This window comes from Anser cygnoides, chromosome 3 (assembly GCF_040182565.1).
Source record: "Anser cygnoides isolate HZ-2024a breed goose chromosome 3, Taihu_goose_T2T_genome, whole genome shotgun sequence".
NCBI lineage: Eukaryota > Metazoa > Chordata > Aves > Anseriformes > Anatidae > Anser > Anser cygnoides.
Window position 1 is genome coordinate 81,947,433 of NC_089875.1, and position 51,269 is coordinate 81,998,701.

At 34.5% G+C, this 51,269-nt stretch overlaps 1 long non-coding RNA gene across 1 annotated transcript; it reads left to right on the forward strand.

Moving 5' to 3' along the window:
* Positions 1-4,011: 4,011 nt before the first annotated feature.
* Positions 4,012-30,787, forward strand: LOC136790473 (uncharacterized). Its single transcript, XR_010830458.1, has 2 exons — positions 4,012-5,978; positions 28,752-30,787. It is a non-coding gene; the product is annotated as an uncharacterized lncRNA (long non-coding RNA).
* The last annotated feature ends 20,482 nt before the right edge of the window (positions 30,788-51,269 follow it).

A 51,269-nucleotide genomic window follows, 5' to 3' on the forward strand; every position in this document is an offset into this window, starting at 1 on the left:
ATCTATTCTACAGCTGGGGACCAAGACTGTAAAAGTCCTGTGGTTGCAAGGGTTGCAAGTAGGGTTCAGTGCAAGAGGACTTTCTTCCCTTCTGCATGTTTCCAAGAGTTGCAAGGCTGTTTTTCTCCCTTGGAATGACACAAGACTCTGATTTTGATATTCTTAATAGAAAAATACTACAGATGAAAATATTTCATAGATAATGACTAAGGCATTGACTGCAGGAAAGGATACCAGAACCTGCTCTCTCTCTGTCTTGTCTGATCATGAAGAGGAGTATGAACTCATCTCTCCCTTACTTTAAGGGAGTGCTCAACTGCTGGGCCGTAGGTCATCTTGATGTCATTTTTTTCAGTCTTTTGGGGAGTTCACACCCTGTAAATATGTGAAGACACTCAGCCAAGGAATCCAAGAGTATGGAGTGTTCCTCTGGGATGGGAAATATCAGTTCAATCCCCAGATATGAGCTACCCTTACATCCCAGATAAGTACCATAAGCATTAAAACTATTTTTTTTATATATTTTTTTAATCAGGTCAGATCCTAAAAAAAATATCTATATAAATCCTTAACTAAACCTTTTGCAATTCTTTGAAGAGTATTGTGTTGTCCTTTTCCAATGAAACACTGTTTTAATGATTATCCATACCCATGAGGCAGAGCGTAAGGGAAATGAATAAATGTTACGAAGTTGAAGTTAAAGAATCAGTGTATGAAGACTAATATTGGCTTGGGGAGACTATGTGTGTGGTTTTTTTGTTGTTGTTTTTGTTGTTTTGTGGTTTTTTTTGTTTTTATTTGAAAAGAGTGTTTTTTCATATTAAAGTCTTAAGTCTTTAATTTGCTTTTCTGATGCTTTTGCTTAGCAGTTAAACAGCATATGCAAAAATACAGACGACAAGTAATATATTATTGAAAATATCATCAGTCCATTGCATACTATGTTACCCTTTGGACCTGATCTTGGGAAACTGAATCATGATTTATTATTATTTATTATTTTGAAGTATGTGTTTTCAATACTATTTTCAATTTTTCCCTGAATAAATAATGTTGTAAGAAATCTATTATAGTTCTGGAAAGAGCAATTAAATATTACTCAAATTAAGAAACTGAATTGCTTACAAAATGTTTTCAGAAAAGACACTCAGGCTCTCACAAAAGAACTCCTTTATCCTAGCTTACATGGTCATTGTGCTTCAAGGTAGTTATTGTCAGGTATGCAAAACAATGAAGTGCATAGGCTTCTGGATAAAGCTAAAGTTGTTATAGGTCTGTATATCAGTAGTAAAGTCAGCTTGAGTTCTTATAGATGAGTTCCTATAGACTGAACCACAGAAGCCCTGCACATGGTAGTGCTTGAGATAGGTGCAAATTGTACTGTAGTGTTCTAGGAAGCCACAGGATTTTACTGAGTTTGGCTCACTCCATATTTTTAGTGTATGCAGAAATGATGGCTACACTTAAAAATATTAGTTGGCTTGATTTTGATAAGCATCCAAAAACTCTGCTGCTCATTTAAATTTTGATCCTGCAAAATTGCTTTCATTGCATTCTGTCATTTTCCATTGATTTTGTTCTTTTCTTCCCCTTGGAGAAGATCTGAGAATATCCTTGTTATTGGAAGGGTCAAAAGGAAAGTAAAACACGTTGAAAATGTCAAAACATGAAAGAGAGAGGTCTTTTAGTTAAATGACATAAAGTTGAATTCCATGCAGACTTCAGCAAATAGACTATATTTTATGGTATCTCCATTTTTGAGAAGTTTTTTTGTTTTGTTTTCATAAACTGTTTTATCTCTACACTTTTTTTTTTTTTTCTTACAGAAATGATGAGTTTTGGTTAAGTAATTGTTTTTTATCAATTTAACTGTAGCGACTGTTTTTATGATGTATTGCGTACAAGTACTGGCTGGAGAATGTTTCAGAATATTTTATTTCATTGTCAAATATCAGTTTTTCCAAATTATTTTTCACGTAAAGGAATTGGCTTTCATGTGAAGTGTTAGGTGCAGGATTGTATTTCTGCTCAAAATGAAAATGGTGTTCATGACACAGGCTATTAATATTCCTTCAGATGTTCACCTGCCTGTAAATGTGGGAAACACAGATTCAGATCTTGGTATATAGGTAAATAAGAAATTGTAGAGATCTTTTTTCAATAATAAGAACAATAAGAAATTGTTCAGATCTTTTTTCATCCCATCTTCTCTTATCCTAAGCTAACCCTTTCCAGGCAAATTTGCTGATGTAGTGGTTTTCATAACATGGAATGTTTTAGGGTTTTTTTTTGTTTGTTTGTTTGTTTTGGGGGGAGGGGCAGAGGTGTAAGATGGGGAAGGTGAAGATTTAGAACAAGGTCTTAGTTTCATCCTTATGCAGAATAAAAGCAGGGTTCCCAAATTTACATTCATTTAATTTTTTGTTGTTGTTGTTGTTGTTGTTTTTCCTGGTCAATTCTAAAAAAAAACCTTGTACCTCCAAATGATATCATCTACTAAAAATTCACCGAGTCTTCTATCCTCTGAAATTTTTCAACAAATCCATCTTTCAAAATTCTTGCAATAAAGACTAGTGAGAGCTAAGCTTGAGATTATTCAAGGACTTTGTTTATAATACACCCACCGAGATACTTGTTATAATCTTGGTAAGTAGCAATCCAATCAGAATTCTCACTGAGATGATATTCCTCACTAAACAAAGGTAATTTCACTTCCAAAGATGGTGGCATGCAAGTGGAAGTCAGTGTAGTAGACCAGCAGTATGCTTACAGTGCATGCTTATTTGGGATCCAAGTTCCTCAAGCGGCTTAGATTTCATGTCACCCATCATTCCTCATCAGAATGTCTAAACAGTTTTATATATATTATTATATATTATATATTATATATATTATATAATATATATAATTCTTGTTCCTTATCCCAAGGTCAAGTACACAAGAGACTCTATGCACTTCTGCATTGGCCCTACCACAAGCCTTTCTTTCTGCTAAGTAATTTATTTAGGGTATGAACCTACTGAATTTTCTTGCAAGGTTGAGCATTGTTATGCTAGAAGGCATTAATTGTATGATATCAGTTAATTCTTCATTCTTTGCACAGTTTCAGGAGCATGTAAGCTACCAGATGAAAGAGTTCCCACTCCTTCATCTGTCTACATTTTTAAAATGCAGGTTTTCCCTGGAGGCAGGGTTTTTGTCCACTGATGTCTAAACCAGACTCTGATCAGTTCCGCTATTTCAGAGAATATCTTATTAAAATGCAAAGATAGAAAATTGCTGATGAATTTAAGGCCTCAGCCAAAAAACACTGTATAGACATTCACAGACATATTTAATTTGGCGTAGTACCAAGAAAGTGTTGTGCAATGCTTGCACAACAAGCAGCCTTGACAGGTTGAATTTTTTTCTACCAAGGTGTTTTGTAAAGCGTGATATAAGCAACTTTCTAATCATAATTGTTACACAAATTAACAACTGAAGAAACATCTCTTACATTCCATTTTAAATAAGTTAAATTTTCTTCTGCTCACTGTGTTCATCCATATTTCCCTAAAAAATAAGCAATAATACTACCGTGATGGAGATTTAATAGCTATTTCATTAAATCCATGCCAGCACAAGAGTGCTTCCATCTCCAGCTTTCAACTGTAAGGGATACATTTCTACTATAGGTTTTCCTAAATATACTGGAGCTTTGATTGAAGAGCCCAGAATTAAGCATACAGATACCTTGTGAAAAACATGTGCTCCATTTAGAGACATCAAGACAGTTCTGAGAAACTCTCTGAAGGAACTAACAAAGAACAGAGTTGTTCTTCAAATTCTATCTGTCCCCAAAGTGGGGTACCTCTTGTATAGACAAATATAATTGAAATTCTCTCCCAGTCATCCCCATTCTTTCCAGTGCTGAGCAGCAATAAGTATCCTTTCAGTATATCCTATATGTAGCACTGATGAGCATACATATCCTTACCTTATTGCCCTTCCTGCTACAACCCCGTTCTGTTTTCCATTAGCCCATTTACACTCAGACTTCGTGTGAATTACTGGTGTGTAACCAATAACACTTCTGAGTTTGGTTCCACACATTTGCGCTTGATGAGAAAAGAATGCAAATGGTGCTTTGTCTGTTTCTGTGCTGCATGAATTCTTCCTTCGGGTGCTGGATATTCACTGGCTAATTTTATCCACTTTTTTTTTTTTTTGCCGAGACAAGACTGCCTTTGTCCTTTAATTCACGATAGGTTATGTAGAGTAGCAAATAAGGAATTTATCCACTACACTAAAAAATAAATATGAATGGAAGATAACAGGCACAGTCAGTTTAAGTTATACCTAAATTTGGCTCGCTAAGAATGTAAAATAAAAACCAGCAATACACCAATTGCTGCCTATTTTAATGGTTCACACTGCTTCATATTTCTAACTCTTTACAGAACAATCTTTAACATAGATGCGGAAGAAATAGCACCAGTACAACTTTTCTGATCATCTCAAGAAAAACTTGATTCTGGAATTGGCAAGGTCTTAAGGTTAGAGTCTTCCGCACTGCGTTGCTGTCTGTGTATGTTTACCCAACACCTAGCCATGAGACTAAAAAAATCCATTGCATAAATTCAAGTGACAGTCTCAGAGGTAATATATCCCCCACCACCTGACTAAGTCCAGGGAGGGGAATCAAGCCAGTGTATTGTCTGGCTGGTAGTCCTAAAACATCACACACACACACACACACAAAAAGGAAAAAAAAAGAAAAAAAAAAAAAGGGGGGGGTGGATTTGGACTGCATTTATCTATAGGAAGAACAATGCCCATATGTTCACCAGATGACTACATACTTGGGTTGATTGAGTCAAAGTTCAAGGCCACAACAAAAGATGACTTGTTTCTTCAGTACTGGCTTTGATTAGATTTCTGTTTACAAAGAAAAGTTTTAAAAAATGAATATTCCGAAACATGTGGAAGGATCATTGCTCCTTGTTATCTTTTTTTTTTTTTTTTATAAGATGTATTCTATTAAATACAATTGTTCAACCGGTTATTTATATTAAACATTTATTTCTAATGAAGTGACTCACAGTTGGCATTATAGCACATGTAGTTCTCTAAATTCAGAAGCCAGAAAACTGAAAATTAATTATGTATGGAAATATGAGGGAATGTGTACACTCACTCTCATAGTCTCACTATGAATGCTATACACCAACAAATACATATACAGGAATTGAGTCAAATAAAGCTTTTAATACACATACTCGTACATATGTATGACTATGTATATATGTAGTCATATTTATACATCTTTAGATGTGTCTGAGTGTGTGTGTGCCTAAAATTCAAATTTATTTTTCTTCATCTACTAAATTACCTAAATTTGGAAGAGAGGAGGCTGAAAGATCTCATTTTTGTTTTGTTTTCCACATCTCAGACAAATGGTATGGAAATGTGCTGCATCATAATATTCTTAGGTAAAATGTTAACATTCTTTACGTTCCAAAGTCTTTCTGTAAAACATGATAAACATTATCTGTAACAAAAATATTAGAGATTTTTAACAATTTTTCATTGATTACTATGTGATATGTAGTTCCAAAAAATATTAATGATCAGGATTATGAATGTATTTCTTTTATGTTAATGTAAATGGCAAATAAAAAACATTATTCTTTGGTGCAGGCTACATATACTTTGAGTTTAATGTGGCTACACTGCACCTTGAATAGGCAGGGAAAGACAAGAGGTAGTCAGGGAATAGGTCCAAAATTTCAGCTGTTGATCTGCACATTACAGGCTGAGAAATAACTTTTTCCACAGATTTGGGAGGATTCAGTGTAGAATCCTGTGTTTCCATGGATCAAATGGCTACAGAGGGCTGCACCTGGAGTGATTTGCTGAAGAAAAAATATTTCCCAAAGCGAATAATAAACTTGAAGAAACTGGAAAAAAGGCTTGCTGTAACCTAAACGTACATATTGGTAAGTTTGCTTTAACATTATAGAAACTTTATTTATTTTTTTTCTTTAGAGTAGAATCATTTAATTTGTTAAAATAATGTTTATTTAATTAAAAATGAAATTATAACCTATTACTTAACGTATAGAATCTAAAACTCTGCCTAGAAAGCGGATTAGAAAGCCCTTAATGTTGAGAAAACCACTCTGATGACACTCATAGTATACTCAAATGTTGTTGCAAGGTCAAAGCAGATTGCTAGATAAATGTCTAGATGCCTTAGTGATAAGGGAATCAATGCATTTCCTATTTATAATGTTGTATTCACATATCTCTGTTAGTATGAGAGGGACATACTACAATTCAGTGGAGCCACATATATCACAACATCAGTGCATGGTTTTCTAAAAAAAAATAATAATAAAAAATAAAGACCACAAAATATTGTAGAATGAAAGCTATGCAAGCTAAGTGACATGAAAATTGTTATTTTCTGGAACATGGGAGGTTCAGTTAGATATTAGATTTAGTTAGTTAGTTAGTTGTATAGTTTTACTTTTTAATCACAAGTGGTCAAATCCTATGGCAGGCTGCCTAGAAAGGTAGTGAGATCTATGTCTTTGGAGGTGTTCAAAACCCAACAGGATGCAGCCCTCAACCACCTGCTCTGATTAAACCTGTCTTTGAATTTTAGATTGGTATAAGTGACCTCTGGAGGCCACTTCCATCATCAGATAATGAATTCACAGTCTCTTCCTTCCTATGTTCAGGCTGTTGATATACAGTGGAAGTTTTATGATTTTTTTATTTTTTTTCACAACACTGCCATAGGCTTTGTTGCCTTCTCCAATTAGCTACATGACTATGTTGTATTTAGATATCACCCATCAGATCTCTGCATCTTTCTGTATACTGGGGTCTCAGTAGACTGTTGTCTTCCTGCCTATTCATCATTTCAGGCTTTGACAGCTATTACTTTCTTGACACGTAAGACCAACATTGATCATTCCTGAAATTTGTTGACTTGGTTCTAAATGTCTGCCAAAGAATATGTCAGATGTTCTACAATTTTTTATATATATTGCAGACAATATTTGAATACTGGCAGTTAATTGAAGTAACATTTAATTTTCAAGACATTGTCCAACTGTGGAAGGTAAATAAAGATGTTGAAGATATATAAGATTGTTGTAGGATTTGGAAAAGAAAATTCCTTGACCTGATGTGAATGAGTCACTAAAACACCACTCCTGATAATTCTCAGCACTAACTTTCAGAAACAAGTAACAAGTAAAGCCATGTATGTATACACATGTATATACAAACACACCCAGGACATACCCACATAAAATGCATGAATAGACTGTGAGTTTTATTACCATAACAGCCTTTCTGGGATGATTGCAAGTATGCAGATTACCAAATACCAAATATATATATATATATATATACACACGCATATATATATATATAATTCATTAATAAGATTCCGTGATAGTACATTTTCCTAGACATTTGTTCTGGAAGTTTTTATTCACATCTCTGAAAATAAGATCCACAAGCTTAAGTACACTATATCTCTTTAGGTCTATCAGATTTGAAATAGCACTGCATTACCACATAGGAAATAAATTACTGGGGGTAAAAATATCATCAGGACAGTAAGAGGAACCTATGAGGAAAAAACAGTCAACGAAAACATATTCTGCAGAAATAACCTCCCATTGACAAAGTACACAAGCAATGAGAAGCATATGACACTTATCTGTCATCCTAGTACATATCCACTGAGTTTCTTTGATCTAACTACACACATTCTTCCTCATTCAGTGATCTGCATGTTGGAAATTTTGCCGTATAAAGAAGCAGATGTCCAAGCTTGCAACAGGAACTTCCACATGATACATTCATCATGCTTACACCAAAATCTTACAGTGGAGTACACACACACACACACACACACACACACACACCACACACACACACAGCTGAATGATTTTTGCAGAAATTTAAATGAAAGCAAAGGATTAGCCAATAGTCATAAATATAGAGAAAAAATATTGAATGATGTATTTTATTCAAAATAAAGTATTTACTAAGTTAAAATTCGTGTTTGAACTAGTTTTCAGTTTTTTTAAATGTGTATAAAATTTATTTTAAAAAATCTGATATCTGCAATATTTTTATATATTGATCTTCTGCCATTTCAAGCAAAATATTTCTAAAATAGCCAGGAAACTGAGAATTCACCTAACTCTTATGCATCTGTACAGACACATGCAAAATAATGAACTTATACCAGCATGAATAACTATAGTTATAGGGGCAGAATAGTAAAAAATTTGACAATGTTTCAAAACCACTTTTATTCTGTGTTATTTTCTGTTGCATTAATATAGCTATAAAATACAGAAAGTTATTGTAAATAGTAAATAAAATATGAATTGAAAAATGTTAAAATAGTTACTGCCCTTAACCACTTTGTTTTCTTTCTCTTCATCTGAAACAAACTGCAGCAATAGAACACAATTTCCAGTTTCCAGTTTTATATGAAGATTGTTTTGATCAAAGCTTTTCCAATATGCAAAGAAAAATACCCACAGAATTTCAACTCAGATCCAAAGGTCATAAGATCCTTTGTACTTTGTACTGCCTTTAGGAAGTACTTTCCATGCCTCCATTCTTCTACTTTCACGTCATCCTTTTGAAACATCACATTGCTTTAGGATCTATTCATCCTCATTTTCCCTTATAGTCAATGAAAATTGTCATGTGAATAAGAAACTCATTTCTTCCATAACTTAAAAAAAATTAATAATAATAATAATGTTTCAGGAATGTTAGTTTAAGCCTAGGCCCTTCAACTCAGAGGTGGATGTCATCTTACTTAGGAATACTTCAGACTAGGTTTGAAGTTCCTAGTTCCTCCTTATAGCTGATGGAGAGAAATAAACAGGTTCAGCATACTTCAGCATGGGCAAATAAAAGCTTCAAACCTCAATTACTTGCATTATAATTCTAATAAATTAAATATTTAAAGCAAGTACAAGATAAGACTAGAGTGCAAAATTGTCTCTCAGTAACATGTTGTCTATTTCTACTCAGCTTCATTAATGAGTGACACATCTAACTTTTCAAAAGCTTGGAAAGGTGTTCCTATAATCTACTTTCAATTCCGATGTTAAACCTAAAATGCCTACTTAGCTTTAGTATGTTTGATAATTGATTTTTTTTTTGATAATTTTGTTATTTTTAACATCATATTTGCAAGTATATATTAGCTGTTATAAGGTGAATAGAAGTTTGAGAGATAATTCTGTCAATCTGATATCTGGTCATTTGGAAATTTCCTTGATCTGATGTGAATGAGCAATAAGGCAATAATTTTTGAGACTTGTTCTGTACATACCAATTAAATTCTATAGTCCAAAAAGGAAAATCTATTTGCATATTTTATTTTATTTTTCCAAATTTCAGTTCTTAATGTCCTCAGGACAGGGTGTTTTGGAGGGATTAATGATCTTTTAGAAGACATTCATTGCCCAAGGTACAGAGATTTAAGCTAGTCATTAATATTGGGGAAATATTTTGTTCTTTGATCATTGCTGCTGAGTTTCTTAGTGCATTCGGGCTTTAAATAAGCTCTTAAAGACTGTGATAAAGCAAATTTCAAATGTGTAGGATCTGACAAGTTTCTAGCCCCTTATCTATTTTTTTCCTTTCTGACATACTTTTATCCTGTACTCTCTTTCTGAAGTCCTTCAGTAATCAGGCTGTACATCTGTCTAAAGTCCATGAGAAAAGTTTTTGGCCTTTGGCTGTAAAAGTTTAAATAGCAATACTGTCATATCACCAACTGAAAGACAGATAGGCATTCAGCTGAACAAATCTGTCTCTCTCCCTCTCTGTATATTCTGTAAATTTATATATATATGAATATATATATATTTATATATATACATGGATTTGCATAAGTGTATGAACATATTCAAGTACAAACAACTTTTTGCTGAGACTGCTGACACAACAGAAAATATTCAGACTAGGCTTTTATTAAGAGTAAAAAAACAGAAAATCTTACTTCGTAGATCTGAATTTCATGAATGCACCTGTGATCATTTTAGAGGAAAATGTAAACTGAATCAAAATACTTGTTTTCAGAAAGGTTTTCTTGTTGCACTAAGTAAAACAGAATATAATAAAAATTTGCCATTTAATTTCCCCCTCAGTTTGAAGGTATCCAAACAGAGTGACTTGCACATTTTTTAACCAGTGATTTAATTTGGAATCTTCTGTCCACAGAAAATCAAGCTCCAAGTCTCTATCTGGTTTATTTGGATTTTAAAGGCAGGTCCATATTGTTACACATGCTGTTATGGGAGCACTTCTTTTGAATGGGATTCACTCCAATACAAGACAATAGTTGCATTGTCATCATCATTATTGAATTTCTGCAGGAAGGAGTGAGCTGTAAAGGAAAAGTAGACTTTACAGTTAGAGCTCCATTGAAGCCCAGCTGGTGAGGAATCCTCTGACTCAGATCAGTTCTGGGCTGCCCTGATACAGCCTCTTCCTTCTCTGGTTTGTCCTGGGGCCTTTCAGCACATCAGTCTCACCTCTTCTTATAGCAGGAAGATAGAATAACATCCTGACGATAGCTCGCAGTGAAAGTTTAATTTTTACCGAAGTTTATTGCTGGTCAGCTATCCTGTCTGGTATCAAAATTGCTCATTTTAGACCAACTACATGGGACAGTTTTCTTGTTAGGGTCCACATAAATGTAGTACTTTTTACAGACACTTTCAAATCATGCCAAAATATCAAATTTAATCTGCCATGTATAATCATGAGAACAGAAGTGTGGTCATAATCATAATCTGCTGGATTAGAAAATACTGAACATCTTGAAGACTATTAGTGGCCATGCTGCTTGATTCACTTGTCTATTTCAGGGAAACCAGTAAGGAGGAGAAAAAGTGGATCACAGTCTAGGAGTTATCTAAGTACTTTATTAAATGATCTTTCTCTGTTAACTTTATTAAATTTTTGCTGATCTTGAAAGTTTATGAGATTTAAATGTACATACCCTACGCTAAATTTGTATTATTGTTACCACTGTTTCTCAGGTTTGAAGTATTTATCCAATCAATAACTTGTAGTTTTTTCTGCTGTGAAATGTACCTGGAAAATGGCAGTATATGATTTCATATTTCTATCTTGGAGCCAACCTAGATTTGCTGAGTTCACAAGCAGATATATATTTTTCTCTAAGTTAAATTATTGCAATTCATCTTGAAATGTGAAGCCAAGTTGAGTTGACTCTTTCCTCAACACCACCGTGAGTAATACATTTTCTGCTGGCCACCTTCTTTACTGCGATATCTTAATACCACACTTTCAAAGTACCTTTGAAACCATCTTTAAGATACTTTCCTAGAAGGTAGGACTTGGAAATTCATGATTTGTGGTCAGAACTATCTTTTCTGAAATGTGACAGGTATTGAGTACTGCCAAGGTTAAAAAAAATTGAAATCTTGCTCGCTTTTAAAATAAATAGACATTTATAGTCCTGAATACACATCAGGAACACCTCTGTGTTTAAAATACCATATATACATTGTCAGAGAGCTTGTCTGTGTAGGTAAATTATAAAACCTACTCTGAAATAGAAAGTTCTTTACACCAAAAGCAGTAGTTCTCCTTACAGGAAGAATCACATATGTGCAAATACAAGCTCTCCACTTATAGCAGGAGGATCTATTTACAGATGAAACTCATATGTGTCCTATTTGAGTATGTTCTTCATTTAATTCCAACTTGACAGGATCACAGCAAGCCAAGTTAATTAATGTCAGGGTACATGTATCACTGAGCACATTTTAAGCTGAAGAGTGAGAAAATATTAATATTCATATGTAAGGCTGTAGCTGGAAACATAAAGTATGCCTGAGATTATAATCATAAACTTTAGATATTCCAGAAAATAAATAAATAAATAAATAAAATAAAATAAAATAAATAAATAAAATAAAACAAAACAAACAAATAAAATAAAATAAAATAAAATAAAATAAAATAAAATAAAATAAAATAAAATAAAATAAAATAAAATATAAAATAAAAAAGGAGAAAAGAAGGTTTTGTTTATTCTGACTTTAAAAAGTTACTTGTGAAATGGAACTATGTTGTCCAAATTTCTTTAGTAGTTGAAGAAGGAATCTAAAAATCTCTGGAACAATTTACACTCTGACATTTAAAGTAGGAAGAATGAATAACCCACTAGAAATGTCCACCTTTCTTCATTGAATACACACTACACAGGAAAGATAAACAGATTAGATATCTAAAATAATTTCAAATTGGAATAAAAGCTTTAAAAATAATAATAATCTGAGCATAAATGTCTTCTTTCTGCAAAAAACTAATATTTCCAGTTGGTTTTAAAGAAAATAGTGAGAATTCAGGTCTATGGTCTTATCCCATAATAAGAATTTAATTTCAAATCAAACAAAAATTTAAGTAAATTTTCTAGTCTTTTTCATTACAAACAGATTTTTTCTTTTTTCATTACAAACAAATTTTGTTGTTTTCTTTTTTCTTACATTGCAGAAATGTGTAATTTGATATTCAGGTATTATCTACAAAGTGGATTGGTACAGACTATTTATTGGTTTAGAATTTTTTTTCCCCCCATAGAAGTTGTGGATGCCCCACTCCTAGAGGTGTTCAAACTCAGATTGGATGAGGCCCTGGGCAGCCTGATCTAGCGGGTGGCATCCCTTCCCATGGCAAGGGGGTTGGAAATAGATGATCTTTACGGTCCCTTCCAGCCCAAGCCATTCTATGTTTCTATGATTCTATGATTTATATGCTGGATAGAGACCTAATTTCAACAAAGTCTTTTTCATGTTCACTACTATGGCTTCTATGATATTCAAAGCTTTTTTTTTTCTTTTTTCTTTTTTCTTTTTTCTTTTTTTTTTTAACCACTACAAGGTGATTAAGTGGGCCATTCAATTTAAGCCATTGTGAGGCACCTCACTGGGCATCATACTGCAATGTTGACTTTACCAACATATGAAAGCGATGAGTCAATCTATTCCACAAAGAAACCCAAAAAGGCAAATATTTCTCCAATATAATGGTGAATCCTGTCCAAGATATTGAATCTCTGATAATTCACCAGAAAATCTTCCACCTGTTTAATGCTGCATTTAATTGAACATAATTTCCTGTGTTATAAGGGTTTCGTGCAGTTGTTATTTCTATATGCATGTTATTCGTGTTTGTTCTAACCAGCCTGGATGTTACCATACCATAAATATCTGATGCCTGCCAGAGACTATCAGAAAGCAGCATGATCAAGTAACAATAATGGATGAAACAACAGATGTGAATAAGCCCAATATCCCTCACTTTTTGATCCAGTTTTAAATATTCTCAGCTGTGTGAATTTGAGGGAAATATGCAGCCTGGACCAGAATTTGCTTTTGCTGCCAAAGTCCCTATTTAGTGCTTGTGGTGGTAGTGATGATGATAGCAGGTCCAGAAGCAGTGTTTTGAATATGTATGCTCTCTCCCCATCGCAGAATCAAAGAAAGGTCTGTGTGCTGTGAGTGAAAGATATGCAGTTGATTTAGCTCCTTGCAAGACTCTTTGTTTCTCTGAAGACATTCCTTGCTTTGATCAATAAGTTATCATAAATAAAAAACAGCAATAGCATAAAAGGGTATTTTGGTAGGGAAGGAATAATGTATCCTAAAAACCCTGAGAGCCTATAATCTCTACAATGTGGTATGGCTCCAGATCAAGGGCAACATTTTATTCTATTTCCTGGTGTATAGATAGTGTGGTTAAATGTTTTTTGAGATGTTTTGTCTTCTAAGAACTGCCTGCACAGGAATGGTTTGGGATTTTTTTTTTTTTTCACCCCAACTAAATGTAACTTCTGTCAGTATAATTATAACAGATCCAGTGTTCAAAGTCAATAATTTAGTAGTGGTTTACTAAAATGTCACATTCAAGGAAGAAAATATATTTTTATTTCTAATTTATCTAAAGACATTTTGAACAATCTGTCCAAGAACAGTTAAAATAAATGACAACAGTCCAGATTATTGAAATGTTTGGAACTCTACAAGACAAGAAGTAGGCATGGCCTCTCTCCTCACTAGTGCTCCAGGTAAAACACAGATAGACAAAAAAATTGTCACACGCATCATGGAATTTTGCAGAAATGTATTTGGCCAGTTTTGTCCATACAATCTTTCCGTTCGTGGAAAAAATCACAATTTTATCTCATGGATACTGAAAAGGCATCACACCCAACATGAGTGGAATGCAACTTGAAGAATGTAAAAATGTGTAATTGTTTTTAGTTTGTAGGGTTGTATTGATTTAACTGATGGAAGAGTGGTTTTTAACAGGTATGAGTTATAAAGTTTTTCAGAGAAGGCTGTCCCATGCTTGTCCAATGCCTACCTTACGGAAAAGGTAAATCACTTCAACTTTATTGCCTCCCGGACATAATTAGGATACTCACTGAGATAAGAGCTTGCTTCCTTTCTACAACTTGCGAGGATCTCTTGAATCTCCTTGGAGTCAGGGAAACAAATCTGAACCTCTAACCTTTAGGAAAGAAGGGGTTTAAGGGACTGAAGGGGAGAGTTCAAATCAGAATTATATTTTACTCAATGGATTGCAATTCACATTGTTTATTGATGTTTCAGAAGTCACTTAAAGACTTCTCCTAAATTTTATAGAAAGAAGAAAACACTAATTAACGTACATAAAGCTATAGTTTAGGTTAGCTTGCAGCAGGCTAAGACTTCTATAAACAAAAAAAGGAAAAAAAAAAAGAAGTTGGAGAAGAATTATTTGTTTTACGTAGTCTTACTGTACGGCACTGACAACAAGTAGTACAAGCGCTGTGAGATGTGATCCACACCCCAGATTAAAAACACAGTTTCATTTTCAGAGATTTCCCCCCAAAATATCTACATTTTCTACAGTTATCAAACCACACTGTCTGTACACAAGAAACTGACAAAAGTAATTGGCCAGCCACACTGGGGAGGACACTGTGCTTCATCCTTCAAAACTTGTCACACAGAAATATAACATCTGGAAAGTCTTATGCAATATGTTGATTTTATTTATGAATTGTTTTGTCATGGATGATACAATTATCCTCTAGGGGAAATCAATCTTTCCATTTATTTCTTACATTTATTACCAACCTTGAACAGTAGGTGAGACAAATTTGTTAATCAAGGGATATTACACAATCACTGGCTTTAGGCACTCCAGGTATAGTAAGCCAATTGCACTTCTGCTCTAAGTTACCTTCACCAGAAGCAAATGAACAAGCAGAAACAAATGTAAAACTTGTTGTATAAGTAAGACAAGGTCATGCATCTTTCCAAGTGAAATATGGAATATTTTGGTATTAAATTTTGTTACAGCTGCTATTTGGTAGGCTTTGTCTTAGTCCACCACCAGTTTTAGTTATAGCTCCATTGAGATTAATGATCATTCCTTCTTAATTTCATAATACCTGAAGATTGGAAGCAACTTGTTTAAATATAATTAAATTCCTTCAACATATTCCTTCAGTAGTTACCCTTTGCAAACCAACGTAATCATACACTTGAAGAGACAAGCACATTGATTAAAGATGTAAATTGTTATTGAATTGCCACTTGGTATATAAGAAAGATACCTAAAATGATTCTTAGCTGTATGACTTTCTTATACAGAAATTTCAATTGTTGAATAATAAACAAATTAAAATAGCAGGCTATTAAAATGAGACAAAAAATACAACAAATATGAACTTTTTGTTCTTGAAAATACATTAGCTACTGATTGTTCCATTATACTCCAACTAGAGATGCTCATATTGCAGAGATTAACAAAAAGACCTTAAATCATGTGGTTTATTTAAATCCATCAAGTATAACAGCACACATGTAGGCTATGGTTCCCATATCCATTTGTTTTATTTTTTTAGTCTGTTAACTTCTTGAAAATAAATGGGAAGTTGGAATTACTTGCAGCAACTCTGTCATAACTCCCCTTTAAACAAGTGATTTAAAAAAAAAAAAAAGTGCATTTTTTGATTCCTTTCTAGATTAGAGGTTTTTTTAATGTCTGATTAAACTCAGTGGGGCTTTCTATTTGAAATAATTTCAAATTACTAATACTATCAAGAATGAAAAATCAACAAGTTTATTTCTGGGAAATTATTTGAACTGAACAATTCATGCTGAAAAATTAAATCCTAAAATTCCAGCACTTCTCTTTTCAGAAGAAGAAATTACTTGGAAATTTTTCAAAAGAAAGATTGAAGAACGGGGGGGAGGGGGAAGAGAGAACTGGTAGCTGTAAAAGAAATGTCTTGCAAAGTGAAGGTCTAGAAACAAGCAGCTGAGCAAATAGGGACTGCTTGACAAAACAATTTAGAAAAACAACTATTTCAGCAAAACAGTAGAAGAAAAGCTGACTGCATAAATTGAGGCTAATGAAGAGAAGCAGAAAGCACAGACTGCTGCTAAACTTAAGGACTTACCAGTGAGATACCAGGTAGGTGAAGTCTGAAAAAACAGAGCTTTCAAAGATAGTAGCGGGAGGTGAAAGGGCTCCAGAACCTTATTTGCTGTTCTCTCCAAAATGTCAAAAATTATATGATTTCTTCCGATCATCATACTTTCATTTTTCCTTCAAAAACATTTTTGCTTATCAGTTAGAACTTACTGTCCTGGTACATGAACCCTTGATAAAGTAACTATCATGCAGTGTTTTATTTTATCTATTCATAACGAACATACAAAAGAAGAAAGATTTGCATAAGAAACTAACACACAGTATAAAATATATTGTATGATTTCATACAGTATGAAACTTACCTAATTTTGATTTCAATCAGAATCAAAAATAGTATTATTTCCTGCAAATATTTTGGATTTTTTTTTTATTTTTTTTCTTTCCTCAAGTATATTTTTAGCAAAAAGAAAATAATATTATCAAGATCTCAAGTTCCTATATGTAAGGTTAAAAATATTTCCATTAATCTTTTTTTGCTCAATCAATTATTAATTAATTAGCTATGAATTTCTTTATACCAATAGTGAAATATTCAATGAATGAAGAAGATCTTATGATCATTATGAAGAACATTATGAACTTCTTTGCTTTTTACTGCTCCTTAGCCACTAAACTAGTCATCTATCATCTGGTATAAGGTAAAAAAATCAGATAAAGAATTGGGTATTAAAAGCAGTTCATAAGGAAGAAACATCCCTCTCATTTTACTTGCTTTTTTTTTTTTTTAAATTTGATCTGATTGAATTCAGGCTTATTAAATTAGAAGATATATATACTTATATATTTTTGCTGTTTTGTTCCTGTTTTTAATTTGGAATTCAAAAAAAAAAAATCCTGAATTTAAATATTTTTTCTTGAATTCTTGAGTTCATTCTGGAAGAAATGAAATAGTTATTCTTGTTTTTGTGAATCAATAAGCAGAGATAAATCTTACTCTGACAATGTCTTAATATGACATGCTGAATGGATCCAATTGATGAATGCAGTGATTTCATTACACTTAAATTTCAGTGAAGTCATCACTTATTACCAACATCCTATTCCCTTTCAAGCAACATTCACAGTAATCTTATGATTTTTCTTTGGACAACTATTCCCTGAGTTTTTCAACAAAGTAGTTGCAGTGGGAGATCTACCATCCATGGAGAAATTCAAAGGGATTCACCCAGCTGAATAGAAGCTATTATTCCACGCTTGATAATGACCTTGGCTAATTACAACTGTGAAAGCACAATGCAATTTCATGGAGCAAGCTGGTGAAAAAGCAAAGTATCATCTGTCTACCATGCCACCTGGTATCCTAAATCCTTCTAAGGCAGTTCTTTAATCTGGGGAATAGTACAGAGTAAGTATTTGCTGCTTTGGCTCCTAACCTCCTCCTATCCAGAAACAGCCAAGTATGTCATTTCTTGTAGTGCTGGATTTCCCTGTGGTACTTGGTACAGCAAAACACCTAACACTGCTGTCTTGCCTTCAAGAGATGACAAGGACAAATTAACATACCTTCCAGTCAAGCTGAACTCAGGTAGCTGTTGCCAAGGAAATGTCCCGTCATCTTTAGAACAGGTACATAAGGAGAAGTATGGACTCAATTGCACCTCCCACTTAGTCCAAAGCCCTGTAAAGTTGATGGGGAAAATGGCGAATGCCAGCAGGCAGCACAGAGCTTTGAACATCTATTATGTAAAAAGTAAATAGCACCACCTTGTGTTAGCAGCCTTACCATTGCCTTCTGTAAATCATTTCTATATACTCGTTTCTGTAGTAATTAAAACAACACTCTTTGCTGTGCCCCTGGGTTAATATAATCTGTTTTATTCACAACTTAAGTCATTTGCCTCCCTGAAGCACACTGCTATATTATGTCTATCCAGCAGTGTTGAGAGAACAAGTAGAATATGTTTCAAGGTGTACATAAATCCAGTTCAGGTTATTTCAAATGAAATAATAAGGTAAGTGCAATGTGCTTGACTCCCATAAGGAAAACTCATAGGAGAATAAAGAAGGATTCAAGAAAAATCAAATCTTTGCCTCAGACATGTTCATTTGTGTGTGTATATATATGTATATATATATGCATATATATATGGAGGGAGAAAGAGAGAGAGAGAGAGAGAAATACAAAGACAGTGGAGTAGATAATATACTAGGCTAAACTAGGCAGCCTGGAAATGTCATATAGGACTGTCATATCCACCATGGGAATACCAATCCCTCTTTTGAAGATGGTTACCAATTTCATATCCTTCTCTCCAAGCTGACTGAACTCACAAGCTCCAGTAATTTGCCTTAACTCTTCCAAAAATCAGAGTAAAAAATCCAAATCCAAATCCAAAAATCATTGTAAATTTTACAATGAAGAACTATAAAAGGACCTAAGAAATCAAATATGGTAGAAGCCACAAATCACCATGCCATCTAGAGATGGATAAGAATAGGACAAGCATCTATAATGGTAATACTCATTCAGCTTCTAACAATTTTCCTGTTAGAAGTTTTTCTTTACTTGGTGTTGCTCATGTATTTAGAAATATGGAGATAATAGATCTTCCAGATATTCCAAGTAGTTCATAGGTCTTCCCATGGTTGGGTCTTCCTAGCAGACTATATTTAGAGTCAACATACAATATGACCAAGAGTCAACAATGGCAGTGTGTCTTTCATTATTTTGTTTGGTGTAAATGTTGTGCTTTCCAGGTTTTCTCTGGGAACTGCTTTTAAGATTGGTGTCATATTTGCTAACTTTCAATCTTCAAGCACAAATGTGAAAGATAACATAGGTTGCATATATGGTTCCTTATTTGCAAAGTTTCTTAAACTTTTTTCAATTCATCCCATGCTACCAAATACAAACAACACTGTTAATTGCACCCAGGGTCATTTCACAGACATTTTTACATGAATTAGAATATATTTTCCAAGTATATGTCCATTTGAAGATCATTATGTCCATTTGAAGATCATCTAAAGACACAGGAAAATAAAGGTGAGCACTAAACAAATTAGTTTTAACTGAGGTTTTGAAAAGTTCATGTTGTGGTGGAGGTCTTAATGTCTGCATTTTGTTCAATAGTTGTAAATTATTACAAATGACTGTGCAGAGAAATCATCTTGTATGTTAATTATAATAACTGCCACAGAAGAATGAGACAGCTAAATAAGTGGGACCCCCTATAGAGGCAGGTTTGAACAAGAGTTAATTAGTTAATTTGAGATATATAAAAGAAGATTTTTCTGGGAACTTCTAAACAATGGAGTTTAGAGCTGAATGTTTCTCAATTGACACTGAAGAGAACAAGGAAGCCAAGAGCCAAATATGAACATATGAACAGGACTTTTTGTGGTCACGAGTCTTAGAGACTAGTGCAAAAACAGTCCTCTGAACTGGGAAGATTCATGTTGCAGGTTATCTTTTTTTTTTTTTTTTTTTTTCCTGTGTTCCAAGAAACTGGTCTGAGCAGTTAAAATATATGACTGGTGCTCTATATCCTGCAAATGGTGTGCTAGGGAATGGTGTGCTAAACTATACTGTGAGTATTGGACAAGAGCTTAGGGACAGCACTGCAATGGACTCAAAGCCTTTGTCTGAGGAACACCAGGAACTGAGGACTTCTGCTTAAGGAGAAGTAAAAAGGTTTTGTCTATCTTTAGCATAAAAGACATTCTGAGGGGAAAAAAAATAAAAATAAAAATAAAAATCAGTAGCAATAATTTACTCAGAACTATACTTACTATTACTCAAAATCTCCCCATGATGTCAACTGAACTATTTGGGGGTAAAATGCTGCCCCATTATAGGTTATTATGGCATATTCTAAGAATAGAATCCCACGAACACAAGTATTTGAAGACATCTCTGGATTATTCAATATCATTTTTGTAGTGCTAAACTGTTGTATTTTTCTACTTCCAGTCTATGAAAGATCTTTGCAACCCCTTCTCCGTTGTGAGCAGGATAATGCTAGTTATAAAATAATTTACTTTATGACGAACAACTAGACTGCCCATTGTTTCTTTATGAAGAATAAGACATTTAAGGAAGTAATTAAACAGATGTTTACTGAAATGAGTTTTCCCACTTTGGATTTTTTTTTTTTTTTGAGTAAATAATACGTTTTAACTCAGGAGAGGATTCACTAATAGTAGAGTAGTAGAGAGATGAAGATAAATATACAGATCAATATGGCCCTCAAAGCTTTATTAACAAATGTTTTATTTTACTTCCATAGTCTGCATTTATGTAGTAAAAGATTTCTGTACTAAAGTGACACTGTCACTTCACTGTCTTGGAAAAATGATGGAAAATGACCAGAACTAATATCAAGAAAACATTTCTTTCCTAGAAGTATAGAGAATTACCTGTCGTGTCTGTATCAACATTTCCTATATCTTTGTGCACTATATCAGTGCACTTTGTTATTGATTAATTGGAAGAACAATAGAAGGCATAAAAAGTATTCTGAGAAAGATTATGGAAACACAGGATTTTGATTGTTCTATAAAAAATGTAGTGATTCATCATTTAGCATCATTAGTGGCTGATAACTGCAGTTGTGTCTATAATACCCATTTGAAATTTTATTGTGTTTCAGTCAACATAAGCATAGGTTAACTGTAATAGTTTTCTGTATTAAAACTTAGATACTGCCTGTGGAAAAATGGATAGTAATTTGACAATTGTTTGAATTTTTAAACATTCTGCATTACATTAATTCATTATGCAGAATTAAATTAGAGTACGTGGAGCATATGGATTTTTGGCTTTTTTTTATACTTTGTGGCAGTGATGAATGGCATATAATTTATAATACTGAAATTTAATAACTAAAATGACTTTTATTATTCTGTTTACTATTTTTTTCTTTCTGAAGTCTCTTCTAATTTTGCCACATGATTAGTAGCAAATTTTGCACAGCAGCACCTTCTAATAGAACCCAGCATGGACAATTTTCCATGCAGATTCAATCTCTGTCTATATTCTGCTAATCCCTTGATTGTTCCTGGGGAAAATAATCGGATCCCTGTTGTGTTCCTGATGCACTGAGTATTCATAAAGATAATAACAAGATTCGGTACATTCAGAGACCCAGGATGTGCATCTGCTCTTTGGCCTAACTGAAAAGGGTTACACGTGGAGCCTGGTTGATCTTTTACTAAAGCTTTGTTGTGATTAATACAGTTTCATTTGTGGACTGCAACTATGTGCAGTTTCAATAAGGTGTTAATCTAGCCAGCTTTCCTTCCAGGAGACTTTTCAGTTGGGAATACACTGATGCCTTTTCACAGACTGCCCTCTTGACAGTCACTGAGACCCAGCTGACCTCTCATTAGGTTTAGCTCATAAAGCACCAGGGTTATGTCAAGTTCTTTACGAATTCTTGACACCGGTACACAGTATCAGTATGGAAACTCTACTCAGGTTTAGGTGGTTTAGTACAGTTGTTCGTTTTCTATAGCTGCAAGGCAAGAACTCAACTAGTCAATTCCCATCTGCTTTGATTGCCAGGACAAACTAGATTACAGGAATTTATCTGTTCATCTGGGAATAACTACAGGCAGAAGTCCACAGAAATGTTTATGCTCCTTGGTCTTTCTCCACAATGGCACACCTGAACTGCCCTGCTTCTGTGACTCAAATGAATAGCCTAAAACCTAAACATATATTTTCAGACACTTCTGCACTCAGTTTTACATAGCAGTAATTTCAGATTCTATTGACCTAAAAATATGGAGATCCCTTGGATCAGATTTCCATTTATGTTACCTTTTACTGTACAATCTAAAGGGGAAAATGGGAGGAGAAAGGCTTTAAAGAACTTGTAAATTATATTTGAACTTAAAAAAAAAATTTAAAAAATTTATATTGTTGGCTTGATAGAAAGAGACCTTACTGTAAACAAGATTCTGTTTCAATATATTTTTCATCTTATATAGAAAAAATAGCTAGATATGTTTTCAAAAGCTTTTAGGAAGAGATTCTTTCTGTTCTTACTGATGGTAGGACTCCCATTGACATCAATAAAAAACAAATAAGGCCAGTGCAGAAAAGTTTTAAAAACACCTTCTAAATGTTACAATACGCTATTTTGCATTTAATTACACAAATCAGTCCCTTAAAATGTTTAAATCTGGACTACTAGCTTCCCTTAGGCGGGGGAGGGAGAGGGGGGGGAAGGCTATTACACGCTTTCTGTAGTCAGAGAACAACAGAAACATCGATCAAGAGAAGAATAAAATAAAATTTAAAAAAAAAAAAGATTTGTAAGGAAGAGAAGATTTTCATTGATGCCAGTAAGCTTTTCTGCTGAAGGATGAGACAGACAACTATAGCCAGATTTGAAACCTCTTAAAATCATTGCGAAGGTTTCAGTAGTTGCAGCAGGTGTTAATGAGGCCAACTGTGAATCTAAATTCTATATATTTGACTCTGGCCTCCTGGAATGATGACTTCTATTCAATATTTTAGGAAGTATGTAGTCTCACTAATTTGGCTCCTGATCTTAAACACAAGCTGTAACTTATGCATGTTTTCTGCCACATGCCCACTCAGCGTGTATAATTTAGAGTAGATTTAATGTTTCTTTTGCAATACAGAACTATTGGTTCTCTTATTCTGTAGCCAGTCCCCTGTTGTCAAGAATTCAAAGGAGTTCAAAGAATGATTGAAAAATTCAAACACTACATTTTAAATAGTTTTCCCTTGTGCCTCTTCATCTCTCCATCCCTGGGTCCTCTGCTAACTGGGATCCCATTGACCAGCAACTCCCCTGGCATAAGTACAGCCATCTGGCTTAGTCTGGTTGTGGATAACATTACATTCCAGACACATCCCTCAGTACATAAAACTATCTCATTGTCTTCTTCATCAATTGGAAAGCGTTTTTACATTAGCCCTCATTCTTCTCTGTCCATAGTATAAAGAGAACAATACCTCCAAGGAAAAGCTCTATCTGCGATGAGACACTTCACCCTGAATTTGTTTCATTTCAGTCATCTGAAACAATGAATTAATTTTAAATATAAAATCAAGCTATCCTATTTTTTTTCTTCAAAAATTGGCAGTTTTCTCTCTCTAAGTGTTGCAAATGGTACAGACATAAAATATATATATATATACAACAGATTTACATTAATCTGTTAAAAATGTTTAACAATTATCTGTTTATCAAATTAAAATTACACTGCACAGTGTTGAAAAACAAATTTCTTTTACAATATAATAAAACACAGAAATCAAATATCTGTAGGGAGAATTTTATAAGCACAAGTTGAAATTGAAATGTGTGCCACTCCCCATAAAGAGAAATGTCTTACTGATATGTGCTTTGCAAACTATTAAAATTTTAGATAACTTTGCAAATACAGTGGTTATTTTCTCTTCTGGAAAACTAGGTATTGTCCTGACATATGGTAAAAATAAATGGAAAATTCCAACTGAAAACACAGTAAAAGTAAATTGCAAATAATATTTTTTTTTCCAAATAAAGGTAAAATAATTATTTATATCTGTACTCTAGGAATTATTTGTGCATCAAGATGATAAATTACAATGATTAAAATAATTGTTAATGAAATTTTTAAAAAAAAATCATTTTACTGACTCAGTACATAATGTGTGACACTCATTTAAAATATACATTTAGAAATATTTTTTTTCCTGTATGTAAGTATCTTATGTGGGAAAGGATCTTTAAAATCTGAAATATGAAATGTCTTGTTATATAACATAATGAAACCTTTTTTGATTTAGAAAGACCTTTGTCAGCTTCATTTAAATATAGTGTGAAAAAGCAGGATATTAAATGTGTGCTTGGAGAAACATTGTTAATGTCAGCGTTTTGTTTTTCTTACAAATAACAGCTCAGTAATAGCAGCAATAACATTTAGGAGGGTTTGTTGGATGTTTTTTGTTTCTGTTTTTGTTTTTTCTACAGCTTTCTGAAATGCTGAATTTTCATGAAAAGTCTGACTATAGCAAGTAAAAGGAAGGTGACTGCATGCTATCTCTTGCATAAATTAGAATATCAGTCATTTCTACTTTGCTTAGTTTTGAATTCACTAAGAGTGTACTTTACATTATGTGTTTTTTTGTTTGTTTGTTGGTTGGTGTTTTTTTTTCAAGATTTGCTTCTTAATGCAACTCTTTTCCCCAGTGTTCAGGTTTATTGTATATAAAAAAATAATATCTACATAACAAAGTCCTAGTATAATTTAAAAACAAAATACTAAATTTAAAATGTTTACAATTGGTTCCAGTAAAACATGTAAAATATGTTATTTTAATACTTCTAAATATCCATTAAAAAGAACAAATCTCACACTAACCAGAGTTCTGCTGCAAGGAATTTTATAATATTCTATGTCAGTATGATAAACCCAACCAGTGCTCCTATAATGAGTCTACACTGAGGTGAGGTGAAAAGTTTGGTACATACAGAATATAGTGAAGATGTTAAGGGAGAAATTCTTTCTGCAAATATTGTTATGCACCTAATAGTGGAGTAAATTGAAGCTCTGTGTGAAAATCTGAGACCAGAATATAGCCTCACATTTCCCAGAGACAAAGTTCTGTATTATGCTGAATGCCTTACACAGTGTACCAAGATATGTCCAACGACTTTATATATTTTCTCAGAAAAGGGATCCAGCTTACCACTGAAAGCCAAGTCCTTATCTTGTCCTCATCTTAAATCATCCTTTTACTTGTTCAAAAGTGCACAGTGAGTAAAGATTTTATTTTTTTTTTAGGTAACAGCTGTGGACCCTCGTGGTTCACACACAACAATGCTGGTTGTTCATGTAGTTACCTGTGTTTGCACTTACAGCTCGGAAAGGAGAAAAGCAAGAACATATTGTGATTCTGGCTAAGGAACAGTTCCTCAAAGAGTGGCAAGTTGGACTGTGCTCACATAAACATTTATTTTCTAGCTATTTGTAGTCATTCAGGAAAGAATGTCCTGGTTGTAACTGGTGTTACAATGCGTGTTACTCCTGATATTTTACTCTAGGTTCATATTTTTAGGTGTTACTTCTTTAAAAATAAAAACAAAACAATCTAAACTTAGAAAAAAACAACAACACTCTATATTTGAGAGTGAAATTAGTTGTAATTTCAGAGATTAATGATCAAAAAATACATACTCATTTTCAAGTTAACATCAGTAAATCTAAAAAAAAAAAAAGTAAACTTTTTCTTTTAAGCTGTGTTAGCAGATATGAAGCTGCTAACATAAATGCTAACATATTATAACTCTGTACCTTTTCTGATATTAGTTTTTGGACACATTTGACATACTTTTATTAAACAGAAACTCATAATCTAAGTGATTTTCTTTTTGAAGAGCAATGAGTAAAATGCATGTGGCAGGAAGCAACAGCAATTTTTCACATGCTTGGAGAAGAATTTCTCACGCTAGGCTGCCATGATGTTCTTCTTTGTCATTCATATCCTAAAAGTCAATTTACTTCCAACATAAAATATTTTTTGTGCATCTTCTATGAAAACATGTGCAGGTATTTATCAGTTTTATGAAACTGTCACTAAAATTTTTCAATAGTAGTGACATTTTCTTTGGCAAAGAATTTCAGTAATTGTAGCTATACATATTCAGAATTAGCTTTTGTAGTCTTCTTTTCTTCCTAAGAATTAGGATTGCCAAGTAATGGAATAATGTTTACCACGTCCTGGAACAAAATTCCCTGTATATTTCAAGTAATAATATGGAAAAAGCACCTTAAACAGCAAATCTGGACTAAAAACTATTTAGAAAGCTTACTTAAGACTCTAAGTTTATTGATATCTTAAAATATTTCTCTGCATTAAGAGATTATGAACACTTTAAGAATTTGTCAGATAGGGTACATAGCAATTATACACTACTTTGACAAGATTCTGAAATTTTAAAGCAGTAATTCAATCATATAATGGCATGCATTATTGTATAAGATATACCAATATTAATAAATAGTAAAGCCTTTGGATGATCTGAGATGTAGCTTAAGATACTTTTCTCATATTAGTTAACATAGGGCCACAGGCACAAAATGATTTCTTGGTGTGAGAGATGAGTAATTTGCTGTCAAAATATACAATATTTTGTCATTAGCTAGTCCCAAAACACCCATAAGGAAAAGGAATGCTGTTTCCTCATTCTGAAAAGAAGCACAAGGAAAAGAAAAAAGACACAAAGAGGAATGTAAATGATGATATCTTAACAGAGTGAAATGGGAATTATACAACAGCCGTTTTCAATCAGTGCAAAACCAAAAATCTCTTTCTGTTCACTCTATTCCTTTGGGTTTAATTTTCAAAATCTTGGTTGAGAACCACACTTTAAACAGTATATTGAGATATATTTTTTCAGATATGCAGTATTGCAGAATTTCCAAAATGCACAGTATAATGTAGGGAAATAAAAGCACAGCAAGATATAAGAATTGACTGAGGGAATAATGACATACTATATGAACATTTTAGCTCTGCAGTGGCCTGAAGATCAACTACACAGTACAGTAGGTATTACTGATACAGCAGCTTGCAACAGGCAGCCATTCATTAGATGTGTGGCATATTCAATCTTCACTCTGAAGAGAGTTGTTCTTCAGTTTCTATATGTGGTTATTTGCTACCTTTGAAATGGCTGAACGTGCAAGTGAGATCGCATATAGCATTAAACCCAGAAACCTCTCCTTAGTTTGTAGCATGAGGAAAATATTTCCTGCTGAGAAAAGTAGATTGTCCAGTTCAGGAACAAGAACCACTATTTAAAAGGAAAAAAAATAAAAAATAAAAAAAATATACCATAGGTTGTTTCCTGATGATGTAGTGGGAAGATGTCTCCATTGAATTGGGAAAAAGGCATTTTTACTATTGCCTAACTTATCTGGGAGGTTATGTGATAAATTAATTATAATGCCAGATATTTAAGAAAAGAATGTTAAATTGTACCAAGAAATTATTTGTGTTCATTGGTCTCACAAATCAAGTGCAGGATTGCTCAAAGTGTGTAGATGCCACATTACCCCCACAGTGAGTACCCAGCCCCTGCTGGACAATTCAGGCTGTGTATATTAGGGGTAGGGGTCTAGACTCCTTTTACCGTAAACACAGTCGGGCAATCAAGAATGTATACAGGACAAGTGATGGGCTACCTAAAAAGAAACTATGAGATAATCAATGTACAAGAATAAATATTACATTCTTCTTCTATCTGGAGCTTTGGTGAATAGTCTAGACTGCATATAAAGACAGCACTGCTCATTTAGCATTCAGACTACTGAGGTAGGTTTCTTTTCTTCTTTTTTTTCTTTTTCCTGAATGTAGAATCTAACTAAGCAGTGATAGTCCTTTAGAGACAGATAGTTAGAGGTGTGCTGCCTACAAAGTGAGAAACCTAAATTCCCCAACTGCTTTTTCCTGAATTTGCAGTTTCTGCACTCTCCTATAAAGTAGTAAACAGTAGTAGCAAACTAGTAGCAAAGCTAGAGTTGCTTTTGTAGTGCAAACAATACAGATATAATAAGATCACACACATTGGTAAGACTTAAAAATCAGGGAAGATGGGTAGTGACCATGTTTACATTGAAAGTATTACTACCTTCTTTTCTACTGAAACTAAGCCATTGCAAACTCAACAAAACAAGAGTCATGAGGGCAGTCAGAAAACAAAAACATCTATGCAGGTGTTCAGAGAGAAGACCCTTGAGGTCTGTTACTTTTTTTTTTTTTCCTTTTTTTTTCTTCTTTTTCCTAGGGACAGTCAAATAGACAAGAATTAATTTGCACAAATAATCTCAAAAGGCTCTATGTTTGCTTGTGCAAGTATCTGATAGTTTAGGGGCATAATAAGAGCTGGAAAAGTCTATCATATATCTGTATAGGTCACCATATTCTTAGGTAATAAGTCTTTGGGCAGTTACATACTGGTTTATAGGCCCTTTGAAGATAGCATTGTATCCATTATCAAATAATTGTCAGACAGTAGTAGATATTTTCATTGGTATCATTTACCATTCAGCTATAGGCTGAACATCAACAGCTCCCCAAATGTCTTGTCTGCCTGCCAGTTCTCCCCTAGTAACTTTTGAGCCTATTAATTCATGGAAAATAGGCAATGAAAGTAAAGTAACATCCTACAGGAAGCCAATAAAGCATGTTTCTTGAGAATTGCATCCTTTCTTTCATCCTCCAGGCATCAAGATACTACAAGTTCTCCTTGTCACGCAGCAGGCAGGAAGATACAGCCAAACACTAATCAGCACATGCGTTTGCCAGCCAAAGACTGCATTTTCAAACAAACCATCCCATGACTGACTGCTCAGCCATCAGGATTGCTAAATTATGTTAAAGACAACAGCAGCAACACCAGCAACAATAAAAAGAGCTAGGAATATTGCAATGAGCATGCTTGCATCAGTTGATTACATGATGATAGAGAGGATCCAAGTGTATTGCTGCTTTACTACAGACAGAAAAGCCAAAGAAAATATATGTTTTGCCTATTTACAGAAGTACTTAAATATGGTTACAGCTGTGATGGATGCTAGATATGCCCACCTCTGCCTAGAAAATTATCACAAAACATTAATCAGTAGCAGCTTCCCACTGTGGCCTGTAGGTCTCAGACCTGATTCTGCAAGTGAAGGGTTACTCCACTTACCATCCCTCTGAGAGGAATCCCCCCAAATCCTGTTTCAGATATGGTGCCAAAGGAAGAGCATGTCAGGATAAGGCCACATCACACTCTCAAGCGCATGCATGGAGCTTTGGTTTACTGGGCAATCCTGTAGAGGTTGCAAAATTATGCCAGATACCTCTTCAGCTCTAAGGTGGTGCAGAATCAGAAGAAGGTCTTAAAGTTGCCTCTTGCTGCTATCTTCTGACTTGGCTGCAAATTCTGTGTGCTGTGCATACTACAAAACTTAAGCCTTTGTAATAAGATTTATCAAATCTCTTCATTTGTAAGTTGGAGCCAGTAAGTAAGTTGGACATGACATAAATTATTCAGATATAATAGTGACACTTTAGGTTATTTAAAATGTTGTGTTGCCAACTTGTTTGTTTTAGAATTAGCACAAAAACAGAATCACAGAATCACAGAATCATCTAGGTTGGAAGAGACCTCCAAGATCACCTAGTCCAACCTCTGACCTAACACTAACAAGTCCTCCACTAAACCATATCACTAACCTCAACATCTAAACGTCTTTTAAAGACCTCCAGGGATGGTGGCTGAACCACTTCCCTGGGCAGCCTATTCCAATGCCTAACAACCCTTCAGAATGCCTAACAACCCTTCAGAATGCCTAACAACCCATCCTACAGCAGCATACAGATAGGGTAAGAGTACATTGTCAGGAAATGGTGTGTCCAAGGGATCTCACCTTTGAACAAAAGGAAGATAGATTGCGCTATTTAGAACCCCTCCTCTCCCATTCCCTCACAACAGAGGGAGTGATACCATAAAGGACATGACAGACAGTGCCCAGCAAATAGACAGGTGGGTACCAGGCTGACTTAAGGCCTAAAATATTCATGTGTTGTTCAGGCGGTCCCAGAGAATTTATGACACAGTTTTTGACATTGAGGAAGTTACAGTAAGGCTAGTGACTTATTTTTAATCTTCATTGTATACATCCCTGTGTCTGTGTTGTATTCATATAGTAATTTGATCCAGATCACACTCTTTGGTAAGGTTTAAAGGAAAAACAAAACAAAACAAAAAATAAAACAGGAACAGAAGCTTTTTCTCACACTGAATATATAGCCTTGCTATGTGATGCAAGTTTATGTGAGGATGTTGGGATGAGGAGAAGCAAAACAGGAAGATCAAAATGATTACAATATGGCTGAGAGTCTGAATTGAAGGCTTTTTTTTTTAAATAAAATAAAAAGATCAAGGAAAATAGAAGCTTATACAAACCATATAAACACACAAATAAGCGAGACAGGTAACATGGAAAAGCTGAATTTGAGTCTAGATAGACAAAGCTTACTGTAATTATTCTCTGGTTAAATAATAAACAAATAATTTAAGGTTTGTTGTAAGCTTTAAGACTGTACCCTAAGGGACATGAAATACCCATAAGCTTCTGACCTGATAGAGGTAGTGGGAAATGTTAATGTGAATGTTCAGGCTCTGCTTCCAAATCCAAAATCCTTTCATTAGCAGAATATTTGTGAGATGTTTCATGTATCGTTTTTTAATGAAAATATTTCTGCATTTGACTTCAAGTCTATTTAAAGTACATTTCTGGTCTTAAATAAAAGGAGTAATACTATTTTGTGTTACTCCATATTCGTCTCCAACTCTTGTCTATTATAGATGACAGCAAAATTTGTCCCAATATCTTCAGAGAGCCTAGTATTTTTTGTGCAAAATAGGTAAAGAATTTGTTTTTCTCAAACAAACAGGATTTGTTATTACTATTACTATCATTATTATTATAATCATCATAATTCCAGGGTTATTTTTATATTCCTCTAAGATTTTCTTGTATTAAAGTAGTAATATATGGATTGGGGAAAAAAAAATCTTCTGTATAAAAACTATTCATTTTTTATAGAAATATTTTTATTTTATATGTCAAATTACAGATATATATTCAAGTAAATTCTGATTACACCAGGAAAGAAGTAAATGCAAAATATACTACACTTAAGTCAGTAGAAATAAACTAAGGTAATATCAGTTATTGGGCAGGCTGGGGCTCAAGCTATTAACGCTGCTTAAACTTTTTGCCCTCCACATGCATCATGATAGCATGAAGCCTGTTGTTTTTCCTCCTCCTTCCTCCTCTCCCTTTTCTCACTGTGCAGAGAACAACAAAATGCATATGTTCCTTTCAGATGTCACTCCACATTAAGGGCCAGGTCACGCCATCAATTTTTAAACACAACTACCCACTGAGATCAATGCAGAGTACTACTTAAAACTAGACAGTAGGGTGTGACCCTGTAATACCAAGAAATATCTCTTTACTTGACTAAAACTCCGATTCCAGTCACAACAGCAGTCTACCAGTATTAAACACTGCATTTGTAGCACTGCAGTGTTGATATGTTGTATCCTGCTGTGTTTCTAAATATGATCATGGTTTGTACTGTTTCAGCTACCCGTGTTTCATTCTAGTTCATATTACTCATAAGAAAAAAAAATGAAAAAAAAAAAAAAAGTTTTTAAAAAGGATAAAGAACCTTAGGGTGTGTAGGACCAGACAGATGCATGCCTTATGCACGCATGTATCCATATGCTGTGCAAAGTCCTTCTGGACTAGCTGTAAAGCTATCAAAGCTACAAGGCCTCATCCTGAAGGCCTTATCCTTCATGTGCATCTTTAGCCACGCACTAAACAGTCTACCTAGTGTTGTCTACCTAGTGTCAGTATGGGTACTCAGAATTCACAGCATGAAGCAAATGGGTATGGTCTTTGCAGAACTGGGGTCACACCAGTTGCTTTCAAAGTCTTACTCTCTTTTCAGCTGTCATGCATCCTGCAGAAGCACTGAAGGTTTATTAACTGTAATATTTTCTCACATATTCTAGCACATGTGATTTCAGGTGAGGTGAATATTAGAGAGCAATCACACAGACACAGATTCAGACACACACACACACACACACACACACAGGTAAAATGATGTAGCTGCAACTCTAGTTAGATCATTACATATAAGCCAGGCAAATCAATCATAATAACAACTGTATTCATCCTCTATATTTTACAGACTCATTTTGGTTTCAGCAAATCAATCAAAGGCATTGATGTACCTAATATCTATTACACTCTTCTCTCTTGACCCCTTGTATTTCCACACATACTGTACACAGGTAAAAAATGTTTTGATTCATTTTCCTGGTACAGGCACAATATTGCATTTCTGTGAAATAACTGAGAAAAAAAGAAAAGAAAAAAAAGAAGAAAAGAAAGAAAAAAAAAAGAAAAAAAAAGATATTGCTATGTTAATAGAGGGAAAAGGTGGCGAAAAGTACTCCAGGCGTACATTGAAATCTTCTGACTCCCATTGTTTAGAAGCATCTTTACAAGTGTGGCATTTTCAAAAGGGATTTAGAACCAGTTTTTACATGGTGCTTAAAGATTGCATTAAGCACGCAGTGTGATTTTCAAAAAGGGAGAAATAAATGACATTTAATTTTCAAGTTGTTTTTAAAGTAAAGAGTGAGTTGTTATATGCTAAAATCACCTCTAACGTGATTTAAGCTGTTAAATCACATAATGGAATTTGAAAAATTTACCTGCCACCAACAGCATAAGGTCCTATGTGAAAAAGGAAATGTAACAGCATCTCAGGAGCTCCAGAACTTTTTGACTTCAGAACACTTGGTTAGGCAATTATAATTTTCAGGGAATTACTGATACTTTGTGAATACTCTTTTTTGCAGAATTCAGCCTTGAGACCTTCTGCTTCCACCAAAGAATGAGTGAATTGCCCTAGATTTAGGAAAATCCTTAGAGTTAGCTGGTGCAAATCCTATCCTGTGAAACATGCCATTTGGAAATTGGGGTCTGTGTTATTATTTTGAGAGTAGAAAATTATTAAATGTCTCCATTTTTATGCAGATGGAAGTCTGACAATTAGTAAAATTGGGGCGTGCAATCCATAAAAACTAAATTCCTCCTGTAGCTAAAGTCTGTTTTACTATCACTTTTTAAAAATTGAAGCCTAGCTTTTTGGTGGACAATAATCACTTCTGGATCAGATCTAGAATTTTTCTATTCCAAGGAACACATTCACTCCACTAAAACCCCCTTCTCCTGTGATGACACTGCAGAAAAGGAGCACGGTCCTTATGTAAAAAGTATAGTGGACTATCACAGGGAAAATATGATATCTGCTCCTATGACCTCAAGCATCTTTCATTAAGCCAAGTCAAAACTGCTTTTTTGAACTGTCACCTGTTGATAATGGTGATCCTTCATAGTAAAAATATTTGGAGTACACAAATTAGTTTAACATGTAATTAAATAGAAAAGAATATGTCATACATGATGGCATTTCTAAAGCCAGCTGTCTGAGGTGAAAAATATTTATTTTGGTGTCACAGACAGAGCTTGGACATGCCCTAATTTCCCTGGAATAATAAAATATATGAAATAAAATAAATAAATAAATAAATAAAATGCTTTTAATGAAGTGTCACGTGTTGCTATCTTTAGTGAGATTTAAGACATATAGACAGGAATAGTTGTAGAATTCATTCAGCCTCTGCTGAATATTTTGGATGTTCCATTTATAGCCTTGAAAATGGCAAACATACCCGTAGAAGGATATAAATAACACCATAGTAGAAGCTTGTGGAATTCTTCTGCCAACAGATTTTTCCATACAGCACCATATCAGCTTTACTTTCTAGTTGGTAACAGAACTCTGGTTTGGGAAACATAAGAGAGATTATCTCTTCTCTATTGCCCATGACACCACTAAATACTTCCTTTAGTTAGAGTTAATACACTGAATGTTATTTAAATTACATGTCGAGGACAGTGCTTCATAATATCACCTAGTACACAACACAATTGCGTAGCTGGGCTTTTTAAAGTTGCAAAAGCTGCATGACCCAGACAACCATAATTTACTGTGACATAGAATTAGATGAGGTGCAGTCTGACACCATGCAAATACCAACTTGTAATATAGTGCTGTGGCTTCTGAGGCCACACAAACATGCAACAAGGGAACTGTCTGAAGAATTAAGCCTAAAGCAGATCATTTGCATAGAAAAGACACTTCAAAGGAAGACCAAAACATTGTTTCATTGTACTGTTATTTGTGATATTGAACATCATCCATCTATTTGCAAATGTATTCATCTGTGGTGTTGCCAGTGAAAGTGTGTGATCTCAGCTGAATTTTCTGTTTTGACCATAATTCCTTGTTAAAATATACTTTTACTCCATTATCAGCAGAATTGATGTAAAGTGGTAGCTACTCTCAAAAGTTTGTAAGAATGAACATACAAATGCTGAGAGAAAAAAAAACAAAAACAACTGTGGGGGCTTTCTTTGACTCTTTTTAGAACTGTTACTACTGAAAAGCCAAATTATCTGGAGCATCAGTAGTAACAAGCAGTCCAAAGGTAACTGAACTGGTATAGAGCAATGTACATGCCAAGTATGTAAATTGGTAGAGAAGATCTTATTTATTCTATCAAATTTTTTTTAACTTGGGGTTATGTTGAATGAACACTGACAGCTGAATTTTGTATTAAATAGTAATCTTGCAAAATTGTGTCAACAAGGCAGATATTCAGACTGTTCTGTTTCATAGAATCACAGAATGTTTTGGACTGGAAGGGACTTTAAACATCATCTAGTTCCAGCTTCCCTTCCCTCCCCCAGTTCCCACCTTCCACTAAACCAGGTTGCACAAAGCCCCATCCAACCTAGCCTTAAACACTTCCAGGGACGGGGCATCCACAGCTTCTCTGGGCAACCTGTGCCAGTGCCTCAACAAGCTTATAGGAAAGAATTTCTTCCTAATATCTACTTTTAGTTTAAAGCTGTTACCCCTTGTACTATCACTACATTCCCTTAACTTTCGTGTAGGCCCCTTTAAGTGGTGGAAGACCACTATTAGGTCTCCTCATAAAAATTGTGTCTGTTTCGTTTAATTGGGATGATATTATTTCAGTTAGAGGGAATGTTAATAATAAAACGTAAATTATGTTTTAACATTGCTGCTGATGGCCAGCAGCAGTTGAAAACATTTAATGTTAGTAGAATTGTAGGTTTAAGTAGAAGAATGTAATTTTGATTACTCTCTCTTGTTCTTGTTTACAATAGTGATAGAATCATAGAATCATTAAGGTTGGAAAAGACCTCCCAGATGGTCCAACCATCATCCTACTACAAATGTCACCCACTAAAACAACGTCCCTAAGCACCAAATCCAACCTTTCCTTAAACACCCCCAGGGACGGTGACTCCACCACTTCCCTGGGCAAACCGTTCCAATGCCTGACTACTCTTTCTGAGAAGAAATGATGGCATAACACAGAAAAACAAACAAATAAACAAACAAAAACTTTCCTATGCTGAGAATTTGAGAATTGCAGGTATTTTGAAGGCTGGAATTTCTTTCATAAAAAGCCCAGTCTTGAATTCTTTCTTTGTTAAAGTGCTGAGAAAAGGACTCCACTTTTCTAGGAAGAAAAAACATAGCACTGGTGTTCTCAGTTCTCTCTGAACTTGTGAAGAAGAATCTTACAAAGATGTTACCAGAGCTCTTTTTTCTTATATTTGCTTTTTCCTGGGCCAGTTTCTAGCCCATACAATAATTTCATGTGCTATTTTTTCTGTTTTTCTGGCTGCAATATGTTTGTAGAATATCTGAAATGGGCACAGCAGCCAGAGACCCTTGCTAAAAAAATATCTGTATGTTTAAATTTGCTGCTGCTGTACTTAAAATTATCCAGGTGCTGGCACAGGAAAATAAATAAATAAATAAATAAATAAATAAATAAACAAACAAATCTGTTTACAGAAAGATTCACATATATGTGAATCAGACTTGATGGGAGCAAGTCTTACAAAATGTCTTTAGCTATCAACACGATCATATAATCCATCTTTAGAACAAATGAGAAACTACTGTTAGCAAGATAAACATTTTTAGTCAGACTGCATCATAGTTTGAAGTTAAGCGTGTCACGAACAACATTACCAGCAATGGGTGAAAGGATAGTAACTCAGCAGAAATACCTATAATGTATTAAAATGTTGCATTGATATCTACTTTGGAGGAGTCAGAAATTTCATAGACTTCAGAAAAGCACTTGCATACACACAAAGAACCTTTGAAATTACTCAGTCTGCTCATATGAGTAACTGCTCAAAGGCGCATAAAGGATCATGTCATTGCCCTTTGGGACCAGCTTTCATGAAAGGCCTACCAAGTATTTCATTAACATCACCACGTTCAGTGTGTGAAAAGCTTTGAATATGAGCTTTCTTCAATTGCCTAGGGGTTTTTAGGTTTACACATGCTGCATACTTAGACATTCCCCTCTCCTTCTCACTTCTTCTTATCTCCTGCTCCTTTTTCTTGCCACATGCCACTAAAGCAATCAGAGGCCATTAGGGCAATTCACTCCCAGGTGCAGATATTGAAAAGTATAGTAAATGATCAAAGCTCAGGGTCAGTGTGAACACCTGGTTGGCTTTGATCACCATCATTAGTTATGACAAGCAGAAATCCTTTTGTCTTCTCAGAAAAGTGTTCATGCTGGTGGTATATTTATTTTGGTCTTATACTGAATATAAAAGTAGACGTGATTAAAACTTACAGCATATTTTGGGAAAGCAAAACTGCCTCAAAATGAGTAGTACATGGAGTGCATGTACCTTAAAAATGAAAAATATAGTATGCTTTTAGACAGCAACATCTTTGCCAAGAAAAAACAAACAAACAAAAAAAAACCTAAAAGTCTAGAACAAATAACTGTGGGTGTCTTATAGAAAGATAAAATTGGAGAGGAGAGGAGAGGAGAGGAGAGGAGAGGAGAGGAGAGGAGAGGAGAGGAGAGGAGAGGAGAGGAGAGGAGAGGAGAGAGAGAGGAGAGGAGAGGAGAGGAGAGGAGAGGAGAGGAGAGGAGAGGAGAGGAGAGGAGAGGAGAGGAGAGGAGAGAGAGAGGAGAGGAGAGGAGAGGAGAGGAGAGGAGAGGAGAGGAGAGGAGAGGAGAGGAGAGGAGAGGAGAGGAGGAGAGGAGAGGAGAGGAGAGGAGAGGAGAGGAGAGGAGAGGAGAGGAGAGGAGAGGAGAGGAGAGGAGAGGAGAGGAGAGGAGAGGAGAGGAGAGGAGAGGAGAGGAGAGGAGAGGAGAAAAGGGAAGGGAAGGGAAGGGAAGGGAAGGGAAGGGAAGGGAAGGGAAGGGAAGGGAAGGGAAGGGAAGGGAAGGGAAGGGAAGGGAAGGGAAGGGAAGGGAAGGGAAGGGAAGGGAAGGGAAGGGAAGGGAAGGGAAGGGAAGGGAAGGGAAGGGAAGGGAAGGGAAGGGAAGGGAAGGGAAGGGAAGGGAAGGGAAGGGAAGGGAAGGGAAGGGAAGGGAAGGGAAGGGAAGGGAAGGGGGAAGGGAAGGGAAGGGAAGGGAAGGGAAGGGAAGGGAAGGGAAGGGAAGGGAAGGGAAGGGAAGGGAAGGGAAGGGGGGAAGGGAAGGGAAGGGAAGGGAAGGGAAGGAAAAGAAAAGAAAAGAAAAGGAAGAAAAGGAAAAGAAAAGAAAAGAAAAGGAAGAAAAGAAGGGAAGGGAAGGGAAGGGAAGGGAAGGGAAGGAAAGGGAAGGGAAGAAAGGGAAAAGAAAAGAAAAGAAAAGAAAAGAAAAGAAAAGAAAAGAAAAGAAAAGAAAAGAAAAGAAAAGAAAAGAAAAGAAAAGAAAAGAAAAGAAAAGAAAAGAAAAGAAAAGAAAAGAAAAGAAAAGAAAAGAAAAGAAAAGAAAAGAAAAGAAAAGAAGAAAGAAAGAAAAGAAAAGAAAAGAAAAGAAAAGAAAAGAAAAGAAAAGAAAAGAAAAGAAAAGAAAAGAAAAGAAAAGAAAAGAAAAGAAAAGAAAAGAAAAGAAAAGAAAAGAAAAGAAAAGAAAAGAAAAGAAAAGAAAAGAAAAGAAAAGAAAAGAAAAGAAAAGAAAAGAAAAGAAAAGAAAAGAAAAGAAAAGAAAAGAAAAGAAAAGAAAAGAAAAGAAAAGAAAAGAAAAGAAAAGAAAAGAAAAGAAAAGAAAAGAAAAGAAAAGAAACGGGAGAATTGGCTGCGTCAGAAAAAGTCAGAAAAGTACCTTATTTATCACCCAGGAATCATTTACATACAGACTTCTTTGTGAAATAACCCTTTTTTTTTTTTTTTTTTTTTTACTGAATAAACTGCTATGTTAAATACATCCTAGTTTTATATTTTGGATTTGAAAGAGATAATTGAATGATGTTATCTATTTTCTATATAGATATACATGTATTGCAGTAGGTATCATGGTAGAAAATATCCAGTAGTAAATAGATTTGAATTTAGGGCCATAGAGATAAACGGCCCTTACAGATAAAAGGGCAGCAGGATGGCTACAGCTTCTTATTTCTGAATAAATATTAGCTTTCTCTTGGGTAATAAGAATCACTGAAGTCCCCTTCTGTCTAGCATATACATCCTTGGAAATGCACTCTTCTGTCATGTTGCTTAACTCATCATTTTTCTTGGGTGGTTATTGATAATTTTCATTTGTTTCATAGTGCCACCAAAGACAATGTAAACAGTATACAAACACATGGTAAGACCACCCAGGAGAACAAAGCCTAAATGGAAGAGATTTTAAATATCAACGAAGAAACAAATTTGACATACATGAAACATCCAGTTCAGCTACCCTCCTACATGATTGCATTTAACATTTAGTCCCGACTTTTACCTGGTTGAGCTGCATCATAGTCATTGTTGAAGTTGGTCATGTATTTGGGAGCAACATGGGTGGTCTGACTTGGTTAAAAGAATATTCCCAATATCCATCTAGATTTTTAAGAATCATACTGAGTACATACTAGCGTTCTTTGTTCTTGAAAATGGCCTTTAGTTTGCCAAACTGCTCTGAAAAAGAAATGGAGATAAAATGTACAGATTTTACAAACTGATCTGCTGCTACTTTAAGCTACACTATTTTTCTTTTTTTTTTTTTTTTTTTTCATTCTGTCTTCATTGAGAACTCATCTAGTTGCAACAACATGAACCTAATACAACAAACATGGATGTTTAGGGCAGTATGTTATTGACAAATTCTCTAGACTGATGATTTATTATGTACATCAATGGACAACACTTGTTCTGGCTATGAAGCCTGTTTTCACCACTTTGCTCATCTGGGAGAGGCGTGCTGTGAACAAATGGATGCATAGTTTGTTTTATCCATTTGAGTTTTCTACAGAGCCATGTATTTCATCCTGATTTAGGTACAATTTAACCTCTTCAGTCTGTTCTTTGACCTACAGGTATATGCAGATGACCTACAGGTTTACCTACATGTATATGCAGATGAACACTAGTGACTCCAGAAAGGCTGAATATGTAAATACTCTTCACATAATTCACCTGAACTTGCCCTGATGCAAGCAAAGCCAGATCCTTTTGACTTTGACTTTGTGCACACTTGCAGGACTGAAGATAGAATCTTTGGTTTCAGCTAGAACCTACTTACTTTGGAACGGTAATGTGAGTATTGTGTCCAGTTCTGGGCTCCCCAGTACAAGAGGGACATAGAACTACAGGAGCAAGTTCAGAGGAGGGCTACAAAGACTATTAGAGGTCTGGAGCACCTGTAGTATGAGGGCAGGCTGAGAGAGCTGGACCTGTTTAGCCTGGAAAAGAGAAGACTGAGGGGAGACCTCATTAATGTATATATAAATATCTGAGGGGAGGGTGTCAGGAGGATGGAGCCGGTCTCTTTCCAGTTGTGCCCAGCTACAGGACAAGAGGCAATGGGCACAAACTGAAGCACAGAAGGTTCTGGCTGAATATGAGAGGGCACTTTGTTACTGTGAGGGTGGCAGAGCACTGGAACAAGTTACCCAGAGAGTGGAGTCTCCTTCTCTGGAGATATTCAAACGCTGCCTGCATGCCATCCTGTGCAATGTGCTCTAGGTGATCCTGCTCGGCAGGGGGGTTGGACTGGATGATCTTCAGAGGTCCCTTCCAATCTCGGCCATTCTGTGATTCTGTGAGGGAAGTCCACTTCATTGCAATGTCCATGTGCAAGCCAATCCACGTACATTGCAATGTCCCCAGCTTCACAAAGGATTTCTCCTGGGACATATCTTGGGACTCCTCCTTCAGTCAACACAGTGAAAAGGAGAGAATGATTCTGTATCTTAAAACAAAAAGTAAAGGGGTATTTTAAAATGTTTACATATTGTTGAGTACAGGAAATAGTGAAGTCACAGTATATCTTATATCTGCAAATCAGAAACCTGATTAAAATCTTAAGGTTCAGAATTTCTTTATTCTAATTACAATCCTAGTAGTTTCAAAAACATGGATTTTTTAAAAAGTTACCTTTACATGTGTCTTTAATTACAAAGGTGACAAAGGTTTTCAGATCTTGGGGGGACATTCTTCATCATAGATGCGTTTTCTTCTCTGTTTATAATATTGATAACGTATGAGGCAGAATGAAAACAAGAGAGTCAATAAACTACAAAACATTCAGTTCATAGGGCTTTAGTGCTACAAGTTTCTAAATTTTGAAAACTTCCTGGTATCTCCATTCTTATTAGTAGTATACCATGTGATTTTTATTTTTTTTTTCTTCTGTCGGTTCAAAGCTCTCACCTTGTGATTGAAATAACTGTCCAGTCAGCTGAACAAAGGAGGTGTGCATTTATCTACAAGTTCAGTCATGAACATCCAATCTGTGATTTACCTCAAGGAATCTCTTATGATGGGACTTAACTTTGGAAAGTGTGATATCCAAAACTAACATGAGTTCTGTATGTTTAAGCTAGTCTTTACGTTGGGATTCACCATGTTCTGAAGCTGTTGAAATGAATTAAATTTCAGTGGAGCCTTTCCCCCTCTAGAGACAGTATCCAGAACCCATAGTTTTGTCTAGGTAATTGACTTTTAGATTTTTCATAATAAATGAAATGTGTCTAGCCCTAAAAAAACACCTCTGGAACTTCACAGAAATAAGGATAAATATCTCATTACAGAACCAGGACCCAGATATTATCATGACAATATTTTTCTGCTATTTTTGTGACAACTCTGATGTAAAAGTTATGAAGTGGCAGAAACAGAGGTCATTCTGTCAGAATCTTAAAATGTGCAAGCTGAAGGTCCTATTTGTTGGTCTTTTTAGTTGTCCTTTTAGGATCAGCTCACTTTACAGTGTATTTCTCTTTTTATGAAAAGGTGTCAGCTGCAAAAAGTGGTCGTAGACAGATACCAGTGCTTGCGCTTTAGGGGATATTGGAGACATACATACGTATATACATATATATTTATATAGAGTGGTGTTTATAATTGAAATGAATGTACAGCTGGAAGATATGAGCTGCAAAATAGTATAAAAATGTATTTTTTCATGTATGTTGCAATATATATTTTTTCTATAATTCATTTATAAACTTGTGATGCAGTAAATGGTTTGAATGAAAACCTTGATTGCTAGAAAGGCAGGGTACAAGAAACAAGCGGTAACGGAATGCTGAATGAGTTATGGACATTGTTCTCCTGTAACTAAATTTATGTTCAATATCTCGCTCAAACCTATTATGTAAACATAGATTGTAAAAAAAAAAATGTAAAAAATAAATTCAATATTTAAAAAAATCTTTTTTTCCCCTTTTTAAAAGGAATGTATCTACACAGAACCAATAGGTTTTCTCATATATTAGAAGTTTGAATTTGAATTGAAACACACTTTAAAAAACTTCTTGATAAATAATATATTTATTATCTTTTTGCAGAAAATAAGTTTCCTCTTTTTCATAATAAGTAAATTTTGATCTTAGTAAATTTAAATAATCCTGAGCAGTTACATTTTTTAACAGTTTTTCAAGTTTTATTTTTTTAATATTTTGACTGCATTTAATATTTTATCTTTCCAAATTTTACCTGAAAATTTGGGATGACTGAAAATTTGACCCTGTGAAAAGTTGATCAGTGTTTTCTGGTTGGTTCTGTATTAATAAGATGTTCTGCTTCCTAAGGAAATATTTATAAAGACATGGTGATTTGCATGCATTGATACATCATATTTTTTTGAGAGGCATGCCTAATGTGTATAATTTTTGTATTTAAAGGCATAAAATTTTGAAAAGGACTAATTATATCCTGCATTATCTCTTGATGACAGAGTAGCAACAATCTATTTTAAGTGACAAGCAATTTGTAGAAGAAGCTTTGCCACTTTCAAATGTCAGTTAAAAATAAAGTCAACCTCTTTTAGATTATGGATTTCAGGGGAGCATGAAGGATGGGTGCTAAAAAAAAATGCATTTGAAACTATGAAAAAAAAAATCGAAGATGTTCTGATACAGTGAATTCTATTAAAACTTCAGTAAATGATACTTCAAAATGGCACTGCAGCACCTTCTTTTTGAGACAGTGGACAGTAGCAAGACCCTGCAGATCCATGGAGTATTGGATATGCATTTTTTAATGATGGTCAAAATTTTATTTTGTTCTCATTACCCACTCAGCACTTATAATATTAGTAGAAACCTAGACATGTCAGCACATTCTTGTTTCTCTACTCAACATTTTATAAGCTAGAATTTTTCTGTTCCACTAAACAATAATTTATCTAACTTTAGGTCAACTATTTCCACTTAACAATCAAATTAGTAGGAAAACCTGCTCTACAACAAAAACATGCTTTGTATAACATAATGTTCATTTATCTTAGACTAAAAAAAAAATAAATAAAAAAAATGGAAATGATGTAGTTTTATTCATAATAAAAGCATAAGAACTTCATGCTTATGTCTTGGTTATCTTGCAGCACTTACAATGACTGTAGATGATATTTGGACAACTGAATTGGTCCCTTAATATTTTTAGAAAACGTAGTGAACTCTTAAAATCCAGCAATAAACTATAATACAGAAAACAAAATTAATGACTTAGTTCTGAATCTTATTGTTTGGGTACTTATCTTTATTTAGAAATGTACATAATGAAAGTATTAGGCATATGATATATAATATTTCAAACCGAAACCTTCTCCCTGCTTTAAATATGTACTTAAAAAGAAACACTGCCTAATGAACAGTCAAGTACAAACAGGAGTGTAAAGAAAACCTTTAACAAGTCTCCAGCCAGCCAGAAGTCATGATCCTAATCCTAGATGATCATCTAGGATTAGTGTGAACCTGAGGACCTTACACACTGGATTTTCTCCATCCTGTGTCATTACTGAACCAGAGCTTTCTGATTGCTTTGCTATATTTCATTGTGATAAAAAGTCTTCATAAATTATTAACACATTAATTTGAGTGCTTTTCAAGATTTGAGTATCATGCTTTCCATTTTGCATACCTGTTGCATAGGCAACATCATACAGCAACTCTATATTAGACTTGTCTCTAATCTATTCACAGACCCACACTCTATTAGACTTGTCTCTAATCAATTCACAGACACACACTGTAAAGACCTAATTCAGACACTTGCCATTACTTACAGTCATTGATGTCTTCACTATTTTTTCCTAGCACATTCCCCAGTTCCAGTTCAAATTCTGGATATTTCAGCATCCTTCCAACCCATTTCCCCCCTCCCTCTCCAGCCCCCAGCCCCCGTCATTCTGAATTAATTACTGAATTTACAGATTCCACCAGGAATTTGCTTTAATTCATCATGTGAGCTTGAAGTAGCTCCTAGTATTCAGTTCTGTCTCTTCTTCCTCCCTTCTTTCTGACTCATATCAGGCTACTGACAATTTGTCAGTGATCTTATACTCCTACCTCACAGTCATATTTTTTTCTAAACATTTATTATATAGGAATATTTCCTTAATTAATTCAACTCTTTCTTCTCTATGTACACTCATTAGAGGTGTTGGTGTGTTTTTGTTGTTGGTTGGTTGTTTTTTTTTTGTTTGTTTGTTTTTATTCTTCATGCAAGATATCAACCACTCTAGTAGTTACCTTAAAGGTAACTTCAGTAACCATCAGGTAGCAAACCATGTTGCCCTAGGATCTTATTGTAATAACAATTTTCATTCCCGTTTGATTTTCCCTTCTGTTATTTATATAACTCACTTCCCTCAAAAAGTACAGCAATCTTATGTGAAGATTGCTTTAACTTGGCACATTTAGCAACTGGTATGATACAAACCCACTCTAGCCTGAGATTTCTCTTTGGTATAAGAAAGAAGCACAGCAAAGAAAAAAATAATAAAGAATCCTCAGTGAACTACTTTCAAATATCCATTAAGAATAAGATATGTCAAAAAAAATGTGATTGATAATGTAATTAAAAACTGAAGAATAAGAAGTGCCTCTTTCAGTGAAAGCAATATTTTTGTCCCACAATCAAGAAAATATAAAATATCACCTGTTCCAAAACTTCAAATATGATGTTAAATAATACAGCATCCAGTGATTAAAAAAAAAAAAAAAAAAAAAAAGGAAAATTTAATGTAATGTGTGTTCTTAATTTTAACTGTAATAAAACTGAATGACAGTTCAGGTAGGATAATGGGTTGAAGAAATATAGATTATACATACAGTGTTTGGCTTTGTAAACTTTTATTGCTGAAGCAAGATTCAAACTAAAATTATACGGAAAAACCCTAATAAAAGTGAACGTGATTTTACTAATATCTGTTTCTTATATATTCAATACAGATTTCTTTTTTCTGTGTTATTTGTTCTCAGTCAAGATTGCTGCCTAACATACCAGTAAGGATGAACTACTCTCTAAAGGTGACTGTTTTTTTCACTGACAAGATATAGAGTGGGGTCTATATGATGAACTTAAACTAGACATCTACATTTTAGATAATTAATGGTAGAGAAAAAAATCTGTCTCATAAATAATGAGACCATCAGAATCTTGTTTGGATTTGTTTTTAATATGTTATGAAAAATGTATATCATTTATTTTTCTCACAATAAATGGTATGTAGCTATGTGGTATATTTTTACTGATATCACAGTAGTTATTTACTTTGCTTCTAAACACATGATAGGAGATACTGTCATCAATATTTTTAGATAAGGAATTACAAGAGGTTTAGAGGGGGAAATATCAAAATATTGGGTTTTCCATTAAAAAAGCTTGGATGTTTTTCTCTTCTTTTTCCTCTTTTTTTTTTTTTTTCTTTTAATTATCCTTCTTGCTTATGAGGATAAAGTGTTGTAAATGCAGGGACAAAATAAGTTTGTTTTTTTAGAGTGGTCACATATTTTAGCAAAACAAAAAGTACTTACTAAGAAGAAAAGGTGAAAAGGTTAGTCATAATACATTATTTTTACTAGTTTGTATTCTTAGAAATGCTCTCATCATATTGTATGGGGTTTATGTGGGAAGGGCTTGGTAGCAGGGGGCTGCAGGTTTAGCTTCTGTGAGCAGAGCCCAGGAGCTGTCCCATGTCAGATCAGAGCCCGCTCCAGCCATATCCAAAGGGAACTGCAGCATGACAGCAGCTGAGAGAAAAAGGAGTGAGAATCAGTTCTGTTTTGCCCATGACAGCAATTAGTGAGGGATCTACCTTTCCTTATCTCAACCCTTTAGCCCTTTTCCTCGTGTTTTCTACCCCTTTCCCTTTGAGGAGGGGGAGTTGTTGTGGTGGAGTTCAGCTGCCCAGCAGGGTAAAACCACCACACCTCCCTACCCCAACCTCCCCCTCAAACTATCAAAATATGTAACATGGAATGCTTTACTTCTCTTTTTCCAAGAAACCATAATGTCATGCAATTAGAATGTAATTGGCCTAAGGTGAGGGTCTTGCATACAGGTCTGAATTATGTCATCAAGACTCTGCAGGCAGAGAACACTTAACAAAACTATGGCTGGAAGATATTCTAAGCTTTAATAAGGGGGACGAGGTTTTCAGGAACTCTATCATGTAATTACCTAAAGCAGGAGGTGATATTGTGCATGTTAAATATGGAAATTATGATCTCAGAAGGGGTAGAAAGGTGTTTTCCTTGAAGAAAAGAAGAAGTAGGCAGATCTAAAAATACCAGATACATTTCATGTTGTCACAGCTGTCTTTTAAAATATACATACAGCACAGGTATAACACATTATGCATAGGGCCAGATCAGAATACTTTGTATTTAACTCTGCTTTGTATTTATATAACTCTGCTTAATTACATTTTATTTTGGAGTGATGATTGCAACTAAAAGAATGTTGACCTCAAACTTGGCAAGTCACGGCTAATACTGTTTTAAGATTTTTGACCATATTTGAAGTGAATTGGGTAAGGGTTATGGAGGTGTTCACAAGAGTTCAAAAAGTTTAAAAAACTTTTTTGGCACTTTGTAGGGAAAAGGATAAAGAAATATTTAATTTACTCTGTGTCTTTAGTTGAGAACTAGGGCAACGAGGAAAAGTTTAGATGGTTCTTCTTTAATTTTAAAGTATATTAGGATTTAAAATGGAATGTCTGATTGCCTTGAAAAATGTTGCATAGGACATTCAAGGACTGATAAGAGTTATAGGTTAAATTGTTGGTATTGTTTTATAACTACTGTCGCATTAAACAATTTCTTCTGTTTATAGAGGGTTTTGTTTGTTTGTTTTGTTTTGTTTTTATGGTCTTGGATGTGTGAACAGAGATGTGAAAGCACAGTTAGAAACAACAGCTTCTATGGCTGGTATTTGTAAACAAACACCTTGTAAATTGGAGAAGAAGAAAAAAAAAAGTAAGTATGAGAAATCTTGTCGTGGATTGTCTAAGATTTTACTATAATTGGGACAGAAATGAAAAACATTTTGTATTTTGCATTTATCTCAAATGAAAATATGTTCACGTGCTCCTAATGAACCTTTCTGTATTCATTCATGCCTTCTTTATCTACGTTTTAGTTCTGTTGGGAAGGCTTGCCAAGGAAAAGGAGACTTTAACAAGCTAAGCAGATGAACAATGTAGACATTAAAACTACTAAAATGCAAAAGAATGTTTCCTTGCATTACACAAATCTGTTGACTCTGTAAACAACTGAAAGGCCTGAGAGAATGTGTTTTCCATGGTGATTGTACTTGCTTTGAAAAATCACAGCACAAAAGATTGCCAGTTACCTATCTTAAAATTTCAGGGAGTGAAGTTTTAAGAATGAGGGAGATTGAAAGTATTTCCTTAAATTCTTTATTGACTGCTCTGGGGTAATTATATAACACAGCTCCTTTACCCATGATCTGATATACTGCAAGCACTAGAATTTTATGACAAATTGTCATTTATACTTCTTCATTTATATATATATATATATATATATTTAATGTAAAACTAAAGACTCTGCTGGAGACCAACTTGTACTCTCAGTTAATAAAAGTTAACTGAAAATGCCATTTAGCATTTTTTTTTCCATTTCCATTTTTAAGTATTTGTTTCTCTTTTTTCCTAAGTTACATGACTAGTGGTGGGCAAATTTAACTGTTCATGCTAATGTTCCTTTTCTACCTTGGGCTCCTCCCTTTAGTCCTATTTTGTGTTTTCATTTCTAAGGAAATAAAAACTTACTATAAACCCTACTTCAAAACATTCTTACCAGGATAAAGAGCCAGATATAATGTAAATGAGAAAGTGGTAACAGACAAAAGTGTAATTTCTTATTTCTAGCAAATTAAAAAGTATGGTTGTCTGAACTGTAGAAATCTATGCAATTAATGAACATGACTCATAATGTCAGAAATTTATAAGTTGCAGCAAAGTCCATTTCCATTGTGACATAACTAGAATACACCTACTTTGCTTAAATAAAAAACTACCAAAGTAAGTGCTATCTAATACAGGCTAATTTTATTTCTTGAAGGAAAGGAAGAAGGCAGATTTATTTTCTTCTAGGACATGAAAACCTATTTTTTCGTAGTGTTACTCCATAAGGTTTCAGAGTCTTTCTTTTGGAGTATATTTTTTCATTTTGAACCTGTATATTATGAAAAGAGAAAACAAATGCAAGTTAGAAATGGAAACTGAAAACAAGTTTAGGAAAGGTATAAGGGCAGATATTACAAGGCAGATGAAGCAGAAACTCTAAGAATGATGCCACTGCCAAAACAGAGAATGCTGCTCTTAAATTTAGAAATATTATTTGAGACAAAGGGAAAAAGTGTGGCTGGAGGAAAAAAAAAAAAAAAAAAAGCTTATTTTGTTCCTGCATTTACATTTTGTCCTCATAAGCAAGAAGGATAATAAAAAGAAAAAAAGTACAAGTAAGGTCTTCAAGTGATCTGCAACTTCATAGAAGCATTTAGAGAGACAGTAAGTTAAATCTAGGCTTCTTCTTAAGCCTTTCCATCAACAAAATATGACAGAATTTAACATGGTAGCTATAGATCCCCTTTATGTAAAAATACCTTGAACTAGAGGTTTTGTGGTCACAGGCAGTTTATTAAACAGTTTACAGTTCTAGAAGGAAATGTAACCTATATCAATAAATAAAATAAGTCCGTGCCCATTATTTTCCCCTGAAGGCAAGAGCCAGTGTGTCCTCACAGTTCAGCACACTCCCAAACCAAGTTTTAGTTCGAAGTTTCTCATCTGAATGCCCTACATATTATGATAAAAAGTATGGGGAAACTTTAGGTTTCAAAATATTTTAAATTACCTATGATAACTAAGCCATTGACTTCTGTCATCATGAAAGTAACTCATGGAGGAATATGGCCCACTTAGTAATTACTCTTCATATTTTGGATCAAAAAAATAAATTAACAGGCAGATTTTTTTTTATCATTATTGTTATCTGTATCTTCTCTACAAACAACAGAAGTTCATTAGAGTGCATGATTACCATCTTCTTTTCCAGTGAGTTTGTGCACATGACCTTACACACACATAACTGTGTCCTATCTATGTATTTACATATACAATCACTATGTAGAAGGTGAATTTAGAGTATGTGACTAATCTGCAGAACAGAAAATGAGACTTTTTTTTTTCTTTTGCAAATTCATCCCCTCAAAATGCTTGTTTGTTTCATTAGGGTAAAGCTCCATGGGAAGAAAGCTAAAAAAGAACCTTACAAACGCTTTTTGTAACTTAATCTCTCTGATTTAGATGTTCATAGAGTGGGATTTGCAGATTTGCTCTTGGTTAAGCTCACTACATTCTCACTGAAATCAATTCTGTTGCCATCTTTAATTTCAAGGGAAACCGAGAGAGACTAATCTCAAGGACTTTCAAAACTCCAAATCCTAAAGTCAGTATTCTATTTTTATTAAAGTTCCTGCTCACCCATCTGGATAAATTTCCTGGCAAACTCCAGCCTTTGGAGGCAAGAAGATTTTATTATTTGGCTTTCACTGAAGACCCTAAATTTAACATCTAAAGAGAGGTTGAAGGCAGTTTAATCACCATTTAAATTATCTCAGGGTAGAAAGAAGTTACTTTCTTTTAACACATGTATTTAACATTTTTGAAAAACTCTCTTTGGAAAAACTCTATGACTACTGAATCAATGGATCGTGAAACAGATATCTTAAACAAATACAATTTTACTTTGAAAAAAAAAAAATCAGCAGGAGAATAAACTACATCCTCCTTTACACATTACAAGAAGCTGCTTTGATGGTGAGATCCAAACCTGGAACTTCTTGACAAAATAAAACTCTTCCTATGGCTACACAAATCACTTTTGATTTGTTTGTTTGTTTGTTTGTTTTTTTTAACTTTCAGCTCTTGTGGGAGTTTCATTTAGTCTCTGGTTTGAAACCTCACATTGTCAGCCTCTCTCATATGCCTAAATTCAGCGTGATTTCATAATCTCCTTGGCAATACCCTCCTGACATTTTTACTCATGTTCTCCCTTAGGACATTGTTGTGTTAAAGGGTACTTACCAGAGTCAAATGTTCACCTGTTTCAGAGCCCTTTCAGGGACTTTCACTGAGATAGTTTCATAAAGTTGAAAGTGTTTAATAAGGCAACAGACATAACAGATTCAAAATTGTCATTTATAAATACAGTTACAACAATAGCACTAATATATGATAATAGTGCTAGTAAAATGCTATCCTGGGTATTCCTCACCAAAAGGTGAAGGCACAGAGCTTACCAAGGAGGTGTCCCTGTCTTTGTGGAGGAGAAGGAACACAGCCTGTCGACTGCCTCTTCCAGGTCTCCAATCTCTTCTTTCTGCTCCACCCTTTTCTAACTTTTCTGTCACTTCATCTAACTAATTCTAACACTAACTCTTTTTCCTAACACTAACACTTTTTCTACACTCTTCTTTTCCTTTTATATCCTACTCTTATCTGTTCCCTGCCCTGGGGTGACATTTAGCATGATTTGGGTGGAGAGTTGAGTACTATAGCCTTACATGTTTAGCATGTACTGACATGCATTAATGAGCATTAAGCTCATTATCATTTAATATTCATTCTACAAGCAAAAGATTTCACTCTGGGCGCCACGGCCTTCAAGATTCTGTTCTGCTGACAAAACAAGACTGTCCTGCCACCGCCAAACTCCCTCGTTTGGCAGCCTCTCATACCAAAGCCTGTGGACAGCCATCCACAAAGTTTGTGTAAGAGATAAGCAGAAGCAAGCTACTCAACTGCCCCCTTGCCCAAGGCCAGTGCTTATCAGTGACATTAATAAGTCTGACTGTTCTCCACAGACATGCAGTGGCCCCATACAACAGTCAGAGCACGCTTTGCATAAGGGAGCAAACCTTTCTTCCAAACTCGTGTAGTAATTTCCTCTAACATTTCAGGCACTCCTTTGATCTTGTGACGTACAATTACTTGCCATTCCTATGCAGTGGTATCTTACCTGCTGGAGCTCATCCAGTCTGCTGTGACTTTCCCAGGTGTAAGTGTAAATCTTTCATACTGTTCACTCTCACTCCTGCAGCAACATTTTCCTACCTCAGAATACCTTGAATGCTAATTAGTTTGTCACTATTCTGATTTCAGATGTTAAAACAAAAACAATTTATTAAATTCTTTTTTTCTTTTCTTTTCTTTTTTTTTTTCTTTTTTTTTTTCCCCAAATTGAAGTTTGTCAGTAATCCAAGCCAACAGCAAGAATGATTTCTTGGCAAATCTTGT